The 71,729-nt window shown below is 38.0% G+C and overlaps 4 protein-coding genes across 7 annotated transcripts; 3 read left to right on the top strand and 1 right to left on the bottom strand.

Annotated features, from left to right (window-relative positions):
• The first annotated feature begins 15,664 nt into the window (after positions 1 to 15,664).
• On the top strand, positions 15,665 to 18,206 carry LOC122005874 (trihelix transcription factor ASIL1-like). 2 transcript variants are annotated; one of them, XM_042561110.1, is made up of 2 exons: positions 15,665 to 16,958; positions 17,819 to 18,206. In XM_042561110.1, the coding sequence occupies exon 1, from the start codon at positions 15,781 to 15,783 to the stop codon at positions 16,936 to 16,938; it is 1,158 nt and encodes a 385-aa protein (XP_042417044.1). In that variant the 5' UTR covers positions 15,665 to 15,780; the 3' UTR covers positions 16,939 to 16,958; positions 17,819 to 18,206. The 2 variants fall into 2 exon arrangements, with proteins under 2 accessions (XP_042417044.1, XP_042417043.1); XM_042561109.1 differs by having other exon boundaries at positions 15,685 to 16,934.
• Positions 18,207 to 19,205: 999 nt separating this feature from the next.
• LOC122005873 (protein FAR1-RELATED SEQUENCE 11-like) lies at positions 19,206 to 22,458 on the top strand. The gene is made up of 4 exons (XM_042561108.1): positions 19,206 to 19,511; positions 19,594 to 21,043; positions 21,114 to 21,560; positions 21,633 to 22,458. Exons 2-4 carry the CDS (start codon positions 20,015 to 20,017, stop codon positions 22,368 to 22,370), a joined length of 2,214 nt encoding a protein of 737 aa, XP_042417042.1. The 5' UTR covers positions 19,206 to 19,511; positions 19,594 to 20,014; the 3' UTR covers positions 22,371 to 22,458.
• A 222-nt stretch (positions 22,459 to 22,680) lies between these two features.
• LOC122005872 (photosynthetic NDH subunit of subcomplex B 3, chloroplastic-like) lies at positions 22,681 to 25,808 on the top strand. 2 transcript variants are annotated; one of them, XM_042561107.1, is made up of 6 exons: positions 22,681 to 22,876; positions 22,985 to 23,098; positions 23,187 to 23,240; positions 23,811 to 23,873; positions 24,198 to 24,260; positions 25,627 to 25,808. In XM_042561107.1, exons 1-6 carry the CDS (start codon positions 22,688 to 22,690, stop codon positions 25,660 to 25,662), a joined length of 519 nt encoding a protein of 172 aa, XP_042417041.1. In that variant the 5' UTR covers positions 22,681 to 22,687; the 3' UTR covers positions 25,663 to 25,808. The 2 variants fall into 2 exon arrangements, with proteins under 2 accessions (XP_042417041.1, XP_042417040.1); XM_042561106.1 differs by having other exon boundaries at positions 24,198 to 25,808.
• A 176-nt stretch (positions 25,809 to 25,984) lies between these two features.
• Positions 25,985 to 40,171, bottom strand: LOC122005871 (carbon catabolite repressor protein 4 homolog 6-like). Of its 2 annotated transcripts, none has more exons than XM_042561104.1 (15): positions 39,943 to 40,171; positions 39,301 to 39,829; positions 38,404 to 38,570; positions 31,960 to 32,025; positions 31,672 to 31,736; positions 30,864 to 30,945; positions 30,703 to 30,752; positions 30,074 to 30,164; positions 29,436 to 29,528; positions 29,281 to 29,313; positions 29,100 to 29,194; positions 27,984 to 29,028; positions 27,311 to 27,396; positions 26,322 to 26,406; positions 25,985 to 26,243 (listed from the first exon to the last, which is right to left on the bottom strand). In XM_042561104.1, the coding sequence occupies exons 1-15, from the start codon at positions 40,012 to 40,014 to the stop codon at positions 26,166 to 26,168; spliced, it is 2,637 nt and encodes an 878-aa protein (XP_042417038.1). In that variant the 5' UTR covers positions 40,015 to 40,171; the 3' UTR covers positions 25,985 to 26,165. The 2 variants fall into 2 exon arrangements, with proteins under 2 accessions (XP_042417038.1, XP_042417039.1); XM_042561105.1 differs by having other exon boundaries at positions 31,684 to 31,736.
• Positions 40,172 to 71,729: the final 31,558 nt, after the last annotated feature.

The raw sequence follows: 71,729 nt of genomic DNA, 5'->3' as shown, positions 1-71,729 counted from the left end.
CTTCTATCTGTACACATAGGATCTTGTTGGAGGATGATGCTAAACCTGTACGACAACCACAAAGGAGGCTTAACCCGATTATTCTTGATGTGGTTAAAAAAGAAGTTGTGAAGTTGTTGCAAGCTGAGATTATCTATCCTATTTCGGACAGCAAGTGGGTAAGTCCGGTGCAGGTGGTGCCTAAAAAATCAGGAATTACTGTGGTGGCAAATGAGGGGAATGAATTGATTCCTACAAGGGTACAAAATAGTTGGAGAGTGTGTATTGACTATAGGAGACTTAATCAATCAACAAGGAAGGATCATTTCCCATTACCCTTTATTGATCAGATGTTGGAGAGGTTAGCAGGGAAGACACATTATTGTTTTTTGGATGGATATTCAGGATATTTTCAGATTTGTATAGCACCTGAAGATCAAGAGAAGACCACTTTTACATGCCCTTTTGGGACTTTCGCTTATAGAAGGATGCCGTTTGGACTGTGTAATGCCCCAGGTACATTTCAAAGGTGCATGGTAAGTATCTTTGCGGATCTTCTTGAGCATTGCATGGAGGTTTTTATGGACGATTTTACTGTTTACGGTTCTTCATTTGATGCATGCTTGGATAGTTTGTCTTGTGTTTTGCATAGATGTGTAGAAAAGAATTTGGTTTTGAATTTTGAAAAGTGTCATTTCATGGTTCAGCATGGTATAGTTTTGGGTCATATTGTTTCTGAAAAAGGTATTGAGGTGGATCCAGCTAAGATTAGTGTGATTGTTGCTTTATCATATCCCACATGTGTGCGGGAGGTTCGTTCTTTTCTTGGGCATGCAGGTTTTTAAGATTTATCAAAGATTTTAGTATTATTGCTTTACCTTTGTCACGATTGTTGCAGAAGGATGTAGAGTTTGTGTTTGATGAAAGATGCAAGGAAGCTTTTGATAGACTCAGGGAAGCTCTTATTTCTTCTCCTATTATGTGTGACCCTAATTGGTTGTTACCTTTTGAACTTATGTGTGACGCTTCTAATTTTGCAGTTGGAGCGGTTCTAGCTCAAAGGGTTAATGGAGCGCCTCATGTTATTAGCTATGCATCAAAAACATTGGATTCTGCTCAAAGCAACTATACAACAACTGAGAAAGAGCTTTTAGCTATTGTTTTTGCTTTGGATAAATTTCGGTCTTATCTTCTTTGTTCTCATGTTATTGTTTTTTCTGATCATGCAGCTCTCAAGTTTCTTCTCAAGAAAAAAGATGCAAAGCCTCGATTGATTCGTTGGATGCTCCTACTTCAAGAATTTGACATTGAAATACGAGATAGGAGTGGGAAAGAGAACTTGGTGGTGGACCATTTGAGTAGGATTGGTAGTGATATGGATACTATACCAATTGTAGATGTATTTCCTGATGAACATCTTTTCCGGCTACAAGGTAGGTTGCCATGGTATGCTGATCTTGTCAATTATTTGGTTGCTGGTGTCTTTCTTGTGCATTTTTCAAGAATTCAATGTGATAAACTTAAGAGTGATGCAAAGTATTATGTGTGGGATGACCCTTACCTTTGGAAATTTGGTAGTGATCAAGTGATAAGGAGATGTGTATCTGATGATGAATTTCAATCTATACTTTCCTTTTGTCATTCACTTGCATGTGGGGGGCATTTTGGGCCTCAACGTACAGCTAGGAAAGTTTTAGATTCAGGATTGTATTGGCCCACTCTCTTCAGGGATGCTTTTGAGTTTCATCGGACTTGTGAGAATTGCCAAAAGATGGGGAATATAGGACGTAGACATGAAATGCCTCAACAACCTATTTTGTTTTGTGAAATTTTTTATGTATGGGGTATTGATTTTATGGGTCCTTTACCTATTTCATTCGGTTTTGTTTACATTCTATTAGCTGTTGATTATGTGTCAAAATGGGTGGAGGCTATTCCCACCAGGACTGACGATTCTTCTGTTGTTGTGGACTTTGTTAGGTCTCATTTATTTTGCAGATTTGGATTGCCTAGAGCTATTATCAGTGATCAAGGTTCTCATTTTTGTAATAAGCACATGAGGGCACTCATGAGTAAGTATGGTGTGGTTCATAGGGTATCTACTTCTTATCATCCACAAACAAATGGTCAGGCCGAAGTTTCTAATAGAGAGATTAAGCAAATTCTGGAAAAGACAATAAAACCGGATAGGAAGGATTGGAGTAGGAGACTTGATGATGCTCTTTGGGCTTACCGAACAGCTTACAAAACACCTATTGGAATGTCTCCGTATCGGATTGTTTTTGGTAAAGCTTGTCACTTGCCAGTTGAGGTAGAACATAGAGCGTATTGGGCTGTGAAATCTTGTAACATGAATCTGGGAGAGGCTGGTGGTGAGAGGAAGTTACAGTTGCAAGAGCTTGAGGAGCTTAGGTTAGAGGCTTATGAGAGTTCCCGGATTTACAAAGAAAAAACAAAAGCTTTTCATGATAAACATATATTGAGAAAGGAATTCCATAAGGGAGACAAGGTTTTGCTATTTAATTCTAGACTTAAATTGATACGGGGTAAGTTGAAGTCTAGGTGGGAGGGACCTTATTGTGTTACTAATGTGTTTCCTTATGGTGTTGTTGAGATTCAGGAAATTTCTACTGGGAGAGTTTTCAAGGTGAATGGACATCGTCTCAAAGTGTTCTTTGAAGGTGCTGAGGGAGGATTCAAGGAGAAGTTGCATTTTGAGGAAGTTGCTTATCCAACTTGAAAGAATAAGGGAAATGTTTTCGTTTAATTCTTCCTGTCATTTTATAATTGTTCTTTGGTTCTTGGTAGTTTAGTTGTTTCCAATTTATAATCTGTGGAAAGCAAATAATAATAAATCTGTTCTTTATGTAGTACTGATAATTTTTGTTTTGGTTTTGTAAAAGGTTTTATATATGATTCATCAGTGCTACATTCTTTACATTTCTTGTTGGATGACTTCATGTGTTCAATGGGTAGGATGGTGGATTTTAACTTGAGTAGTTGAGTTCATGTTAAACCTAGTGAGGATCATTCTGTTAGCCTATCTACTTAATTTTGTGGGATATGCACTTGAACATGGATCTCTAGAATTTGCCTGGTTCCTTTTCGAAGTTGCAATTGTTATACATTTTGCATGGGGATGATAAAAGATTTTCTGTTCTTCTTAAATCTTTCTACTTTATCTTCTCTTTTCTTATTCTTATACATGTTTCTTTAGTGTGCTGGAATTGTTATTGATGAGTTTCCTTGTTCGGGACGAACAACATTCTAAGTGTGGGGGAGGTGCATGTGATGCAAATGTTTTGTTATAGGGAATGCTTGGATTTTTGCTGACTTTAAGTCGTTGTAGTTGATTTCTGTAAGAAGTGGAGTTGTGGCATCAAGAGAGTTAAGTATTGAGAAGTATTGAGTTAGATGAGGTGCTATTGTAGTAAACCTGGAAAGTTTAAGTTTTGACCAAGGGATTTAATTTTTATTAATCCAGATTCAAAGAAAAAAAACAAAAAAAAAACAAAAACAAAAACAAAAACAAAAAAAAAATTAAAAAAAAAAGAGAAAAAAAAAATCTTTGAATTCTGGAATTTTTGTAATCAACTTGGTCAAATTTGTTGGATGCGATAGTTAGTTAGAATGGGTGGAAATTTGGATTGAGAATAGTGTGTGCAGTTAATTCAAGTGACATGATGCTGGAATTTTGAGCATCATAAAAGGAAAACTATAATTGGATGAGAAGAGGTTTTGAATGAATTCTGAAATGTGCATTATTTTGTAGTATAGTGAAAATTTCTGGGTTCAGAAGGCAGAGTAATTAATAGTGGAGTTTACAAAGATTGATGGAAGGTTACAGTTGTTACGGTCCTGTAGCATTTTAATTTTGAATTTGACTCTGGATTCAGTAACAAGGAAAAAAATAAAGATTGAGAATGATAAGAGTGATTTATATGGCAGTTGAATGTTTGGAAATTTGTAAAGGCTTCTTTTATACAGAGTGGAGTTGGAGAATGAAGTTAAGTAAGAGGATTGGGTTATTGTGCAGCATAAAAACTGGAAATGAGAAGAAATTGCAAGCAGAGTTAATTCATTCTGTTTTCTGTTATTCAGGCAGTTTAAATTTCATTAAGTTGTATATTTCAGATGATGTTATTCAGGAAATTGGATTTCCAGAGGTGAATTTAATGGGTTGTTGGTGAAATGGTAACGGCAAGCTCGATCATGAATTTTTGTCACTTAAAAATGATGTTTCTGGCAATTAGAGTGTAAAAGAACGAGTGGAACTTATCAAAATACAATTTCCAGCATAACTACTCTTTCTTTTCCTTATCTTCATTGTTTTCCCATTAGTGCCTAATATAATTTCAATTATCCTTTTGTCTTCTATTCCATTATCAAAATCTTTTTGATTCATGTGTTGTTATATCAGAAGCAGTGGAGAGACAAGAAAAAGGCAAGCATATGGTAGTGAAGTGCTTTGAGTAGCATAGAGAGAAACTCCATTTCAGAATTAGATTAGGAGAGTGATAGAGATTAATCTTCAACCAGGAAGGAAGAGTTGTTCTCAATTATTTGAGCATCTGAAACCATTGAACTGATTGAACTATGAAGGTTGTGTAACTTGAATGTTTTGATTAGATTGCTGGACATAGATAATTACTTTTTACAATCCTTAATAGATTGTCAGTACGGGTCAAAGAAATGATATTAAACTTCCTTAAGGATCATTTTGATTTGCCGGGACGGTCAAAAGTAAGTGTGGGGGATTTTGATAGTGTATGTTTGTGGTTAAACATTTTCAATTGTTTTCTTCAGAATTTTACTCTTTTATCGAATTTTAATTGCATTTTCGTGTATGTTTAATAACTCTAGTCATTAGCTGGAATGATGATGTAAGCAGCAATTTTGGGGTATTTTGTTGACAAAGTTTTGATTAATTGTTGCAGGTACTGAAGAGGGAGTTTTCATCTGGATTTAAGCTTTGAGGTTCCTGGACCGTTGGATTGAAGCTTCAGAGAATCTGAGCCGCACAGGAAATCTAGGATCTGGTGAGAATATAAATATGTGCGGAAGGCTACAGTAAAGGGGATCGGCGATTTACTCTAGCAAGGAGGAAGAACAGCAGATGGGGAAAAAGGCTGGTTTCCGTCTTCAACAACTTCGGCTGAGATGATGCTGATCTGAGAGGAGAACGACGCTGCTTGACTTCCGTGTACCATTCAGATCTGGAAATGACAATGGAGTTGTTTATATTCCAGATCTAGGGTGAAGTCTTTTCATGAGAGTTTGGCAACGATTCTTCCAGTTCACTGAATCTTTACTCTACTTCTTCTCAGATCTAGTCTTATTTTCTGCTCTCTTTGTTAGAGTTTCATTGTTGACTTAAATCGAACCTTTATAGTTTGATGCAGGAGTTCTTCTTTCTTGTTTCTGTTTACGGATGACAATGACTTGATTTTGGATTTAATTCTGTTAAACTTGATTCAGCTTGAGTTTGAATTAGATTTTTGCAACTACTCTATGATTTAGATTTTCTCATTTAGCCTCAAATTGCTAGATTCAATTTCTAGTTTACGGAATTATACTAGTAATGCTTGTAGTTGAGTAGATAATCTCAGAATTTGGTTTTAATATTCATTCATCTAGGAAAAAAAGTCAACAATGGCTGCTTGAATGTGAGTTAGAGGTTAGCATTTTTAATCAATTACATTCTGCATTGTTAGTAACAAAGGAAACCCATATGAACTGTGCGATAGATCAGATCAAATGAGAATTGATAACACTATGAAGTCCTCGTGAATCGACTTTGGAGTCTACTTACCAATTTAAGTTGAGGAAGATTTTAGTTAACATTTGAAACCAAGATTTTAACGACACGAATTTTGGTTATCAATGGTCGTCCGGGTCGGTTGTGCCGCTGTACTCCCCGATTGCCAGTGGGGCGTAGTGCCTCGAGAGCGAGTCCTGCAAGATTGCTTCTGAAAATTGGCGGTTAATCCGCTCGGGAGATGACCCGGTTTGAGGTGCCTTGCCCTTTTTAACATCCCGGGCGGGGGCTTCATCAGATGACCCTTGGTTGGCTTGGGCTAGCTCGGACGGAGTCTGGAACAGGGCTCGATGGAACGGAATAGGGGCGGGCGGTGCGTCTCCTGGTGTGCCGGTCTGACCTTTATTCTGTGCCCAAGTGGAGTACTGCTCCGGTCGATCTTCTTGAGCCACTCGGCCGCCCGATGCCGAGGTCGCCTGCTGCGCCATCCGCTCGGCTAATGTTTTTTGCTGTTGTTGCTCCACTATTTTTGCTGCTCTCGCCTCGATAAGAGCGTCGAGCTCCTCTTGAGAGAGCGTCACGACGTGCGTTCGTCCAGCTCCTTCCATCTTCTCCGCTCGGATTCAGGTGCGTCCCATAGACGACGCCAATTTGATCCTATCTAAGAGTCGAGTCGACGGACGCTAGGGACGTGGCGCTTTATCCCGTCTTCGGATAATCTCCAAGATGACGTGGACCTCCGGCGAACCTACAGCAAAGCCGAGCCGAGAAGGGGTTCCCGGCGACGACCCTCCGACGCTCAAGTCAGGCAACGGGGAGAAGAAGCGGAAACAGACTAACGAGACTGTAGCTACAGTGAAGAATATCGCATACCTCTATCAAAGTCTAGGGGTCTTTATATAGGACCCGGGGAGGTGAATACACGCGCACCGAGGCGTGCACGCTTCCCCAAGCATACCTCAAAATGGGTGTGTCGGAAAAGTACGTCTGACGCCATACCGCAATCGTCCGAGCATATCTCCGACATGACAGTGGAAACTTCCACCGTACGATCTTCTGTCTGGTTCGGTCGCCGATCATGCTGTCTGTCGGCTGCGTATGTCTCGAGAAAGATATTGTCAGCTATCCGTTTTGTCCTCTTCTGTCTCTTGTCCGTTACTTAGGCCGCGCGGGAAGGCCGCTTGGCCTCCTTGGCGTCCAGGGGTGAAAACCATGCTGGGCCGAACGAGCGAGTCACTCTGTTGCAGGCTCGGACGGGCATGCAGCCTTATTCGTTCGGTAGCTCGACCAAGTGGATGTGTCGCTCAGCGCATCGACTCTTTTATACGAAAACCCCTGAGCTTCGGAAACCCGACCTGCGGTCGAGCTGTCTTCGCGCCGGCCTAAGCGCTATTATGGCCGATCAGCGAGGTGGCCTCCCCGCTCGGCCAGAACATTGGCCTGCCCATCTTGACTTTGACTTCCACGTGTCATTGACCACTGTACGGACGGACCCCCTCCTTCACCACTGGATCATTCAGTATACTATTTTCATAAGTATTTCTACATACTTATTATAATTATTCATTTAAGTTTCAAGTTAGATGCAATGTTTGTTACTAACTCAATTTGATTAAAACAACTTAAAATTTATATTAATTGATTTAATGAAAGTCTTAGTTATAATTTAATTTTTTATTTACATTTTCCTTTTTTATTAGATTTAACTTAGATTAACTAAGTCAGTATTAATTCAAAGTTAAATTTGTTAAAATTATTAAATAAAGTTAAGGTTCAATTTAAGTTAATCTTTAATTGGGATAAATTATCATTTAATTAAAGTAAAGTTAAAATTTTGATTAACGTTTTAATGTATAATCAAGTTTGATTTAAAAATGACTTAGAGTTAATATTTTAATTAGGTTAAATTAAGATATTGATAAGTCAACTAAGTTCCTAAATAAAGTTAGACTAAATAGCTAAGTTTTAATTTATTTATTATTTTTAATTAAGTTTAAAGTTTAGGTTAATTGAATTTTGATTGATTTGATTGTTTATTAATTAGGATTTAAGTTTTAAGTTAAGTGTCTTCGTTTTAAAATGATTTTTAAAGAATTTAAAATGATTTTTTAAAGAATTTAAAATGATTTTTTAAAGAATTTTTAAAGTTTTTTTAAAGAATAATTTCTAAAATGATTTTAAAAGTTTTTAATAGAATTTTTAAAATGATTTTTAAAGTTTTTAAAACAATATTTAAAAGAATTTTTTTAAAAGAATTTTTAAAATGATTTTTAAAGTTTTTAAAAGAATTTATAAAAGAATTTTTTAAAATAATTTTTACAAGTTTTTAAAAGAATTTTTAAAAGAATTTTTAAAGTTTTTAAATAAATTTTTAAAAGGTTTTAAAATAATTTTTAAAAGATTTTAAAATAATTTTTAAAAGGATTTTTAATGTTTTAAAAAGAATTTTAAAAAGAATTTTTAAAGATTTTAAAATAATTTTTTTAAAAAAATAAATTTTTTTTTAAAGTTTTAAAAAGAAATTTTAAAAGAATTATTTTTTAAAAAAATAAAAGAATGTTTAAAGTTTTTAAAAGGATTTTTAAAGTTTTTAAAAGAATTTTTAAAATAATTTTTAAAAATTTTAAAATAATTTTTAAAGTTTTTTTAACATAGTTTTTAAAATAATTTTTAAAATAGTTTTTAAAATAGTTTTTTTTTTAAGTTAGTTTAATTTTAGTTTATTTTATTTTATTTTATTTTAATTTCATTTTTAATTTAATTTAAATTTAACTCTTAATTTAAATTTAACTCTTAATTTAAATTTAACTCTTAATTTAAATTTAAATTTAATTTTGTTTTAAATTTAAATTTAAATTTATTTTAAATTTAAATCTTTAGTTATCTCACCCGATCTACATTTTCATTCAGAGAATTCTATAATTTTATGAGATGAATTAAGTTCAATTTCAGGGTTTGGTTTAACTTTTTATTAGATTCAAGTTTGACTTTGGGCTTAACAAATAGACATTTTTTGGATAAACTTCTGGGCTATGGTGAGTCACCTGGACATCATTAGAGTAACTATGCCTTCGAGATTTTCTAAATAGTCCTATCCACTGAACTTAGTACAAAACATTGGTCTAACTAGTTAGGATTCATAAGAGGTAGCTTCAGTTAGTTCCACTAAGCCAAATGCACTAGGTCGAAGCTGTATCTTCCTAGACATATATAGACAGAGTTTCTCTAACCTACTATCATCCAAAACTTCACTAATACCGTAGATAAAATTAAACTTTTATCTCTTTTTAATTTAATCTTAATTACCCTGTTGGATAAGTCATTATTTTGGAGGTGCCAATTAATTTGGAGCCTCCCCTGAATTGTTGTGTTTGATTTTTAAGTTTTGCTTTAAAATGTTTAGGTTAAATATTTTAATTGAGTTTTATGAATTTTAATTTATGTTTCTTATTTAGATTCGGTTTGTTATTACATTTGTTGATTAAGTTCATAATCAAAAGATACTTGATTATATCTTAGTTTTTTTTTATTTAGATTTGGTTTAGACTTATAATTTAAGTTTAGATTTAATGATTTAATTATCTTTTCTTGTTCATGAACTTTGTTTTTCAAAAGATTGATTTGTTTTTCTAATTTCCTAAACCTTGTATATGAAATTTTAAAGATTAAAGAATTGTTTTCTAAATTATTGTTTAGATTTTTATTAGTTAATTTATTTGGTTGAGCATGCATATCTGATTGTTGAGGTAAATCCAAATTAGAGCAATGATATTTATCTAATTTACTAACATGTGTAGAAAAAATTGGATTGTCATGTACTGTAAACTTACTAACATCTGCTCCCCCTGAATCCTTGGGTCTTCTTTCTGGGCATTAAGGTTTGTAGTGATCCATCTTTTTGCAATTAAAGCATTGGATATGCTCCTTCCCTTTTTGAACTTTAGGTGTCGACTTCTCCTTTACCTCTGGTTGTGTGATTTGAGTCTTATAGGTGGGACACTTACTTTTGTAATGTCCTCTTTCACTGCATTTAAAACATATTAAATGATATTTGAATTTTGAATTTACAAATTTACCTTTGAAATCCTTGTTAGGATTTTTTCTCCTTGTCTATCGTCATCTCAGATTCAAATTCTGACTTTTGTTCTAACTCTTATTCAGATCCTTCTACCTCCTCTTGTGCCATTAAGGCCATAAAGCTGGTTTGGCCTGATTGTAGGGATTCAGACTCAAATCCGAGCCCTAGTTCGACTTGATCCTCTAGCTCCATCGACTCCTCGTGAGTCATGAAGCTTAATCAACTGGGTCCAAAGCTCATATGCATTCTCGACCTTTCCTATCCTGCATATAACTTTGTTAGGTAATAGATCTGAAATTAACTTTATTACCTTTTGATTTACTTTTGAGTTCTGGGTTGATCGTCTCAGTGACATGCCACCATCAAAGTCGTTCATAAAGATGAAACTTTCCATCTGCATCCTCCACAAATTAAATTCGTGCCTCTCGTATATCTCATATGGTGGTGGTTCATGGATGCTCCATCCTTCTTGATGAGACATTGATATACTTGCAAAAATTATAGATACAAAGCGATTTTTAAGACTTTGTCTTGGGGTAAGTACTATGGTAGATAAAGAATTGAAGGTATTTCACCAATTTTGAAAATAATAATAAAATAATAAGAAATATTATGACAAATTTTACCAGAAGGGTTATTTCGTCAATTCTAACTAATGGTGAAAAAATTATAGTGAGATTTTCAAAAAAAAATTGGAGGGAAAAAATGAAAAGCGTAAGAATTATTTTTAATCACAAACGATATATAGTTTTTCTTTTAAAAAAGACTCTCTTTGCCTGATTGGTGGTTGCACCAATTCAGAACAACATCCGCTCTGATACCACTTGTTAGATCGAAAAGAGCGCTAGAGGGGGGGGTTGAATAGTGATCGACGAAAATCGAGAATTAAATCGAGTACGCAGCGGAAGAGAAAAATAAGAACAATGCTAACAAACCAAGTTTTACTTGGTTCGGAGCCTTTGTCAACTCCTACTCTAAGGCCAACACTCGTCCAGTGCTTTCGTTGGGCAATCCACTAATAGTTCCCAAAAAGGGGTTACATGATAAGTTGAAGAACTATAGTATAAAATTACCGACAGCAAGGGAAATAAAAAATAGAATCTCAGGTTGTCGGAGAAGCTTCACAGCGTCGCAGGAGCATCTTTGGAGCAGCGCACAAGAAGGCAATTGCAGAAGAAAGTTGTGTATTGTGCTCCTGGTGGAAGGCTGCTTATATAGGCAGTTCCGGGCGCCTAGATCCCTTCTGGGCGCTTGGACTGTAACGTCGGCCAACCAATCAACGTACTCCAAGCTGGCGAGTAGATAAGCCATGGGCATTCCGTGCGCCCGAGCCTCCTTTTCCAACAAATTAAATTGTTTTCCTACAAGAAAAGATTAGTCCGAGGTAAATAACAATTATACTACCCTATAAAAGAAAATTAGCATAATATATAACAAGTATAGTAGTAATTAGATTCTGTCTCCTTGAGATCAGAATCTAGTCAAAATCTCAACTTAGATTTTCGAAATGGATCTAAGTTGGATTGACGTCTACTGTTCCCTCAAACGGGGAATGTATCCTCACCATGTCACTCTCTTTCAGTGACTTACCTTAACTTATCGCTTTGCTAGACATCCGGTCAGCCCGTTGACCTGTCTAGACTTCGTGCCAGCTATCCGATCGGCCCGTTGACCTAGATGGACTTCATGTCAGATATCCGGTCAGCCCGTCGATCTGTCTGGACTTCATGCCAGCTATCTGATTAGCTCAATGACCTAGATGGACTTCCCTGCAATACTGAGTTAGCACGATAGATAAAATAGTAAAGTAAGACAGTGTTAACAGATTTCAAGATTTGCTGGTTCGGTTGACCGCGCGAGGTCGATCAGAATCCAGTCAGTCACATATAACTTAGGGTTACCTCCCCTAGGGCTGCCCAGCTTCACTCACTAGAACTTCCATTGCCTGACTTTACTCACCAGGACTTCCACCATCTAGCTTTACTCACTAGGGCCCGACTTCACTTGCCAGGACTTCCACCACCTAGCTTCACTCACTAGGGCCCGACTTCATTTACCAGGACTTCCACCACCTAGCTTCGCTCACTAGGGTCTGACTTCACTCACCAAGACTTCCATTACCTAGTTTCACTCACTAGGGTCTGACTTCACTCACCAGGACTTTTATTACCTAGCTTCACTCACTAGAGTCCAACTTTACTCACCAAGACTTCCACTTTGCTAGTCCTGTTTGGATCAACCCTTAGTCAAATTGACCAAACTTAGGTATATTATCAAATATCGAAACCCTAGAGGTCGATTGCACTAACAATAATAAATTTTAAATTATTTTTCCAAATTATTGGATTAATCTATTAAAAAATTATTTTTTAAAACATTAATTTCAGTAAAAAAGTAGATTACTGAAAATTATGTTTCTCGACCTTAGAATTTTTTTAAAGATTTTTTCACTAATTATCTCTATTTTTTTATGTGATCAAAGGGAAGAATAGTAGTTATTCAATCTAGGGGAAGTAATTACAAGTGAATATTACCTTCATTGTTTTTGTACTTAAATGTAATATTCATGTTATAACCTTTTTTAAATTTTTTCTTTAAAATTATTTTACTTATTTAACTCTAACTTTGACTTAGGTTGATGCACATAAAAAAAAGAGGAGATTGTAAGTACCTCGGGTTGATTTTAATGTGATCAACCAAGTTAAGTTGAGTTATGTTTGTTTTTGATGTCTTGTATCTAAGTGTGTAGGAGCTTAGGAACACAAGATGCCGAGTGAAAGATATAACAAATGAGAAGGATGACATAAGAAGTGAGTCGACAGGTTCGATACATTCGAGGGATGAGACACTACGGAAGAATACACTAGTGGAGCGAGAAGGATGCACGTGACTATCCAAGGGACGAGAAGCCAGGGAGGAAACCTGCTCGAGCAGAAGATCAGAGTTGGGTTTAGGTGAGCTCAACTTCAAACGGTCGGAACCATCACCCACAGGAGCAAAAGTATGGAAAAGGTTAACTAACTCAAAGGTTGACCTTGGAATGAAGGGTTCTGCCTTAAAAACTTGAGGCACCTCGGTGGACTGAAGGCGCCTCGGGTGATTTGGTTTGCCATTGTAGTAGAAAGGTGTGGAGGCACCTGCTAGGACTAGAGGCACCTCAACTGAAAAGGTGGGGAGGCACCTCGGTGGAAAGAAGGTGCCTCTGCACGAAACTTAGCCACAGTAACGGCTACTCACTGGAGGTGCCTCATATGGAACGGATGCACCTCCATACGTCCAGAGTCATTGGGCATATCAACCTTGATCGAATAAGTTTTGGTAATTTGGAGGTGCATTGAGCTCAATTGAGACACCTCCAGCGCCACATCAGCCAATGGTAAAAAGTGTTCTGAATACTATGAAAAGAGGGGATGCCCTCTAACTCAAAAACAACACTCCTATTCAATTTCCAAGTCTGTTTTGCTACTTTCTGAGTTGTAAATCATTGTACGAGGCTTCTTTGCCTTTGACCTTGTCGAATAAGGAGATTCTTGTTAGTGTTCACTTCTACCTTAGATTAGCAATCTCTCAAGTTGTGAACCAAGTAAATCGGTAGTCTCGTATTTCTTTTATACATTTGTTTTATCATTATATTCAAGTGTGTGCTAACTAAAGTTTAAAGATCGAGAAAGGTGCAACTTTCTATTACAGGAAATTCACCCTCCTCTTGTTGGTCAACAAAAATCTAATAATTGGTATTAGAGCCAGATCGCTCTAGAAAAACTAACCGCCTGCTAAAGCAAGAAGACGATGGCCGAATCTAACATCTATCCGCCAAAATTCGAGGGGGAGTTTGCACTCTAAAAGTAAAAAATGGAGGTATTCTTCAAAATCGATTTTGATATTCTAATTTTTATTAAATATGATTTTCTAGTACCTAAGGATGAGAATTGAGAAGACAAGGAAGTGAAGGATCGAAAAGATACGATAGAGGAGGGATGAATATCATTCATTTTAATACTTTTTATGCGAGTATTTATTTTGATAAAGCTATAAGTCGAGAAAGGTCTTTTTGTTTTATTGTGTAGACTATTCACCCTCCCTCAAGCCAGTCACCAAGGGACCAACAAATACTAGGAAATAGAAAAATAAAACTTGTCATTCTTAAAGAAGGAGACGACAACTGACTTCACAAGATCAACCTCGCTTTGATACCAACTGATGTAGAGGAAATTATCTAATGCAACAGATAATTATCGAATATGTTGATTCATGCACGAATACCAAAAATGATCTTCTAAACCTGGTTTATTTTGCATAATATCAAGAGATTGACAACCAAACTCGATGTTTGGAAAGAAACGACTTGACTATAAATTTTTATTAATAAAAAATAATCCCTTATATCAACACTTCAAACTCTAAGACATAAAGAAAGAAAAAAAAATTCTGACAGAAATAAAAAATTACAAACATACTAAAAATTTAAAATACCCTAAATGAACTCAAAATATAAAAAGATAGAAATTATCAAAAATAATAATAAAAACTAAAATTATTCTTCTTTTTCTGCATCAATTACTATAGAAGGTATAATAGGTGCCTCATTGATTGATCATTTATCAGGTCGATATCGAGAAGTATCACCCCTAAAGCTATGCGCAATAGAGGTAATTTCTGAGGGTCCTTCCAATGGAATAGCTTCCTTCTTCTTTGGTATTCGAGGAGCTCCCTCCGGTCATAGAGTTTCTAGGATCGTTGTCACCAAACGAGATATCTTTTCTCAGAACATTGTGTATTCTCTATCCCCATTGATTTTTGGCAACAGGGCTTGAGATAATCCTGCAAAATACTCTAGTTGCTACTCCATTACCATTTTCCCATATCAAGTCATAGTAACTTTTTGTAGGATGTTCCCATAAATGGTGTCAATTTGATAATATCTTTTTCTACCTACTCGGGCTCTTCCTCTCCAAAAAACTGGATCAGCTTCTAATCTCCCAAAATCCAATACCTTGAGAGATAACACAAGTTAGGGCTTGGGTCGGCTTAGTGGTGCAACCCCTACGACGATCAAGTTATTCACTGATAAGAGAGGAGAAAGATGAAGAAAAAGAAGAAGAAGATAATTTAGAGGAGCAAAGTTACCTCCGCTTGCAAGAATAAGAAAATCATTGTGCCTATGACTTACCCCTCCTGGTACTTATATAGTTGCCTATAAACTATCTCCACATCAGATACTCCACGCTCATTCACTTATTCTCATATGAGTAGTGAAGGAATTGCTTCTAACAATTGTTAATCGCTTCTTCATTTATTGATCGCCACGTATTAAAGGAAAGACTTCTAAGGAACCAGAATCCACTACTGACTTCTTCATTCATTGTTTACCACATATTAGAGAGATGACATTCGAGGGCCTAGATATGATATCCACTACTAACTATCCACTCAGAAAGCATCACATATTCCTAACTAGAAGCTTCAAAGCCTAAACATTTGGTGGGAATTAATTCACAGTGGAACTTAAGCTCGGTAGAATTTAAGTGTCAGTGGAACTCAATCCTAATACTCAATGAATACTGGTGGTTAAAATATGAGGAAAGACATTTTTGGACATGCCAAATTTTGATCATAAAATTTTATATGACAATATTTTATATTTCAACTACACCTAACTAACTGTTTTAGTGGTCTAACTAATGTGAGATTTAATTTGACTTAATTCAGTTAATTTATTCAACGAACTTTAATAATACAGTCTGATTCGAGTTGGATGTGAGAGATCCGATCGGGCGGCTCAATCGGCTTAGCTTCTTGAACCGGTTCGACTCTAAGGCGTTCGGCCGACTCGCGGTGGTTGGTCGGCGATTGACGCCGGGTCGCCTCTCGATCTCATCTTTCCAGTTTAAAGAAGGCGTCGATGCGCGAGAAGCAAAGGTGTCGCTTCGCCGATTAGGGTTGTAGAAGAGCAGGGATCCCGTCGATGGACGACTCCGAAGACGATGCCGCCAATTCCTGTCCCCCTAAGCCTAATATCTACCTTTCCTCCTCGAATCGGCCCAAAGCCCCCTTCGGCGACACCTCCCCCCCTCCTCAGTTCGGCCGTCGTTACGCCGAGCCGGATGACAACGACGACGAAGAGGAGCAGCAGCAGAACTACCCAAATCGGCTTTCGGAAGACGAAGATGAAGATGCGGTCGGTGGCTACCGACGCGCCAGGGATTCCTGCAGCGAGGACGATGATTCCTCGTCCGAAAGCCGTGCGAAGCGGCGGAGGATCGATAAGCTCGCTTTGGGGTTCGAATTTGCCCCGAGACTGCCCCCGCCGTCCGCGGCGCCCCCAACCAAAGCTCCCACTCGGACCTTGCCCCCTGAATGGTCGGAAGATTCGACCTTTGTGCTCTTGGATGCCTGGGGTGACCGCTACGTTCAGAATGGACGGAAGAGTCTCCGGGCGGATCAGTGGAGCGAGGTGGGTAAGAAAGTTTTGCAGGCCTCCAAGATTCACCGGACGGACACACAGTGCCGGAACCGGATTGATACCCTGAAGAAGAAGTACAAAAAGGAGAAGGCAATTTTGACATCGCATGGGAAATTTGGAAGCAAGTGGGTTTATTTCAAAAAGATGGATGCCTTGATGTCGCCACCATCGCCAGTACCATCAACAGGGAAGCAGTCGCTTCAGCTGCCTCCACGACCAAAGCTACCTTATGGTGTTGATGCAGGAGAATATGTGTTTGCTAGCTCAAGTGCCTTTCAAGATCATTGTAATGGTAACGGTAAGATGAGGAACAGTCCAGATAACAGTGGAAGTGAGGATTACTCTGATGGGTTCCCGCTAAAGAGGGAGAATGTCTCAGAGAGCTCAGATTCTTCCTTTAGAATGCTTGCTGAGTCGATTAAGAAATTCGGGGAGATTTATGAAAAGATGGAAAATTACAAGAGGCAGCAGATGTCAGAGATTGAAAGATTGAGGAAGGAATTCCAGAGGGATTTGGAGGTGCAAAAAAGACAGATTTTAGAAAGAGCACAAGCAGAAATTGCTAAATTAAGTGAGGAACAGGGTGAAGAAGATGATGCTGAACACAGGGAGGATGACGAGGATGATGATGATGGTTCTGCTGAGAATTTGAGCGGGTAGTGTGGCGTAACTTCTGTTGAGTTAATTTTCTTTTCCTGATTGGTTTTATTGTATCGGTTCTTGTTTAATTTTCTGACAATACTTATTGCTGACCATCAACATTTTTTTTTTACTATGTTGCAACATACATACATATGTTTTAGTCCACAATAAAATGAGAACTTTATCCCGAAACTAGAACTATACTTCCAGCCAAATGGAAGTTCCAACACTTTTTAATATTACTACATTCATTGGGACTAGAATGTTCAATGTAGCATGGAATTCGAGTTTCAATGGGTGTATTAACATTAAATGTGGTTCGTAATATGCTGCTGAAGGGATTGATTCATTTGTTCAAATTTTGGTAGTTTAGTTGTATCATATTCATGTCAATTAACTAATTATCATCCATGAACCATAGAGTTCTATCTCCAACATATTAGCATATGAGAAGTAAGTTCATCCATATAAGGCATATAGCTAACCCTTCACATGAATCCTGTGGTTATATATTGTAAATTGGTGATGCACATACTTCTATAGTTATGACTATTTGTCATGGCATTTAATAATTGCATAAGCTAATTTTAAGCATAACTAGGATATGAGATCATGAAATTACATGAATCTGGATTTTAGAAATGGAAATAGCTTCTTCTTAGTTATGTCTTTTCTGAGACCAGAAGCTGATTTTCCTCCTTGAAGAAGTTCTGTTCAAGTTTCAGGCATGTTTAGTTAATCGAATTGTGTAGGACTTGGACAGTTTGTGATTTTCTTTAGAACTCATTAACTTTCAATTTTCTTTAAGCTTTGAATCTTCAATTTTCTTTAACACTATTCGATCGCAACGTTTAAGGTACACATTGTTCAAGGCTTCTGATCCGTTTTCTTCTTGTAGGGTTATCTCTGCTTCCCTCTACCTTACTGCCTTTGTATGATAGATGAAGTGATTGCTTAGCTGCGATAGGCTATTTGGGTTGGCTCTGTGTATCTACAAGTAAAGACGTACGACCAGATTTTTATTCTTAGAGTTGTTGTGGAATGTATTTTTATTTGGAAATAATTTAATCAAATGCCAAGAATGGAGAACCGCTCAGCCTTTGTATTTCTATCGTGTTGTTAGCTAACTTAAGGCAATTTTAGAGCCAATGGCAAGATGCCTGTAAACTTCTACATTTGCATTATTAACTTTATCATCTCTCCTTGCATGCTGATGAAGGTTGAGTTCATAACTCTGTATTTTGTTTATTCTCAATAACATGTTGCATGATCTCCTCATGAAATAATTTTCTGATTCTTTCTTCGAGTATAACAGTGACAATGTACATTTGGAATTTAGCTTCTCCGGTAAAAAGTATTATCTCGGAAAATCGTTCTGTCAAAAGGATTTTAAGAGCCTGATTCCTGCATGTGGCCATATCTATGATATTGTGATAACTCTTGGTAGCATAGTAAAACTTTCATTTTGTTTGACTCATTTGCAACCTCAGTCCCAGAAACAGCGATGGAGAGTGATGATTTTATCTCCAGGGCTACTGTTGGTTTGTTGCGAGCCCGATGACCGCATCAAAGGATTAAGTATCTGTGGCAAGTAGCTGAATTACTACCAGGAAGGATGTGAAGGTGAAGATGAAAGTGAACTGTGCTTTGAAATGACACAATTCTAGTAACTTGAACAAACTAGCATCGCACTTGACCCCAGTAAGTAGCCGAGAAGAAGTTATTACATTTGCCCTGTTTATTCCGCCACCGAGCATTTCTTGCACTGGTAGATGCTTGACCAGATGTAGTTCTTGCTAGAAATCATGCAAAATTTCGCCTTCAATATGATATTACGATAGATGAATGTATTCTTCAGTGTTTTCGAGTTCATGTGTGTCAATAGGCAAGAGTGAGTTCATGTGCGCCAATAGGAAAGTGGGCAACCGAAATGGTCGATCAGTCAGACTGAAATTTTAATGCAATTTCCCTCTCTTCTCTGTGTACATAACTACTAACAAGGGAATGTGTTCGTTAAAAGCAAAGCTGGGAAAAGGGCAAAGAGTCTGCCGCAGTCGACTGTTAGCCTTCACCAGCGACGGTAAGGCTGCAGCAAGATCGCCAGGGGTGGCATTTGACTTGTATAGACAAAGAGTAAAAGTCACGTTACAAATAGTGGTAAAAAATGAATACATTCGTTCAACATCCCTGTCAATTCTGTAATTATTTCTCTCTTTCTCTCCTTTCCTCTCCTCCAAATCTTCTTTCCTTCCATTTCCGCGGTGGTAAACAGAGCCTAAAAGGTCTTACAAGACTCTAAAACCGCTGCTCGCTATTCCCACTCCTCCGCTGGCTTCGCCGAAGTTCCTTCCTCGCTATTCCATTCCTCCCGCGGAGCCACGCCGATGCCCAAATTGGGCGTCGGAATATCATCGTCGACCTCTTCCTCCTTTTCCGGCGATCCCGAGCTCCTCTTCCGGTTGCTAATCTGCTGCTTCTCTCGCCGCATATTTCAAACCCTAACCCTAACTCTCCACCCCCATGCCCTCCCCAGCTGCTCGCTCGCTCAATGCGTCGCCGTGATGATGGTCCTGGCATGTCTATTCACTCAGGTGATTACTTGCCCCATTGTTAGAATGAAGTTTTTCCAGTGGTGTACTTGCTCTTACATCCTTGCTCTAACTCCGCGGACAGCGTGTTCTCTTGGTATGATTCTTCTGCATTTGTTCGGCGAAATCCGTCAGTTCTCTGGCGCTATGCTGGTTTGGCGGATATTATGCTTGCCTGAAAGCTAGGGTTTGCAAACGGCAAGAAAGGGTTTTCCTCTATGCCTAAGCATTCATTTGCAGGATCGAATTTTCGATTATAAGACTACTCCTTCAAATATGCTGAAGGGTGAGAGTGATGGCAACCACAACTTGATCGAGATGACGAGGTTGAGATCCCTAAACCCTATGAAATCTGATCTGCGTCTTGAACAGCACGCTGAAATTTGATCCCTTTGTTGATTGCACGCATTGATTCTGTTCCTACAATTCCTTGTTACTTTGTAAGGTCCCTGCACTTCCTATCTTTGTTTGATGTTCTTGTGTTCTGCAAACTTGAAGAAATAAGAATGACAAAAAGCTCATTGAAGAACAATGGCTGCCTTACACCAAGGCAGTGTTGTCCATGTGGAGATGAGCAGTGTTACATAAGAGCCGACAAGGAAGACGAAGACATCTCGGCGGAATCAGCAGCTATTGCAGAGTCGAACCTCGTTCAGATAAGGGAGTATACTACTTCTGATGCCGCTACGGTGAAGATGCCTTATGTAGGACAGTCTTTTCGAACCGATGATGAAGCTCAGGAATATTATACCAACTTTGCCAGGAAGAGTGGCTTTGCTATCCGGCGAGAGCGGTCAAAGGGAAATCAGGCACATCCACTAGGAGTTTATAAGCGCGAACTTGTCTGCCATCGTGCCGGAGTTTCTCTTCCCCGAAAGACCGCAGAGCTCAAACGTCAGAGGAACAAGAAATCGTCACGCTGCAAGTGTGAAGCACAGATGATCATCAAGAAGAATGTTTCGAAGGGTACGAGCTGTTGGATAATCATCCAATTTAGTAATGACCATAACCATGAGTTGTTGGACCGTGAGGAAGTTCGGCATCTTCCTGCCTACCGGACAATACCTCCCGCTGTTCGTGAGCGCATTTTGGTTCTAGCAAAGGCCGGTTGCACTGTGAATCTTATGATGAAGGCACTGGAGATGGAAAGAGGAGTAAAGCCAGGTCAGTTATCCTTCACGGAAAGGGACTTGAGAAACTTTCTTCAAGCCTCAAAGAACATCGATCGTGATACCGAAGGATCAGAACTTCTTCAGGCCTGCGCAAATATGAAAGACAAGAACCAAAATTTTCGTTACAAGTACACTTTGGATACGAATAACAAGCTCGAGCATATTGCCTGGTCATATCCTGATGCTATTCATGCATACAAGGTCTTTGGCGATGTGGTTATTTTCGACATAACCTACCGATTGTATGCTTACGATAGGCCTTTTGGAGTATGGTTTGGTGTCGACAATTATGGTAATCTCATATTTTTTGGTTGTGTTCTATTGCAAGACGAAAGGTCATCTTCACTGAGATGGGCCTTCCAGGTGTGTTCTGCTACTCAATTTGTTATTTCTCTTTGCTATCTGTTAACATGTTAATGCTTTTATTTTGTAGTCGTTCTTTAGCCTTATGGACGGTAAATTACCGCAAACAATATTGACGGATTTCGACTTGGCATTGAGAGAGGCTGTGATGAATGAATTGCCAAACATCAAACATGTTTTCGGTGTATGGTATATCTCACAAAGATTAGCGTGCTGGTTTTCTACCCTACTTGGATCGCAATACAACTCTTTTACAAATGCCTTTCATCGAGTTTATAACTTGGAAACTGAGACTGAATTCATGCACCAGTGGGCTCACATGGTTAATGAGTTTGGATTAGCATCCGACCGACATATAGCCATGCTATCGCTTTATCAGTCTTACTGGGCATTGCCATGCTTGCGCGGTTGGTTTCTTGGGAGTTTGTGGACTGGTTCTTCTTCAGCATCATTTATTAAGTCATTCTTCAAAGCATTTCTGAATGCACAGGCGCGTCTAAAAGATTTTGTGGATCAGGTATTGCGGTATCATCTTCATCGTCATGCCATTCATTTTTGAAAACCCTGATAACGTGCCGCTCTTTTGTAGGTGAGCATTGCGATCCGATTGCTAGATCAAGCCGGAGAAGAAGCCACAATGAGGCAGAATTATCAAAACATCAAGATTAAAACATGCATGCCCATTGAAGAACATGCTCTCGGCGTCCTCACACCTTATGCATTCAATATGTTTCAAAAGGAACTAGTATCGTCGACACAGTTTGCCGTTTATGAGTCGCAGCGGGAGATGTACCTTGTTCGCCATCGATTGAAGACGGATGGAGGCCATATGGTGCACTCTTTTCCCTCGGAGCAACAGTTACACTGCAGTTGCAAAGAGTTCGAATCCTCTGGGATTTTATGCAAGCATGCTCTTCGAGTGCTCTCTTTGAAGAACTGTTTCATGCTGCCCGATAAGTATCTGCTGATGCGGTGGCGACGCGAAAGCTCCTTGTTTCCAAAGAGCACAGGCTACCGATATTGGTCCCAAGCTTTGCGCTCCCTTTCATCTATCATAATACAAGAGTCATCTGCGACGAAAGAACGCTTCACTTACGTGCAATGGCACATGAGCAAGCTCCTTACCCATGTGAGGAACATGGCTACATTCGATGAAGCTACCTCAGATATGGAAACCGTGGAATCGATCGATACAACAGTGAGCTATCAAAGGTCTGGAGCGAGGCCAAGAGAAGCAAAGACTGCCGTCGAAATGCCAAAGGATACGCGAGAACTATCGGATTCGCAAGCATTCCCTGAAACATTCGACTTGTCGGAATTGCCTTAGCCATACTACTAGTGAATTTGTAATGGATGTTCAATTTGTTGGCGAGTGTATATTATTAGTTACATATTTATTAATAAATTTAAAGAGAAAAAAATAAAAGAGTTTTAATATATATAATATAATAATTATAAATAGTATTTTAAAAATAAATTCTTTAATATTTGAATTCGAATGGTTGGCGTCGAATTTGAAGAGCGATGACGTGTGCTCGATTCCTCGTCCACACGATCCCCATCGAGAAGCTTCGAGAGAATTCCACCGCCATCGACCGGCTTATTTAATTCGATCGATCGCGTTCGGCTTCACTTTGACGAGTGATGGCCGCTGCGAGCTCCTTTCTCTCTCTGTTCCCCAGATCGAGCCCTCCTTCCGAATTGCCAGCCCGTTTCTCGTCTCATCTGCAGAGGAAGCTTTCCGTGATCCCTCGCGCGGCGATTCCCTCCTCGAACCCCTCGCCGCCGGTGACGGTGGAGCCTCTTCCCCAGATCGAGCTCGAGTTTTTCGGAGTAAGTCCAACTTCACCTCCCTCTACTCCTCCCCGAGTTTCCTTCTTTGATTTTTAACCTAAATCCGTAATGATGGGTTTGCTTGCATCTGTTTGATGTTGTTCGCAGCCAAAACCCAGGCCCGATGGAGCATACCCAGTCGAGAGGGCGACCGCGATCAGTGGAGAGAAGCTTCTCCGCAACATTATGCTCGACAATAAGATCGAGCTCTACGCCGCCTATGTAGGTGTCCGGATCTTGCTTCCGACCATCGATAGATCAATAAATTCTACCATTGACAAAAGATTATCTAAACTGGTGACTTCTCTAGGGGAAGGTGATGAACTGCGGGGGCGGTGGGAGCTGCGGTACTTGCATTGTGGAGGTAACGACCTACACAATGTCATCGTTCTCCTCATATTCTTATGCAGAGATGTTCGAATGTTGGTGTGAATTAATCAAATAAACTGGATTAGGATACAACTCTAACCGTTACATTTCAACTTCAAAGGGATGATTGACTAGCCAAAAATAACTTTTCTTTCCATTTCAACTCAGGATAAACTGGATTAGCCTACCATATGTGATCCAATCATGCATTGTTCACACTTGTGCTTAAATTTAGAATTCTAATAATGTTGTTCATAGAATCCTTTGGTTGCCTTGTAGTATTCTGCATTTTAGTAGCATCATTAGATTCACAAGTGGAGGCGCTTACATGATTCCAACATGAATGAATCTCATCCTAACTCTCCATTCATACGAAAAGCCAGCAAAACTACCTTCGTCGAAGTTTTACTAGATCATACAAATTTTCTCTAAGAATCTAGTCAAATTTCTGACGCACAAGAAAACATCAGTCTCAATCCAATAATAATACATATGAAGTATTTTGTGCTGCTATACACACTTAGCTTGCGTTTGATCACCATTCTGGTTTTGAACAATCCTGCAGATTCTTGATGGCGAGGAGCTTCTTAATGAGAGAACAAACACTGAAAAGCGATATCTGAAGAAAGTGAGTCGTCATTTTACCATTCTCATTGATTCTCAATCCTCTATTTTGTAATGTTATATTGCTTTTTTTTTGGTTTTGTACATTATGTTTTCTTGAGCAGTTTGTAGTAACTCCACGAATCGATCTTAACATTTCTTATTATATCGTCAAGCGATAATAAAAAAAATTATCGCAATAATATTTGCGAATCTTTAAAGGGAACAATCTGAAGCCTGCGAAATACTGTGTAAAATGCTCGTGGGTGGATTTCTTTCTCTTTTATTTAAGTATTTGAAATAATAATTCAAGGATTAACATATTATTATGTTCTTATGATAACCACAGAAACCTGAATCTTGGAGGCTCGCCTGTCAAACTATTGTTGGGAACAAGGAGAACTCGGGCAAGGTATGCTGCATGATAAATACCAATGCTTCAACTCTACTGTGTGTATATATATATATATGGGGTTTCATTTCGTTCCAAGTTAAACAATCAAATCAAGATAAAAGAGTTTAATTGGGTTCCACGAAGGAGGGAGCTCCTTCATTTCTGACAAGAAGTGGCTCCCTCTTTTTCTTTTTTTAAGTTTTTAGTTTTTTTTTTTTTAAATAAAAATAAAAATAATTTTTGAGAGAATGTGATGTTGAGAGGTGAGAGATTTATGATTTTTTTTTTTAATGTGACATTTAAGGATTTGGGATGTCCTAAGAGTATTCACCATCGTAAGGTAGATCCGCTATCTTAGCAGTTCTCCTAGTATTCATCTCATGAATATAGAAGAAGATAAATATAAATATACAGGTTATAGGTACATAGTGGGGTAAATTTTAAGTCGTTACCTTTTGAGAATCGATCTTTCATCATTACGTCAAAAAAATCATGCGTCTATTGTTTGAGTTATATCCTGAGGATATCATTGAAGGTCATAGAGCATCCTTCCATTATTAATGTAGTTTAAGTGATGAGCTTATAGAGCATTCTCCCATTATCTATCTAGTTCAAGTGATGCGTCTTTCATTTATGATAAAAAGTTGCTCTCCTTCTTAGTTTTTTTTTTTAAAATAAATTTTTAATATTTTTTAAGTTTAGATTTTTTTAAAGAATAAAAGTATTAAAATATTAAAAAATAATCATTTATGAGAAAATATGAAACGTATCAAGAAGTTATTGTGATTTTTTTTATTATATTAGAGAGATGGATAAGGTTTTTATTTTTTAATACGGTATTGAAAAGAGTTCTTGGAGAGTTTTCACGCATCTATTTATTATGGAAAAAATCTCTCAATATTTTCTTCATGTCCATCATGGGAGGGAGCTCACTCCATGTTGCCACGTTGAGTTCCCGGTGCCTTAATATTCATTTCGTTTCAAGCTAAACAATCACATAAGATTAAAAAAAAAAAGTTCAATTGGGTTTTACAAATTATAATAATATTTGAGTTGAATCCAGATTCTGATTGGCAAGTCGTAAACCAAACCACACTGAAAAATCGAAATTATCTACTTTAAATAATAAGGTGTATATTTGCAATTTGAAATGTGTTGTGACTAAATTAATATTCATGAACTTATGTGTTAAAAATAAAAAAACAATTCAGTTTAGTGATGATTTTTGAAATCGCGGTTTGAAAGATTAAAAAAAAACTTTATTAGGGGAAAACCATACGTAAGTGAATTTCTGGCCATTTTTATTCTTTGGAGAGCTTATGCTCGATGATTCTGACTTAATTCGTCAACGCATCATCTAACGTTCGTTAGTTTTTGCGTGCAGGTTGCTGTTCAAAGAATTCCCCAGAGGAAAAAGTAATTTTGAATACAGAGCACCTGATTTTTAGTTTTTTTTTTGTTTTTTCAGATAACTTTGTTTCTTTTTCTGGTAAAATCGCACAGAATGTGCATATATTGTTTATTGAAAATAAAATTTTAAATAAATAATTCAACCAAATTAATTAATTGATATATTTTGCCTGAAGTTACTTTTAAGTTTTGATACCGTTTTTAGTAATAGAAATTATGCAATCAAATTACAAAATGTAACCTATAATATTCGTACAAAGTATTTTTTTTTTTTTTGCAAAAATAATAGTAAACAAAATGCTACCTCGAAACCTCTAACTAGAGCAATTTCGTAACCATAATAAACTGCCCATTCAAAAGAACACAATTACATTCGTTGCTACCTGAAAAAACATAGATCAATGCTGGCATTAAATGCAAGCCAGGAAAAAAATTTGTCAAGGAATAAACGCCAAGAATTATCAAAAGAAAACTCATACAGAGACTCGTCATAAATTTAAGATAATGAATATTTCAAAATGCAACCTTATTTGGTTGAGGAAGCTTAAATGCTAATTCGCACGCCAAGGCAACATGATCGCTTCCCCATTTCTAAAAACGATTAACAAATAATTAGTGCTCTGTGTCCAATAGATTCACTGGAAAATGGTCAAATAGGATCCAACTTACCTTGGTCGGGAAACCATGTGTCTGTCGTAGTACATGTTTAGGGAGTGTATCAAGCACTTTGGCTGTCTGAAGTGCTTCAGAAGACCTGTGGATCGTTATCCATTTGCAAAATGAAAACATTCCATATAGTTTGCTTATCGGATATAGAGAAAGAGAGATATCATGGTCCTAAAAGAAAGCTACAATGCATAACTAGTATTATATGCACATTACAATTATATAAATCAATAAATGAAAACATTCCATATGTTATGGGTACTGGATATAGAGAATGAGAGATCATAGTTCTAAGAATGTCACAATGCATAACTAGTACCATATGTACATAACAATTATGTAAATAGATAAGTACTAATATATGAAATTGCTATGAGCTAATTAGATATTGACATAAAACAAGAAAGTTGTCATTTGGAGACATAAAATGGTCTTATCACTTCATCGCACATAAATATAATAGGTGCTAATAAATTCCATAGTGATTTAGAAGTTGTTGTATGACAATGATTTTTGTTATGCTTTCCTTCCTATTCCTCATTTTATTTCAATTTTTAATGGATTGGCTTAGAAATGAACCTATTACATTAATCACATCCAACTCACTCGAATTGTATTGTGATGATGACAAATGGAATATTATGTTATTTTGCAGATTTTCAGATATCTAAACTATTTTTTAAACAATTTATCATTTTTTTCATAATTTGAAAATTCACCAAATCAATTAATATTATAAACACAACTATGTACTAGTGTTATGGACTAAGAACATGTTTGCCAAATCCAACGATGTATCAAAAGCTTCGGCATCCAGGTGACTAAATTCTCTACCAAGATTTTTACCACATTATTATGCTTATATTAATAAAGTGAAAAAAAAACAGAGAGAGAGAGAGAGAGAGGACACTTGGGTAGAAATGTAAATATCCTTTGTTATGTAAAAATGGCAAACGTGGTAAGAGAAACACACAAAAAAAAAAGATGATTACCATATATAGTCTACTGTGCCCATAAATTGCCTGTTGTAACTGGTTACTTGGGGTTCTCTGGAGGGCCCCTTTGTACCTGCATAATCCTATCAAAAAGAAAAGAAAAGAAGAATTTTATTCACTTTAACTTGAACAAAAGTATATCGATGGACCGAAACTTGCATTTGCATGTATCCGAAGTAGATCCATATTTTCAAAACTATATTAGAAACATTGTTTGTAGTGGAGTCAGTGTTTCGTGGCCCTTATATGCTGGAAAGAGATTAAAGAAAAAATATTGAGTGAGTGATTGAAATGGAAAGGAGCTTCTGGATTACTTGATCGTTATAGGTCTGTTAAACCTGCCTAATTTCGGACCCAAGAACATCAAAACTTTAGTTAATGTGATAAACTGTAATTCAAGTGTTCCTTCATAAAATTCATTAAGCTGAAGCACAAATAGTAGAAATTATTGAATCTTTTGAGTCTCTAGAAGATTAGAAATGGAAAAAAAATCCATTAGCAAGAGACAAGTGTGTCAAAGGGTTCTAGAAAAAGAAACAGCAAAAGGTTACAATCAGCATGGCCTGAAAACATATGGTGAGAAGCAAACAACCAAACTACACTAATATTTCGGCAATAACCCAATTTAAGTAGAAGAGTCAAAATGCCAAAGAAAGAGTAAACCATTTACCTCTACCTCAGTGTACACACTCCTCAGTTTCAAATTGTGCTCAAGATAAGTGCAATCTGTACTTCCTGATGCAATCTCAATTTCCACAGGGGTCCATGAATATGGATCATAAGAATACTTAGCAGAATCATCAACCGATGAACATGAATTATCAGCAGATTCTTTCCAAACTTCAATCCTTGATGGATCCGACACTGGATCATCACCAAAATGGCTTACCTCATCAGTCCCCAAAAGTTCTCTGAAAAAGTTTGGGTCAGAATTATCCTCTAAATCAAAGGTATCTCTCAATGTATCAGCCACATCACCCACAGTGTTGTGATTTTCTAAATCATTGCCACCAAGATTCACTTTAGAATCAAAATCTCCTGATAGATTGACCGTTTCTGACAGTGATTGTTTAGGTTGACAACATGCACTGATCACATCTGGCGAGGATACCTTCACTGAAACATCATCATTGGGTACATTTTCAGAACCATGAGGTCTCTGGATGTTAATGTCACTACATGCAGCTACACTGTGGTTACAGTCCTCTCGTATTTTGTTATGATCAAAGGCATCATGAAAGGAAGTACCAGCTGCAGCAGCTATTTGCTTTCGAGAATTGAATGGCTCTTCATTTTGAAATGATGACGATTCACAGCCACCATCCGAATGATGGGTCAGAATTTGTTCCGAACAAGGGAACTCTGAAGACCTTCCACCTGACTGAACACCAGCAGCTGATTGATTAATGTTGGAAACTTCTGATGCAGATCCTTGACTATATTGCTCAATGCATTGGTGAATATCAGTATCAAGTTGTACATTACTAGAATCAATAGAACAAGAGTCAGTACAAAAGGTTTCTCCTTCGCCTATTTGGTTTGCAGCTACTTCAGGTGTTCTGTTTGTCCTATAAAACATTTGATTGTCAGAGCAAAGCTGAGATACATTTGGCGGGTTAGTGTCATTTTGAGGCAGGTTTTCAGTAAGTCCATTTTCTGCTTTAGTTTGAGGTTGGCAATTACCCTCAGTACCTACGCTCATAAAGGGCGGAGCCCTGTAACAGATTATCAACATTTTGATTCACTTGCAAAGTTAAAAAGTACGGCTTAATAGAATGTCAGTTACCTAGAGGGTGGTGGACCAGTATATAACCTTGAAGAAGAAATATGTGCAGAATATTGTCCAGATACCTGATCCTTGGCTAGTCCAGAAAGATTTAGCTGCAAATTGGATAATCAAAATGGAAAAAATTAATAACAGAGTATTGACACTTTAGCTCCTGGTAGATATCTGCTATAAAAGGTACCTTTTGCTCTGCTATAAAGTTATAAAGTGGACTCTGAAAAAGAACAAAAAGGACAAGAATGGAATCAAAATCAGCAAAAAAGAAACACATCTACACTAATCAAGGAAAAGCACTCTCATTAAGGATGAGAGTAGAAGGATAATTAAGCAACAAACCTCAGGTGTAGAATTGAAATCTCCACAAACAACAACAGGTGCATCATTCCAGTTCTTAGAAATGGCATGAGCTCGACGGAGAAGCGTCCTGACCTGTATAAAGAGGAATCAACCAACACCAGAAGGTTTATTCTGAGCTCTTTATGATATGAAGAAGAGTTAAATATTCCATAAAATGCCTGAATAAATCAAAATAGCTTTTGAATTAAAACTACAGTTAGGTTAGTTCCATCAACTACAATCAAATAAAGTTTGCCTTAATTTGCACAAGCAAAAATCCTGTGTGTAAATGAGCATAACTGGAAATGGAAAAAATTAACTAAACTACACAATGTTAATTTCTGTCCTTTAATAGAAGTAATATTGTGATAAAAATGGATAGATATGTGTGCAGATGAACATAACTGGATGATGGATGAAAAAATTTCACTAAATAAATAATGTTATTATCTGTTCCTCGCTACAAGTATTGTGATGAAAATGGATAGATATGAAATGCATTAATTAATAATAACTGAAAATAAATTTGACAGGAGAAAAAAAGATGAAAATATCTTTACGAGAAATTTTACAGTCTCACAGTACCAGATATGTTCTTAATTAAACGATTTAAGATGGATAGAGGATATACAATATACCTGACCGAGTTTGATCTCTCCTCTCTTGGGATTGTAAAGAACATGGATATTACATACCACAACTAGATTAGCTCCACTTGATTGCTCTGAGCTGCAGAAACAAATAAATATTATATGCACCGATCAATACATAGTAAAAGCAACTAGAAATAGGTAAATAAATGTTCAACCATGAAAAGAAGAAAGTATATATAAAGTGGAACATCATTCAATGGACTACCAAGAACCCACAGCATGTTCCAAAAGATATTTATCAGAAAGTAGACAAAGGAAAATCATTTCATGAATTTGAGCAGGGAATAAAAAACACATGGACAGAAACTGGTTGTAAATAATAGTTAGAGTACAGCTGCATGAGGCTCTAGTGCTCAAAATATCAGTCAAGTGTGAAGGGCTTGAATTTGTTCGGGTTCACATTCTGATATGAGCAGCCTTACCATTTCACCAAAATCATACATTTCATGGTAAAGAATGATGAATCAGAATACAAAACCGAAAGAAAAATAAAACACATGTGCAACACTGCCAAATGCCAATGAGTATAACAATCCTAACAATTATGAAAATAATACATTTAAGCAAACTATGCCAGAAGAAATATACAGTAAGGCTAGCTAAGTAAATGATACCTTTCAGAAAAAGATGCAGTTTCATTATCAGCATGGTTTATGATCCTTGACTGGCCAATAAAAAAAGATAATTAAACATAATTGAATATTAATATCAACTGAAAATCAAAATCAGTAAACAGACTATAAACATGAATCTTAATTAAACCATTAGGACCTACTTCCAGTACACAAATTTGAGCAACGTTATCTCTAAGCCCAAGTTTATTGAACTCAATTGTCTCTTGATACTTCAACAAAAATCTGATTCAGTAAAAACAATAAGGTAAGTGAATACTAATACGATGTTCCAAATACCAAATAAGTATTAACAGCATAATGAAGTATTTAGAAGATGGATACTGTGTATGAGGAGCAAATTAAAACTAAGTATATCTATCTGATACAAAGGGAAAAAAAACTCATTAACCATATGTAGACAGTTGGGGAAAAAAATAAAGATTCCAATTGAACAATAGATCCTAGATCAGGCATTAAAGATTAGCGTAGATGAAGAAACACATGATTAATTGGTTGTTGGTTAATATTGGCTTAGAAGCTACTCCATAGAAGTTCACATTATTAAGTTCTAACTTGATGAAGAATCCATTTCGATCACAAAAGCCCATCCTACTACTATATGTCCTGTTGCAAAGCTAGAATTAGCATTAATCATATACAGTAATACAGCAATGAAAAAGGGAAGGAGATATCAACTAGGATATTGAATATTTTTTTTTCATGCTTTCATTCCAAGGCCAAGCGTGCCCATTGATCACACCATAAAAAAAAAGAGGTGACAAGAAGACAAGTAAAGAAGTATTGTAAAAGATCATCAGATGCTCTATGCAAGAAAAACATCTCCCTTGTCTTTCATAAACTAGAGTGGTTGGTATTCCAATCCCCACATCTCCCTTGCAGGACAAAAAAATATAATAATTGCATAAAATAGTTTAAATGTGTGACAAAAACAATGAAACGAAGAATTACAAGTGATCATGCCTGTTAGTTCTCCAAAATATGGCACATCCATCTACTGCATTTCCAGTTCGCATCTGATAATCAATCAAAACATCATTAAAATTGCTAGAAACCATAATCAGAATCTCTCTTCATTTTTTTACATGCACTCTTTGTATTTCTAGGATGACCAGCCAAGTAGTACAATCACTCCAAAAAATCAATAAACTAAAATAATATACTATGCATCAATGCACAATGAGTTGTGATACCAAAGCAAAATTTTATGCAAAACCACGGTAAGACAAGCATAACAACCTTCCAAATACCAGCATATCCTTGAGTTGAAAGTTGTTCTTCCAGATCATGAAATCTGTCAACTTCCTGAAAAGGATATTGAAATAAGTTACACGTACATTAGAGCATACTTATGTGTGTCATAAGAAAAGAAGGTGAAAGTGATTCAAACAAACATTAATCAAGCCCAATCCAAGAATAACTCAAGCAGTTTAAAGAAAAAGAATTACATTCTTAAATGTAGTATTTATCAAACCAGGTATTTTTAATACTTCATGACGTCTGATTCACATATCCACATGAAAACAACAAAACCAATCAAAGAAAGTAAGCGGTAATACCAAAAAAAAAAGATAGAAGAAGATGCTGAAAAGTTCTGCCAACACATTGTATAACCATCTATCAGGTATATGTCACATACAGAAACAGGAAATAAAGAACATCTAAAGAACTTCAAAGCTAGAGATTGCAAAACCATTTCAAGAGACATCTGATAGTGAGGATAAGAAATAAGTTAATAACCAATAAGAATTAATGATAATGCAGTTGAAGACAAAGATGCATCCTTATTTGAAAGTTAACTATAATAGATGGTTATATGACATCCTTTCAGAGATGAAAAGGTAATGCTGTTTATATTAGCCATATGATGTTATGCAACCCCGTCAAGACCCACCCCCCAACCCAGCCAGATTGAGGCTGTTTAGCCAAGACATATAGCATGAACGGACATTGATTGAACCAAAAAGTCACAACGCAGATGTGGGAAAGGATTTGTATGCCTTGTCCCATCCCACCTCGCTTATGCAGCCTATATTTAATTTATGATATATATTTTCCAAATAATAATATTTTTTTATCATGTATTTTACTATTTATGTACTCAATCTGACTAGCATGTGAAGTGAGGTGAGGGATGATAGAAACCCAGTTCCAGATGTGGACCTAGGTTATGGGGGAAATATGCTGGATCATCTGGATCATTGGGGAAACATGCCCAAAACATGGATTGTATATTCTAGGAGAGCTAAAACATAAAAGGGGCAAACCAACATTAATATATAGTAGACCGTCTATATTGTATGTTTTCATGTTTTAGAGTATGTGTGTGGTTATAAGTTGGTGGGAAGTTAGTGGGGAAGGGATCTAGAATTATTATCAAAAGAGAGTAGTTTTTCTATCAAATTTGAGTGTTCTTGTTGTACTATTTGTGTTAAACCTAATAATTATGTGCGCTTCTTTATACTGGTTTTGGGACTCTAACATTGGTCTGACCTGTTAGATGTAAGAGGAGTTGTATGCTTAAAAGGAATGCCAAAGATGTCAAATAGGGTTAATGTTTTGGAAGAGAGAATCCCAACGCAAGAAGTAGGGATGAAATTAGAGTTATTATGCAATGATTGATGTTCGAAGTAGAACAACAAGGTTCTCTTTAACAAGAGATCAACAAGCAATTAGGAAAAAGGGTTAAAGCAACACCATTGAAGGGGGCATCCATTTCTGCCTAATTCAAAATCTGATAGAAATCCTTTTTTATCCCTAGCCTCTACGTCACGAAAAGGAGAAGGAGATAAGCGAGTTCATGGGAAAATTCAAAAGGAATTCATTCCATTTCTTACCAAAAATTAATGGAACGAAGGGCAACGGGATTTGCTTCAAATGTGGTGAAAAATTCCAACCACTTCACCAATGTGCAACAATTGAAGTTATTAGTGTCAGAAGAAAATGAAAGATTAAATTCAGATGGAGAGATAGTGGGTCTTGAGGCAAAGGGCATTCTCTTCTATTGATGGGTTTTTATGGGCAGCAGCAAGGTTTAAAATTTCGACCCGTGCCGAGGTTTCGGTCTCAGACCGGAACGATACGGTTTCAATATCGTATCGTGCCGTACCGATACAGTTTCGGTATTTTTTATTTATCTATAGTAATTATAAGATAAATATGTTTATTGTGTATATAAAAATAAGTTGTATATTGATTTATTATAAGTTCTGAATTATTGAATAATTTAATATAGTTAGAAAAAATAATTAAAAATAATTTTATTTAAATAGAATTGATATATTAATAATTCAAATTAAAATGGAAGTATCTATAATAATAATAAGTATATAAATTAATACAAGATATTACTTTATATTAATAATAATTATATAAATTAACTATTTATTCATTTAATTAATTATTAATTAAATAATATATATTTTAAATAATAAAAACTATCAAGTAAAAAAATTTTAAAAACTAAAAAAAATATCAGAATATAAATATAATTTATTAGATTTTTTTAAAAAAAAATTAGAATTTTTTAAATTTTTTTTTAAAATTTAAATGAAATTTAAAATAATAAAAAATATGTTAGAATATAAATAAGAATTATTATATATTTTTTAAAATTTTTAAATGAAATTTAAAATATTATTTTTTCAGAATATTAATTAATAAAATTTATTTAAGTTATTTTTATTTTAAATATATTTTTTATTTATTTTATTAGTATAATTTAATTAGGGTTTATAAAAGTCTCTTCGAAATATCACACATCCGCCACACATCCTCCTTGGGAATTCTTTAAATTAATTAAATAAAATAAATAATTATTAAAAACAAAAAAAAAAAAAACGCACAATACGCGAGATCGCGCCGCGATGGTCGCGGGCGATCCCGTGAGGGGCTTCCGGAGCCGCAGACGCCGTCGTGCGCGACGCCTTCGGCGCTGCAGAAGGCGTCACGGGATGCCGCCGGAGGCGTCCCGCGTCTCCTCCGGCGCCGCCGAGACGGGGACGCCTCCCGTGCCTGTTTCGGCCGGCCGGCGTAATGGTAAAAACCGCCCATGCCAGGCAACACGAAACGACATTTGTAACCATGGGCAGCAGAGGGAGTTCCTTCTCAAACAACAGTACCAAAATCAGAATTGAATGCATCATAACAACTGGAATTATCACAATTATTGGAAAGATTTTCTGCAGTCTTCAAAGAAGGGAGCAAGTTACCACCTAAGCGAAGTCAACAACATGCTATAGTGTATCAGGAAGGGTAGAGTCCTATTTGTGTGCGTCCATACCAATAGGTTCAAGAAATGTTACAATCAGGGGGCATTCAGCCTAGTGTAAGTTCTGTCTCTAGTCCTGTTTTATTAGTAAAAAAAAAGGATTCATCATGGGGAATGCGTGTTGATTATAGAGCATTAAATAAGGTCACAATTCTAGATAAGTATCCTATCCTTGTGGTAGATGAATTGCTTGATGACTCATTTGGAGCTATGATTTTTTCAAAAATTTATTTGAAATTGAGGTATCATCAAATTAGAGTACAAGAGGAAGTCATTCATAAGACTGGATTTCACACTCACAATGGACATTATGAGTTCTTAGTTGTACCTTTTGGGCTCACTAATGTTAACCTTTCAAGCATCAATGAATGATTTATTCAGAATGTTCCTTCGTAAGTTTGTATTGGTTTTCTTTGATGATATTTTAGTGTTCCGTGCTGATTGGCCTACACATTCGTCTTACCTTTTTATGGTGTTGGAAGTTCTTCTTAAGAATCAGTTTATGGCTAACTCTAAGAAGTGTAGTTTTGACACCACATCAGTGGAATATTTGGGTCATATCATTTCCGGACAAGGTGTTTTAGTCGATCCTTCTAAAATTCAATGTATTTTGGATTGGCTAATTCCAAAGAATGTCAAAGGAGTAAGAGGTTTTTAGGTTTGACAGATTACTATTGGAAATTTATAGAAAATTATTGTAAAGTAGCTAAGACTTTGATAAAATTGACTAAGAAGGATAATTTTCACGAGGGATCAACTTCTTTAGAGTCTCTCTTGAAACTCAAAAAACTCTTGACCAGTCCGTCAGTTCTTGCATTTCCAGATTTTTTCCAAGCCTTTTGAGATTGAGTGTGACGCCTCTAGAAGAGGAATTGGCATCGTATTAATGCAAAAAAGAAGACCAATAGCTTATAAAAGCTTTATCAGAAGGGAATTTGTCAAAATCCGCATATGAAAAAGAATTGACGGCTTTGGTTTTGTCTGTGCAACATTGGTGTCCCTGTCTTCTTGGGAGACATTTATAGTGTATACTGATCAAACGAGCGCTAAACATTTACTACAATCACAACCATAGATCAACAATGTTGGATGGCCAAGTTATTGGGTTACCAATGAAGTTATTTACAAATCAGGTTTGGAAAATAAAGTTGTTGATTCATTATCCAAAATATATGAAGGTGAATATCATGCTTTAGTGTCTTACCCTACATGGGAGGAAGGTGAAAATCTTATTGAAGAATCTAAACAACATCAATTGCAGAAAATTATGACTCATTTAACCAACAACTCAGATTCTCATCTAGATTTTGAGATGCAACAAGGAGTTCTATACTAACAATAAACTTGATATATTTGCTTCATTGCCTTCGATACAATTACTCCTAAAGGAATTTCATTCTTCCCCATTAGGAGGACATTCCGATTTCTTGAAAACTTATAGAAGGTTGGCAGGTAATCTTTATTGAATAGGTATGAAGTGTTGTGTACAAGAGTTTGTGCAATCTTATGATGTGTGTCAAAGACACAAATATGTTGGAACCATTCCTGGAGGACTAGTCCAGCCTTTGTGGATTCCGAATCTAACATCTCTATGGATTTTATCACCGGGCTTCCTCGATCAAGAGGGCATGAATCTATTTTTGTTGTGGTGGATCGGTTATCTAAATATGCACATTTTATTTTGTTGAAACATCCTTATACAACCAAGACAGTACCTGAATTGTTTGCTAGAGAAATTATACGACTCCATGGAGTTCTTAAATCCATTATTAGTGACCGAGATCCATTATTCGTTAGTTACTTTTGGAAAGAAATCTTTCGGCTGTTGGGCACTATGCTTAAGATGAGCTCTTCCTATCATCCTGAAACAAATGGACAAACTAAAGTCTTGAATAGATGTTCGGGGGTATATTTACGTTATTTTGCTTCTGAACATCCCTAGAAATTGGGCTTATTGGATACCATGGGCAAAATTCTGATATAATACTTCTTTTCATATATCTATTGGTAAAACTCCTTTTAAGTAGTTTAGGGTCAAAAGCCTCCTACTTTAACTCGTTTCTTAACAAATGAAACTAAAGTTGAGGTAGTGGCAAGGGAGTTATTTGACAGGGATGAAGCTCTCCTTCAACTTAAATATAATCCTTCCAGGGCGCAAGAATATATAAAGATATATGTTAATAAAAAAAAGGAAGTCACTACAATTTGCAGTAGGAGAATGGGTGTTCCTGAAATTAAGACCCCACAAGCACACGGTTTCTAGGAGGATTAATCAAAAATTGGCAGCAAGATATTATGGAGCTTTCCAGGTTATTGAAAAATATGAAGAGGTGTATATAAGCTCAAACTTCCCCCTCATTCTAGAGTGCATCCCGTCTTTCATGTATGATTACTTAAGAAAGCTATTGGAGAGTATAATGTATAAGTAGATCTACCCAGTGGACTGGACGTAACACTTGAAGATGATGTGGAACCCGAATATGTGATTGCTAGTAGATACATTGTTCATAATGGCAAAGTGATTCGTCAATGGCTAGTGAAATGGAAGGGCATGGACATGATTGACACAATGTGGGAGGATGATTTCACTTTTAGAATTCAATTTTCTCATTTTAACCTTGAGGACAAGGCTAAAGTTGTAGCAGGCGGCAATGATAAAAACCCAGTTTCAGATGTGAACCGCGGGAAACATGCTGGATCATCTGGATCATGGGGGAAACAAGTCCAAAACATGGATTGTATATTCCAAGAGGGCTAAAACACAAAAGCTGGATCATCTAGATCATGGGGGAAACAAGCCCAAAACATGGATTATATATTCCAACTCCAAGAGAGCTAAAACACAAAAGGGACAGACCAACATTAACATATAGTAGGCAGTTTATATTGTAGAGTCAGTTATATCTGTGTGGCAATTATGTTTTCATGTTTTAGAGTATGTGTGTGTGGTTGTAAATTGGTGGGAAGTTAGTGGGGAAGGGATCTGAGCATTATTGTCAAAAGAAAGTATTGTCTTTGGATGGTGGAGAGAGTTTCTCTATCAGATTTGAGTGTTATTATACTATTTGTGTTAACCCTAATTATTCTGTCTGTTTCTTTATTCTGATTTTGGGACTCTAACAGAGGATGGGCCCCCTCTTATTATATGAGAAGGAAATTGAAAAACTCAATCCACCCCACGCTGTCACTTATCTCTAATCGTTGGCCTCACAAAAGTGAAATGGCCTGTAGTGGTTTCTCTCAAGCAAAGCAAGCAAGTAGTTCATAGCAAATTAGTTTCTGTTGTCTGAGTATAATAAGGAGAACAATCACCAAAAACTAAACCTTTATGAGCAATTGAGCATAGAAAGGTCAAAAAAAATTGCAACATAAAACCCTCTTAATCTAAACATGATTTAGAGTTAACAATGTACCTGAAGACACATTATGTCAGGGGTCCATAGTCGAAATTCTATAAGTAATCTTCTCTTTCGCCATTCCCAATCCAAAATGTATTGTGGTATATGAAAATAAAGCTTGGACCAATGATCTCTAGCAAGGTAATCCGCAAGGATATTATAAGAGAGCACTACAAACCGCTCTGGTAGAATAACAAATTTAGTAAGAGAATACAGCAAACCAAAGGTTAACTTGAACCCCCAGAAAAAGAAATGCAGAATTGTAGATACAACAAATCTTAAAACCAACATACTTTCTTAGTACAAGCATATATAGAGGATTTTAGAATGATTTCATGGATGGAAAATATTTCAAAATGATGAATTGAAGCAAAGGTTTTGAGTAGGTAATGATTAGTATCTTTAAGAACAGATCGAAGTATCAACCAACAGATTTTGCGGCCATTCAAGTTTGAGGTATGGGAATTTGATGCAAAAGTTCATCATCTTCGATATCTCATTGAAGATTAAACTCTCAGCACAAATTAAAACTATTTTGCATATATCTAGCACTGAATTTTGGATATGCACATGTTATTCCACAAGTATCAGCTTAAAACATGAAAAAAAAATAGCTGGAAAATTAATTGCCGAAGAATATGTCTTTTTTATATAATATGCGTTATTATTCATGTTTATACTTAGAAAATAAGTCTATTTAATGAATTGATTTTGGTGCAAACTCTGCAAAGGCATACATATAAAAATTTTCTAGAGTCAATGAATAACTAGAAATTGCAATTGACTCCTTTGGTTGAGACTCACATCAACCTACGCATAGGATCAAGCAAAATAAACATGAAACATAAAAAATAAAATCAAGCAAAAGTTAAATGCATAGGATCTGCACAACAAAGAAAGGAATTGAACTACCACATTCAGGAGGTGGTTGTGAGGAGCAGAAACTCCATGTCCTATAATCTACCGGCCTATAAGACGGAGCTGCTTGGTATGCCTGTGCAGGATAGGCAACAGGAGAAGTGTTGAAAGACGATTGAGGACCAAACGGGGTGGAAAGAGGATTGTGAGACGGCGGAGGATGACCATAAAATGGAGCAGGAGTCCTTGTTATCTGCGAAGGATTGCAAGAAGGATGGGGAGGACCATAGTAAGGCACAGAAGGGAACGCCGGATGGCGATGCAATGGATGATGATGTCCATAGGACGGCGGCTGCCACTGCCCATAGGATTGCGACCGAGCACCACGAGGGCGCCAAGAGCCACTAGCGCCGCTCCGCCAACTCCGCAGATTCTCATTAGCTTCCCTCACGGTCCCGACGGGAGAATCCCCAGTGGCGAACGAGGACCCAGCGGCACCTTCCTCGGCCACAGCAGCAGCTGCATCAAGAGTCGGAGGCGGTGGGTTACAATAACCGCGTTGCCACTGGTTGCGCCCCGGAACCTGCGCCAAGCAAAGAGCTGGATCGGGATTCTATTCGAACACGAAGTAACTCTTCCACAACCTAGATCGGCGGGCAGATCCTCGGGTTGGATGGGAAGGAAGGGTTTGCTTACCTTCTTAAAGCGGGAGGAGGAAGACATGGCGCTGCAGGTGTTGGTGGCTTGAAGAGGAATTGGAAATCGCATCGCTACCGTCTCCGGCACTTGCTCGCGGGGCTGCAGCTACGTATGGTGATGCTGGTGGAGAAGACGAGACGCATGGTCCGCACCGCTAGTGAACCGTCGCCCATCGATCGGCCTCTTGTTGCTGGTTTCCCAAACGGCCCCGATGAACCTGGCTTTTCAGCTGAGCCGGGTTCGAATCCCTATTTATGGTATCTTTGGTTAGTCGCGAGTAACGACTTGAACATGCTCGCTCCTAGTTGGATTCAACGATCATATTTCGAGAAGGCGGGGATTCAAATTTGGAGACATCTTGAATGTTTTAGGGGCCTTAGCTGGTGATCCGGATTATTTCATCATGAAGCTTATTCCCTATTATTTCACTGGTTGATCTTGATCCTTCCTTTTTTGGGCTCATATATTGTTGTAAGAAATAAAAATTTATAGTGCTCTTTGGAGAAGAAATCGAAGATGAGATGGAAAACTTGTTCAATCATCACTGAGAAGATTACAATGAAGTTCACAAACCAAATCCCTTCTAGTATTCTTGTACAAACCAACCTTTTTATTTGTTCTTACTTTTCCTCTCTTTATCCAATTGCCTTGGATGCTTATAGAGGGATAGAAGATAGTCTCTTCCCCTACCTTCTTAATGGAGGAAGATGAGTGGGCAAGTAACACTTATTTACTGTGCACTCGTCAACATCTCTTATTTGTCCAAGCCAATCTATAAAAGTTATCTACTCACAAAGACCACGTAAGAACATTCAATTATATTTCAAAGGAAATGGTTCATACGATAACAAACACACTGAGCAATGACTGCCAAAAAAATTATTACACTTAACTTAGTTACTCTATCAAATGAATCAAAGACATAAATAATTTACATTTATCCCAAATTAAATTATTTACATCAACATGAACATCTATAATCACTTACAATAACTAATATATCGAGAGCATATTCATTACCTCCAATCAATATAATTATTCACAATTACATTTTAAGTGCCTAATGAAAAATGTAATTGGTCGACCAGTGAATAAATGCTAAAGATATAAATTAATTTTAATCTTCTTTTTTAGTTAGAATCTATTTATTCTAATCATACATTTTCCTAATTATGTTCCATAACTATGATGTGGGGTGTATAGAAATGTCACATAAGAGCAACGGTATTTTTAGATTTTCCTTTAAGGGAAAACCCTAAAGAGGAGAAAAGGGAGGAGACGGAGGGAGAAAAAGAAGTTTTTTCTACTCACGCCACCAACTCTCCCTCTCCCTCACGTTCTCTATGACTCTCTCTCTCCTCCACATTTTCCACAAGATTCTCCCTCTCCCTTATGTGAAGTAGCCCTCTCCTTCTCCCTCTCCCTCTCCCTCTCCCTCTCCCGAACATTCTTGGGGATTTCCTCTCAAGGATCGCCTCTGCCCCCTTCTCCTCTCATGCCGCCCCACCATCCGGCACCACCTCGTCGGAGGCTTCACTGTTGCCTCTCCTCACGTGAGTATCCGCCCTTGCCAACCACCTCTAACGTCGGTTGCCCCTTTTCCTTGCATGAACCACGTTGCTGTTACAAGAGCACGCCTCTTCCACCGGTTGCGCCTCCTCTGGCTGCCTCCGTTAACCACCCCTTGCTTTCATGCATGATGCCCGACGGACACCATCAGCCCCTCTTTTCTACATCTTCTTCACATGAGAAGCACAGCACCTCCACCAGTCACGAGCAAGCGCCTTCGTCGGCCCCACATTCGCCGGTCACATCTCCCACACGTGTTATCTCCCTCCCTCCCTCTCTCACTCACACACACACACACACACACTCTCTCTCTAAGTCGTTGCACCGGAGGCCTCCAATGGTCGACCTTGCTGCCCTCGATGCCAGTTAGGCCACCGCTGGCCTATTTCTTCTTTCTCCACCAGATCCATCTCCCTCTGCACATCGGCCACCTCCAACAGCCTACAGCAACAATCACCAGCATCTCTCCATAGCTCCAACGAGCAGCCCCCAGCTACCGGTGTCGTGGTTGGCATCCCTACCACTAGATCTATCCGGTCGACACCCTCGCCATCGGATCCGACTTATCGGCGCCCCTGCCTTCAAATTCGACATCGATCCAACGTTGATCCACGATGCCATATGCTTAGATCAAATACCTATCCGACCTTCGAGTCGTCCGCCTTTGAGCCTTTGTTGTGTTTCGGCTTGTGTACCGTTGTATTTCAATCTATGATCCACTGTCTTATTCCATCCCACATGTCGTCGTATTTCGACCTTCATACTACTGTTATATTCCAGCTTGTGTGCTGCTATTTTCGGCCTTCGTGCCACTGTTATGTTTTCAGCCTATGAGTCGTTATTATGTTCCGGTTGCTAGATCCCTCCAGCCCTTTGTCTCCATGTCGTCCTCTGGTTCCATGTCGTCCTCCGGCTTTGTGTCATCCTCTAGCTTTGTACCATCCTCCGACTCCATGTCGTCCTCCTACTCCATGTCTCCTCCGACTTCGTGCCATTGCCTCAAGCTTCGTGCCATCTCGGCATGCTCTTATGGTCCTTGGATACTTTTAGATTCGTGCGTTATATATTTCATTACATTACTATTTACCTGCTTCATATACTTCGTAAAAGCCTAACTTGAGCGTTGAAGTCGAAGACTAGGGCAACCTGATATCCGTTCTAACCCCTCCTTTGCTTCATTACTCCTCGCAGGCATCTTCGTACACCTCATTTTCTTTCTTTATTCTGCGACCTGGTCAATATCAAAGACAGCTCACCACCTTCTTCCTTTGGGTCATAGCGACTTTGTCAACGCTCTTGACCATTCACCGGTGGCTCGTCCTTTGAGGGGTCTCAGCGTAGGATTAAATTGGTGTCATCTGTGGGAACGTACACTTGAATTATGACACTTGAATGGATGACACTAGAAGACTCACCACCCTCACCATGACACCAGATGATTTCGATAAACATGTCGTAGCTATATAATTTGGGAGTCAAGGGATCGAACTATTATCTCCATCTCTGAGACAGTAACGGGGTCACCTAAAATTGTGTATCAGCTAAGAGCTAGTGAAGGTTTTCTTTGTTGGTGCAATCTTGCTACAAGCATTGTTACTTTTGATGTTTAGTTAAATGAGTTTAAGTTAGGCAATATTAGTGAGCTAACATAAATGTTTAGTAAGCAGGTATAAAGAAAATTCCAAGTATGAAGACTTAGCAAGGAAAGTCCAAGAAGATAGTCTTGGCGGATGAGATTCTGGAGCGTGGCTCTTGGCGATGAAGTCCCGGAGGTGTGGCCTCTTGGTAAAAGAAGACTTAGCATGACAAAGGCGAAGGAAGCACTTGAAGACAAGCGCAAGGATGAGGAGTAGTGGATACGGAAGCATCCTAAAGGCGCAAGGCTGATGGAAGATTCTTGAAGGTATAAGTGTAGGCTAAGGGAATGATTCAAATGTGGGAACTAACTACTGTATTCTTAGTTTATGAGGTATCATTCGACTGGTAGTTGTACCAATCGACTGATACCAGATCAAAAATTAAATAGAGAGTTGAGGCCAACTACCAGTTGACTGGTACCGGTACTAGTCAACTGGTACCGGTACTAATCGATTATTAAGTGACCGTTATAAGGAGACGAGAAAAAATCTCATAAAATCTTAAATGTCGTTGACGCCCATCAGTCGATTGATGAATACACCAGTCGACTGATGTAAACAAACATATAAAAGCTATTCTTGAAGCTTGGAAACAAACTTCTATTGTTCTAATCAAAAGACTCTCCAAGTGATCTCCAAGCTGACAGATTCTCAATCTCTTCCTCCAAAGCTCATCTTTTATCTTGTAAGAGCGAGAGATCATCTTGTAAAGGTTTCTCCACCTTCGTTCTTGTTTTGAAAAGGAGAAGATCATAGTGAAGCTTGATCATGTGTGTGTGTGCACCTTGGATTAGTCACCTCAAGGAGGTGGAGACCAAGTAAATCAAGGAGTTAGCATTACTTTCTTATTACTTCATTATTTCATTTCTATTTTTCTTGCTTCCACTAACAATTTATAGGTAGAAATTGAAGAGAAATAATTCACCCCTTCTAGCAGGATGCAAAGATCCTAACACTCTTAAGGGGTTCAACCTCACCGAGCGGGAGCTAACAAAGCACCGTCGTCCTCTTAAGGGCTCAATCTCCCCGAATAGAAGCTAATAAAGCGTCGACACCCTCTTAAGGGTTCAAGTTTCACGAGTGGGAGCTAGCAGCTCACAAAGTGTTGTTATCCTCTTAAGAGCTCAACCTCCCCAAGTGGGAGCTAAAAAAGCATCAACATCCTCTTAAGGACTCAACCTCCCTGAGTGGGAGCAAACAAAGCGTCGCCATCCTCTTAAGGGTTTAACCTCCCCAAGCGGGAGTTAACAAAGCGTCGTCATCCTCTTAAGGGCTCAATCTTCTTGAACGAGAGCTAATAAGGCGCTAACATCCTCTTAAGGGCTCAACCTCTCCCGACTCATAGCCAGGACCGAGTTATTATATTATTCTGGTCTTCTATTACATTATCCCCTGGTCTCAAACCAGTGGTGTCCAACAGCTGATATCCTCTTCCAGACTTCATCTCTCCAGACTTGGACATAGTTGGGATCGATCTATTATATTATTTTTCATCTTCTATTACATTATCCTCCATGGGGTTCAAACCAACATATTGTCCTTTTCACTTTTTAGGGTTCAGCCTCCCCTATTCGGGGTTGAGCATGCTCTATTGGTCTCGAACTAGCATATTCTTCACTGGTTTTGAACTAAGATATTATCTTTTTCAAGACTCAACCTCTCCCGTTCGGGGTCGAGCATATTCTCCGTTGGTCTCGGACCAGTGATTATCCGCTGGTCTCAAACTAGCAATCCTCTTATGTCGGTGAGCCTCCCCTGGAGCATGATATCGGTAATTTTCTCTCTTACTCCATGGATACTAGAGAGTCAAAGAATCAACACTATTTTTTCCCCAACTCTGCAGATACTAGAGAGTTGAGGGATCGCCACTATTTTCTCCCTAACTTTGCTGATACTAGGGAGTCGAGGGACGACACTCTTTGCGGATACTAGAGAGTTGAGGGATTGATACTATTTTCTCATCGACTTTGTAGATATTTGGGAGTCGAACAATCGATACTATTTTCTCTCTTGATTCTGCGGACCTTTGGGAGTCATAGATCGAGCACAATGTCAACAATGCAGTCGCTTGCTCAGCTCGACTATCGCAGTCACCCGCTTGGCTCGATCGCTACAGTTTCTCTCTCGGCATCCACTCGACAACCCACTCTATATCCACTCTGCCTATTGCTCAGCGTCGACATAATCGCTTGCTTGGCATTGCTACAGTTGCTTGCTCGACATCATGCGATGGGGCTGGCGATCTATTCCTTGACTCCTCAGTTAGGAGCTATTTAGCCTTACATATAGATTTTGTCCCCTGTGACTCTTAATGCTCTGCTCCCTATAACTTTTAGAGTTTCACTTGCTTCATTGACTACAGACACTCCCATGCTAGCGATTCACCCAAAATACAAGAGTTTAGTCAGTCAAGCTCGCGCCTCTTTCGACTAGACTTGAAAAAGAGATTTGTAATATGGGGTGTATAGAAATGCCATGTAGGAATAGGGGTATTTTGGGGTCCTATAGAGGAGGCTAGGGGAGGAGATGGAGGGAGAAAAGGTTTTTTTTTATTCTCACGTTGCCAACTCTCCCTCTCCCTCACATGTTCTACAAGAACCTCCCTCTCCCTCGAGTGAAGTGACACTCTCCTTCTCCCTCTCCCTCTCCCTCTCCCTCTCCCGGATGCTCTCGGGGATTCCCTCTCAAGGATTGCCTCTGCCCCTTCTCCTCTCACACCACCCCACCATCCGGTGCCACCTTACCGGAGTCCTCGTCGCCGCCTCCCCTCAAGCGAGCAATCACTCTCGTCGGTCGCCTCTAACACTAGCCACCCCTTTTCCTCCTCACACAAACAATGTTGCTGCCACAGACACATGTTGTTGGGATATGCCCGATGTTGTGTGCGCCATTTCACAAAAAATGCAGTGGAAGTAAAAATATGATAATAAAACTATTTTATTACAACACACATGCACCACACGCATACATGATACAACTTACGTAGACATAATCATAAAATAAAATTTTAAGAATAATAATTATTCTAGGTGTACCTTACGGATGATGCATAGGGAAAAGGGCATCAACTTTAGTGGCGTCCATGAACCTCGCCTCTATTCGTATCCATACTGAGATCTTTAAGACAACTCAGATGAGTAACAAGGTTCACCTCTGATTGGTACTAACCAAGCGTCGAGGTGATGTGATCCAAGAAAAGGAAGAAGAAACGAAAGTTTGAGGAAGAAGAATTTCTTTCTCTTGGCCGGAGGTGAGCAACAGAGAGAGGAGAGGAAAGAGAGAGAGGGAGGCTAGGTTTTCAAAACATCTAAACCAATGAATAATGAATTGGTTAATTATTCTCTTCGCCCTATATATATATATCCTAGATGAGTTAGATTAGAAAGTCTAAACCCAGTCCAAATTTTCTTAACAAAAATTTGGTTTATTAACCTCTTGGTTTGGTTCACAACCAAACCGACTTAGTTTTAAACCAAATCAATTTGGTTTGTTACTAAACCAAATAGGGTCTAACTTTTGTGGCCCATCCATGATTCTGTTCCGACAATATATGTTCCATATTTGCCTTTCATTGATCAAACCAAACATCTTATCTCTTGATCTGAAAATCAAATTCTCAAACTTGTTTTATGCCTTTTAGATACTCATAGTGCATGTGATCTAATAGGTTCTCAGTTTATTTTAGTCATCCATAATTAACTATTTAATTATAGATTGATCATGAATAACACCTAGTAGTATATCATGATCTCCAATTAATAAAAAAATCACAGTTGATTTCAGAACTAGTTCTGAACCCTTCAATAGCTACAGTAAGTCGTGACTTGTTCCTTTCACTCTTCTTATACCCACTTGATTTATGACATGATCTATGTGCCTGTCCCAACTAGACTGACTACGTTACACCTAGCCGAAGTAATATTTCTTCGTCCTATGAATTCAAATTACTTCTACATGTATCTAAAAGTCTCATACTCTTAACATGTTATATTTTGGAAAGACTTTGAGTAATAATCTTGACAAGTGGTCATAAGACATACATCTGCTCGCAAGGATCGGTGAATTCTCTATGGGTTATCCAAACACTTTCAGGCACTTTGACTTATACCTAATCAACTCAGGTTTACATCTCCAAGGAGATGCTTTACTTAAGATATCAAAGTATAAGTCTCCATGACTTAGGTGACTTGAATACCTCAAGTCGAAGGAAACTTGCACTCAAGCTACAGTAAGTATTTCGTAGACAGATCTATATATGTAGAGAACCATATGAAGTCTTACAGTAGGTCGGTTCAATGAACTAGTTATCATAACCAGTATCCACGTTTAACTTTCAACATGTCTCGAGTTAGTGAATAACAATTACTTGGTTAGACCAAGAAATATAACCCATGCTAGTCTCATAGAATCGATGAAGTCTGAATACATTAATTTATTGATTAGGAAATATTTCAATACTTTAATAATTATACATGTAGAGACTCTCACTCGTTGTGATCTAATCACAAGTTCTTTCATGCTATGAGTCGTATTGTAGATATCCAGTAAATAAGTTTAAATCCATTTAAATACATAAATAAAGTGCACTCAAATAGTGAATCTATATTTATCGAAATAAATATTACAAATCATTAGACAATTACCTTAGGACACCTCTCAAACATAACACATGTCACTTCCACGACTGCGCCTCCGCTGGCTGCCTCCACCGGCTATTTGTTGCTCTCACGCACAGATCATGCCCGACTGACACCGTCAGCCCCTCTTTTTCACATCTCCTTCAAGTAGGAAGCACCTTCGCTGGTCGTGAGCAACCTCCTTAGCCGACCCCGCCTTCGTCAACCCAACCTTGTCAACCCCGCCTTCACCGATCATGTCTCCCACACGTGTCATCTCTCTCTCTCTCTCTCTCTCTCTCTAAGCTATTACATTGGAGCTCTCCGATGGTCAATCCTGCTATCCTCGATGTCGGCCAAGCCATCACTGGCCTGTCTATTCTTTCTCCACCAGATCCGTCTCTTTCCATCTACACACCGGCAACCTCTAGCGGCCTGCATCAGCAGTCACCAGCGCTGCTCCATAGCTCTAGCAAGCAGCCCCTAGCCACCAATGTCACAACTGGCACCCCCGCCACCAGATTCGACCGCTCGACACCCCCCGTTACCGGATCTAGCTTGTAGGTGACCCTGCCTTTAGATTCAACACCGATCCATGATGTCATATGCTCCATATCATATGTCTATCTAGCCTTCGAGTTATTTACCTTCGAGCCATTGTAATGTTCTAATCTACGTACCATTGTATTTCGGCCTATGAGCCGCTATCCTGTTACGACCTGGATGTTGTTGTATTTCGGCCTTCGCGCCATTGTCGTGTTTCATCCTGTGTGTCATTGTTTTTTACTTTCGCATTGCTGCTATGTTCTGACGTGCGAGGCATTATTATGTTCCCGTCGCTGGATTCCTCCAGCCCTTAGGCTCCATGACGTCCTCCGGTTCCATTCTGTCCTCCAGCTCTATATCCTCCTCTATAGTTGTGCCATCCTCCGGCTCCATGTCGTCCTTTGACTCCATGCCGCCTCTGGGTTCATGTCATTGCCTCCAGCTTCATGCCATCACCTTCGGCTTTGTGCCATCACCTCCGGCTTTGTGCCATCACCTCCGGCTTCGTGTCATAGCCTCCGACTTTATACCACCTCTGACTCCGTACCGCCTCCGGTCCGCTCTTGTGGGCTTGATATACTTTTGCATTCAGGCTTTATATACTTCATTACAGTACTATTTACCTGCTTCATATACTTCACTAGAGTCTGACTTAAGCGTCAAAGTGGAAGACCAGGGTAACCCGGTTGCCATTCTAACCCCTCCTTCGCTTTGTTACTCCTAGCAGGCATCTTTATGACACCTCATTTTCCTTCTGATTCCGCAACCTAGTCAATATCGAAGACAACTCACCCACTTCTTCCTTCGGGTCATGACGACTTCATCAATGTTCTTAACCATTCATTGATGGCTCGTCCTTCGAGGGGTCTCAACACAGGATCAGACTGAATCATTCATAGCCAATAGGATTCATGCTAAACTAGTAGACACTAATTAGAACTTCAAGGAAACAACTAAATAGTCACTTAGGGTAAAATTGAAATTAATTTATAATCTCAAAGGTCTCATATAGTAGAGAAGTAAAGATTCATTCACTTATTACCCTTATTGTCATCATAATACATGTGTTATGAATCACATACTACGATATTTTTCTATTTACTAATAAAAGTGCATATTTTTCTCAAAATTTAACATTATACAGATGTTGATCTAGACATATTTAATGTCTAATCCTGAATTTAACTTAAGAATTCTAATCTGGCCTTTAGCATATTCAGTAAATGGTGGGTTCATTTATTCTGATTATTATTAATACATAAACAATCTCATCTTGACATAATTATCAAGGTGATCCCAATTTATGGGTATGTCTCTATTCATAAGTACATAAGTTGTCCCATAAGTAATAGTCTTACCTCTATTTATACTTAATAAACATAGATGATTATCCATGTGAGTGGACCAATCTCAACTTGCCAACATGCTCACGAGACTTTTATCCAAAATGCAACAATAACATATACACTGAATAAATCATAATATTTTACAATGCGTTACGTTTTACGAAGTATCAAAGACTTTACATGTCCTTGAAATGACTCTTCAATCAATGACTTAGTACAAAGATCTGTAAGCATAGCACGTGTAGGGATATACTCAAGTATAGGATAAAATGACTTTATTAAATCTTATGTTCTATTGTCTTAACATTTACTTTAGCACATATATAGGCTTTTTAAGTCTACGTACTATATTCTCTTGGCCTTCAGCAATGTAACATTCTGACTGTGCCATATAGATTTCTTCATCAAGATTACCATTAAGGAAAAATATTTTTACATCCATCTGATATAATTCCAAATCAAAATGTGATACTATAGTTAAGATGACACGTATTGACACAAACTTTATAACTGGGGAGAATATTGTAGGATTGATGCACTTGAGGGGGTGAATCACGTGATTAAAAGAAATGGTCTCTTTTTAAAATTGAGTGCACAACATAAATAAACCAAAGTAAGAAATAGAAAGCAACATGTAATTATTTTTTACTTGGTTTAAAGCTTTCGACGACTCTTACTCCAAGACTCAGGCCCTTTAGACCTTTCTGATGGTTAATTCACTAATCAATCATAAATTAGTACAATGTGAAGGAAAAAGAAAGTGTAACAGTCATACATATCCTTTTGCAAAAATAATTAGCTATAAAGTAAAAGTTACCCAATACATAGATGAAGATCTAAATGTGCTCGTGCATTGGTGTTGGTCCGTTTGCAGTAGTCAGGTGTAGCAGTGTCGCAACACAATAGTAGTTTGAAGTTGGAGTAATCGAATGGTCAAGGAATCACATAGAAAGATGATGTATCAGCCACTGGTCGAACCCCTCTTTTAAACAGTATTGGAGGTGCCTCCAACGACACTTATCCGATCAAAAGACTTCAGTCTTTATCCATGCAAGGGCGTCTCCATCAGCTCTGAGGCACCTTTAATGCACTCCGAGGCACCTCCAATCACCTCCGAGGTGCCTCCCCGCAGCTCTTAGGGGCCTCGAGCACTGTTCATCCAAGGCTTACCATTTGCACTTCATTCCTGCAAGACACGTTAGTCCAAATAATAAAAAAACCTACAAAACAGAGTTAGTACATTAAAAATAAAATGTATGAATTAGATCTTGTCTTTCCAAGACTAAGATCTAGTCATGGTCTTAACGTAGACTTCAAAAATGGATCTAAGTTGGACCAACACCTACAACCCCACTAGGGCTCGTCCTCATTGATCACTCTCCTCCCGTGCTTACCTCAGTTACCATTGCAGACTTACTCAACTCTTGACCTATCATGTCTTCCTACCAGATGCCCCATCTGGACTTTAGCTAGTTGTTAAGTCCAGTAGACCCAACTGGACTTCTTGCCAAATATCAACCTATCTAATCTTCATGTTAGTTATCAAGTACTCCAGACGTAACTAGACTTTAGCCTGGTGTCAAGTCCATCAAGTCTTTTAGTCTTACACACTTGGTAAACGACTTAAAATACAATAACTAACTTTAGCTATTTGTCATACATCAAAACACCTAGTTTGCACCAATAAGTGTCTCTTCAAAATTAATACCCTCCATTTAGGTATATCCTTTTGCAACTAGTCAAGATTTGTATCGATTAATTAACTCATTTGCTTTCCTATTAATTTTGAGAATTCACTTATTCTCAATAACCCTTCGCCCCAGAGGAAGATCGACTAAATCTCAAACTTGATTCTTTCTCATAGACTCCATATCCGCATCCATTGCAACTTTCCATTTGTCTTTAACTAAGCACCTCAATTCTTCCTAAATCATCCGAGGTTCCTCATCGTCATTTGGGAGAATCATTAATGCCTTATTCTCAATGTTAAATATTCTCCAAAAAATAATCTGATAACTACTGTTAGTACTCCTAGGTAGTTTTGATGTGATCAACCAAGTCAAGTTAGGTCTTATTGATTTTTAATCTTGTGTCCAAGTGTGCAGGAACTTAAGAGCACAAGAAGTCGAGCAAAAGATGCAGCTAGCGAGAAGGATGACATGGGATAGAGTCGACGAGCTCGGTGCGTCCGAGGGACGAGGTGCTACAGAAGAGTATGTCAGGAGACGAGAAGGAAGCACGCGGCGATTCTGAGGGACGAGAAGGCAGAGCGGAAGTTTGCTCGAGAAGGTCGGAAGTTGGGTTCGGGTGAGCCTTATTCTGGATAGCCAAAATCACCCAAGCAAGCAAAACCGTAGCCGGAGTGGAAGATTCGGACCCAAGTGAGCGGAGCTAAAGCAAGAACGTGGACCAAACAAGTTAACACAAGGTTAACTTGGTCTGGGCGCTCAGACCATGAAGTTTATCCAGATTGTGATAATTGTGATCTGTTGCAATGGGGATAAAGTTTTATCCCCCTAGAGGTGCCTGGAACCCTTCTAAGTATCCCGACCAGGGCTATAAATACATCCTTGGTCTAAAAGGTTGAATAGAACACTTGTAATTGATTCTACTTGATTTTAGCCTTATTATTGTGAGCCATTAACGTTGTAAAAGGCTTCTTCGCCTGAAGAAGAATTTGTCAGTGAGCTTAAACTTCCTTGGATTAACAATCTCTCCTATTATAACTAAGTAATTTCTTTGTGCCTCTTCTTTTTAATTTTTGTCTTTAATTATTTTTATGCAAGTGTTAATTTTGATAAAGCTATAACGATCGAGGAAAGTTGTTTTTCTTTGTAGGGATATTCATCTCCTTCTAGCCGACCGCCAAGGATCCTACAATTGGTATCATAGAGAGGTCGCCTCAGAAGAACTAACCGTCGACTAAAGCAAACAAGAAATGACTAGAGCTAGCATCTACCCACCAACATTCGAGGGGAGTTCGTGTTTTAGAAGCGATGAATGGAGGTATTTCTTAAAATATATTTTAATATTTTATTAATAATAAAATATGATTATGAAGCACCAAAGAATACAAACAGGGAAAAACTCTAAGAACACATTTGGACCAAAAAGTAGCGCGACGATTTTACATCAAACGGTAAGGCTGAATTTCATCTTATAAGCGTACTACAGGTTGAGGATCTCGACAGAATCGACAAATACAAAGTGCAAAAGAACTTTGGGAAATGTTCTTGAAGCTCCACGAAGAATCGAAAGAAGTCGAATCCAACTCCTTGATGGACACCGAGTCATCATCAGAAGAATCTGAGACCAAGAAAATTATCGGAACAACTCTTATAGTTGAGTACCTACCTGAAAACAATGAAAGTCGTCCAAGATGAGCATCGATGAAAGGGGAGAGTGTTCGGAGGAAAACTACGATGAAGGGGGAGCATCAGAATATGAGGTAAGTCAGGTACGTGTCTTATCTTCTGAAAAATCATTTAAATTTATTAAGATTCTTTCTAAGGATTTAGTAAAATTAGAAAAAGAAAATATAGACTTGAAAAGACAATTAGCTAATACACGATCCTTAGATTTGTTTGATAATTTAAAATTAGAAAATGATAAATTAAAAATATAAATCGAAAGTTTGAAAAATGAACATGCATGTTTAAAACTGAATAACTTTCAAAAATCAAAATTTAGAAAGTATGAAAGGCTAAACTGATACATTAGAAAACACCATGGATAAATTATAGAAGTCCCCAAAAGTTATGTACCTTCCAAATTTTTAATGAATCTAATAGGTAGGAACTTGTACTGGGTTCTAAAATCATATTTAGGTTAACTACTTTTCTGGACTTAGGGATTTTTAGAAAAAACATTAAATGTTTAAATTCTTTAAGATGCTTTGTCTAGAAGTGGTTGATGATCCAATAACCAAGAAGGCCTAGTGCCTCGCCATAGCCTGGAAGTCAATTACCGAATTGAATGTTTAATTGACTTACTGTGAAGTATTTAACTAATACTTCAAATTTTATTAGAAAAAATTATTTAAAAAGGTCTAATCATTAAAATTTATTTAAGTTTTTTAAAAAAAGTTAATCTAAACAATCTTTTGAATTTTTTGTGAACTAGTGATCAAAATGTAAATTTTTAAAATTTGTCAAAATTTTCTTATTTTCCCCTTAAACTTTTTAGACCTTCCAAGTTATATGTTTAACGTACCCCACCTTTAATGTAATCCGAAGCACTCGAGTCATCTTGCCTTTATGGCAAGAAATGAAGATTCTGAGACCGAGGAAGAGTATGAGTCCGAGACTGATACTGAGTCCGAGAGAAGCCACGAATCTTTATCTGTTTCTGAAGGTCCCAATATGGTAACTTTTTATTCAAAGTCAAATATACTTAAAGTAGTTAAATGTTTATTTAAAAAATTAACAAAGTTTGAGGAACAAAATAACTTACTATTTAAGAAAATTGACCACTTAAGGAGTAAGTTAACTTGAGTAACTCGACTAACCAACTTCAGGTTAGAACTTTAACTTAACTTACAAAACTTGAGGAAAAAAAAATACTAACTTGAAAGATCAAGTGGGGTGACTCAAGAAAATGTTGGAAAAGTTTAAATTGGGATCCAGGTGTCTAAATATGATACTTGGATCGCAAAGAGCCGCGTATAACAAATCTGGATTCGACTATAACCCAAACAAAACCAACAAATTATATTTGTCATTAATTAGTTAAAATATTAGAAATCAAGTCCAAGAATGGGTTCCTAAAAAATACTTAATCAAGACAATCAAACCAAATCAATATTTGATCACTAAGAGTCAAATTCATTTCTTAGATAGACTATATCTAAGCTATAACTCAAGGGGAGTAAATAGAAAAATTGTTCAATCCACCTAATTAATCAATTATGCATGCTTAGGATTAGGTTTATTTTTCTTCAATGATTAGTTAAAAATGTTTACTAAGCCCTAATAACATAGCATCTTAATGGATTGAGATAATGATACGCAAAAGAAACTTTGTCGAAAGCATATCTAGGCTAAATCATGTATATGTTACTTGGTGCACTAGACCTAATGGATATGGCTGAAGCGACCCCAATCAAATATGAGCTAGTTAGACCAAAATCTAGTATTAAGTTCTTTGGATAAAACTATTTTGGGAAGTATTCAGAAAGTGGTCCATCGTTGATACACAAGAAGGTTATATGTTTTGTCACTGACTGAAAACTTACCCTTAGGAAGCTTGCTTGATTAACTTAAAGCTAAGTTTGAATCTAATATGGGTAAAACAATCTTTTTGATAAATTTTTAATAACTCAAATCAATTAAAATAATATAAACTTTAATTAAACAGTCACATTGTTTAATTAAATCTAAAACAAATTAATTAACTAAAAGTCTAAATCTTAAATTCAAAATCCAATTAAAAAGTTAATTCATAATTAATGTATCAATAAATAATATATTAAAATTAAATTATAATTTAATAAATAAAATTTAATTTGAAATTAATAAATATTTTTTAATACCTTAAACAAAATAAACGTAATTTAAATTAAAAAAACTAAAATTAATTAAAACTTAAATCAAAATTAAACTTAATCCATAATTAATTAAAACTTTAATCAAAATTAACTAAAACTTAATTCAAAACTAATTTAAAACTAAAATCAAAACAAATTAAAACTTAATTAAAAAAATAATCAAAGACTTAAAACTTAAAATTTATACTTAAGTAAAAACTAATTAAAATTTGAAAATTATTAATTAAAAATTAAACAAACACTTAATTATCTTAAAATTAAATTTAAAATTTAAAACACTTAAATTCTAAAACTTTGGTCTAACTCCTACGTTATGTATAGGAACCCAAAGATTTAAACAAATGGATTCTAAACAGTGACTGTTCCAGATATATGACTGGGGATCAGCACAAATTCATAAATATAAAGTTCAAAAACCTAGAATTAGTTGTCTTTAGAAACAATGACAAATTAAAGGTAATTAGTACAAGAAAAATTCAATTACAGTAGAATATATCAATTAGAAAAGTTTTGCTTGTTGAACATTTTTATTATAACTTGTTTAGTATAAGTCAATTATGCGATTCTGGATTTAATGTAAAATTTCTATCTTCTGAATGCTTAATAAGTTACACTAAATTATCAAACATATTATTGAAAGGATTTAGATATAACAATATTTACTTAATAAATCTACCAAAAATCTCACACAAGTGTCTTACACAACAAGAAAAAACATGGTTGCGACATAGGAGATTAGCTTACACCCATGTTAGAAATTTACTAAAATTAAACAAAAATAGTTTAGTTAGAGGTCTACCTAAATTAAAAATTCTTGATAATAAAATCTGGAATCCTTGTCAACAAGAAAAATAAATTAAATCAATACATAAACTAACTAACCAAAATCTCTTACCTCAGGCGAGGGGTCGCCTGAGGTAAGAGACGCACCGCCCAACATTCCAACGAGTGTTGAGCGAAAATGGCACGCCCACCGCGAGAAAAAGGGGGAGGGATTTTGACTGCTACTTTGGATTTGATTTGCAAATAAAACTGATAAGATTTAAGAGACAGAAATCAAATCCGAATTAACTTTCATTTGCTGGGCTGGGCATATTTTCGTGTTTAGCCCAATCCACAATTTATTAATTTTTAATTATGTTTCATATTATGTTTTGACCCCTTTAACTTTATGAAATTGTGTCAAAAAAGCTTCTTGTAATTTCTCACGTTTTCAAAAGTGGGGGTGAGCATTTGGTTAATTCGGTTCATAAATTAACCAAATTAATCAAAAACCGATTTAGTGTTGGCTAACCGAATCAAATCAAAGTTTTACTAAAACTGAATTAACTGAATTAGTTATTTCAGTTAACACCAAATTAAATAAATTTGTTTAAAATAACAATAAAAAGAATTTATACAAAATTAATATTAAATTAACCAAATTAACCGAATGCTCACCCCTATTCAAAAGGCACCACGTAATTTTAAATTTAATAAAAAAAATTCTAACCATTTTAAACTATTAACATCTTATCTCATAATACGCTTGTGGTTTACGCCACATTGCCTCGGAAACCCGAACCGATCAAAACGATGTTCAACGCTGTCTGCCTCCCCTCCTCCCTCTTCTTGCCCATTTTCGCCGGCGATGGAGGACATGGGGGTGTATCCACCTTTTCCGGCATCAAGGCCGAGGAGGACAGTCCCCACCTCTACTGCGACTCCTACGGCAGCATCGACTTCGCAAGGGCCAGGCGGTCATAAATAAATAGTACTACTTTGCAAATGATCTATCAAGTTTTTGTATTATTATCAGGTCAGATCATGTTTATAGTACAAGAGACTCAATAGAAGCGAGGACTGTGAATAAGTTAGGGTTTGGGGCCACCGACACGTATCTTGAGCTTTTTTGCTCTGTTAGAGGAGGTATCCGGTCGCTATTTTCATTCTGTATCTGATAACTCCCTTCTATTTCTTTCGTTATTTGGACGTCTGATCTTTGCACAATGGTAAGAAATAAGATAGTAGAGTCCTTGATCTTTCTTAGTGTATGTTGAAGTTTTTAGTAGATTTTATGGTCTTTTATGTGTCAATCATACTTCTCCAGCTTCTCTTATCGATTCTGAAGACTGGTCAAGATCATCCCGTGGTAAGCAATCCAAGGCTTCAAGTGATTCCCTTGCCTTTCTCAATTGTGACTTTTCAATGCGTTACAAATTTGCAGCATCAACAGACTAATATATCACATTATCACTTGGTGATTACTTAATTTAGATGTGAGTCATGTGATCCACATCACAATGTAAAATTTTATTGTTGGATTAGTGAATTAATTCAACAATATATTTATAAAATTTAACAAGTTATGCTATATGAAAATGTATCTTTTTTGTTAACTACCTAATCTGTGTTATAATTTTATAAAGTACATGAGTAATTTTATTATTTTATTGGTGATTCAAACTTGAGTAATCATTTTTTTATTGATGAAAAAATCATAAACAATTGATTCATTCTTCAAAAGAAAGAATGATGAAATTCGAATATCTCAATCAAATCTAGCTACAGATGTTAATCATTTGAATTCTGAAGGTCGCCCTTGATATTCAAACATTAGAACGTGATCCAGGATTGCGATCAAGAATTTAGGAGTACCCCATTGAAAAGCGTGATGAATTTAGAAGAGCTTAAATTAAAGCTGGTCCATATCAATGTATACTTTCAAATTATCCAAAGTATGGAGAAAAACATTCTCATAGTTTTCAAGTATCGTGGTTTAAGTTATTCCCATCTTGGTCAGAATATTCTCCTAGTGCAGATGCTGTATTTTGTTTACCATGCTATGTATTTCCTACTCAAGATGGACCTTCTGGATTAGGTGTGTTTACTATTAACGGGTGTCGTTCATGGAAGAAGGTAAGAGATGGGAAAAATTGTGCATTTTTGGCACATATTGGAAAATATCTAACTTCTCCTCATCGAAAAGCTGAGAACGCATGTGAAGATCTCATGAACCAACAGTCACATATTTTGCAATGTTTTGAGAAGTTCATTTCTCAAGAAGTTGCTGATAATAGACTTCGCTTGAAATCTTCAATTGAGGCGACTAGATGGCTTGCATTTCAAATATGTTCTTTCAGAGGTCATGATGAGTCCATAACATCAACTAATCATGGAAATTTTTTAGAACGGTTGAATTTTATAGCCTCTTGCAATAACAAAGTAGCAGAAGTTTTGGAAAAAGCTCCACGAAATGCATCATATACATCACCAACAACACAAAAACAAATTTTGCAAGTCTTGACAGCTAAAGTCAAGAATGTCATTCGAGAAGAAATTGGTGATGTAAAATTTTGTATCATCGTTGATGAAACTCGAGATGAATCTAAAAAGGAGCAAATGACAATTGTCTTGAGATTTGTTGACAAAGATGGTTATGTGCAGGAGCATTTTTTTAGGCTTATTCATGTTAAAGACACTGTTACATTAACATTGAAAGAAGGTATCTTTTTTGTCCTATCTTGTCATACACTTGACATTCAAAATATTCGAGGGCAAGGTTATGATGGTGCAAGTAACATGCGTGGTGAATGAAATGGATTGCAAGCTTTAATTTTAAGTGAATGCCCTTATGCTTTCTACGTTCATTGTTTTGCACATCATTTACAATTGACACTAGTTGTTGCGTCGAAAGAAGTTATCCATGTCCATCATTTTTTTACCAAGTTAAGCTCTATTATCAATGTTGTTGGTGCCTCGTGTAAGCGTATTGACCAATTTAAAGCAGTTCATGCATCAAATATTGCTCATTTACTTAATATTAATGAACATCAAATATACCTATGCCAGATTTCAATGCTCAATATATTGCAAGAAGAGGAAGGGCACACTATCAACAAGATGAAATTACAATAGAACATCATTACAAAGTTGATCTTTTTAATGATGTGATAGACTCTCAATTGCAAGAATTGAACAACAAATTCAATGACAACACAATAGAGTTGATTATTCTTAGCTCAGCATTAGATCCAAGAGAGATGCACACTTCATTTGGAATTGATGATATTTACATGCTGGTACAAAAGTTTTACCTAAAAGACTTTGCAGAGCACGAGATGCAACAATTAAGAATCCAATTTGAGCATTTTGATCATTTTCAATAACTTCCTAATTTTAGAACATTGGCAACTATTTCTGATTTATGCCAATGGTTGATGAAAACTAGAAAGTCAGAAATTTATCTACTTGTGTTTAGAGTCATAACACTTATTCTCACGCTTCCAATTTCTACAGCTACCACAGAGCAATCTTTTTCTGCAATGAATATAGTAAAGACTACACTTCGTAATAAGATGGATGATGAATTTCTTAATGACTATTTGCTAGTGTATATTGAGAAGCAAACTACTAAACAATTCAATATACATTCAATTATAGATGCTTTTCGTGATATGCAAGAGAAACGTTATAAATTCTAATAGATTTGGGAATTGAGAGTAATGATGTATTTTGGAAACTTTGATAGTGGATATTGCATATTGATGTATTATTTGATGTAAATATGATATATTTAAAATTTATTGTTATATATAATAAATAATTGATCATTCTGAAGTTTGTTATTGACCCCCCTCGATATCTAGTTTTGGCTTTACCCCTGAGTAGAGCCTATGGGGTTTATAACAAATCCACTCTAAAAATTGAAGAAACAACAAATATTATTTTTGATGAAAATATTAATAAAAATTTAAATAACAAAATAATTAATCTTAAGAAAACTAATAATCAATCTAATTCAACAAATCAAGAAGAAGAAGAACAACTAATATAAAACGAACAATAGTAAAAACCAATCCAAGAACAATACGTCTAAACCCTGATCATCCAATTGAATAAATAATAGGAAATCCTGAGTCATGAGTTCAAATCCAATCAACCTTTAGGAACTTAAGATAAATAGCTCCAATATCTAAAATTGAATCCAAAACCTTAAACGATGCATTGTTTAAACCTGACTGGGTAATTGCAATGCAAGAAGAGTTGGGTTAATTCAAAAGAAATTAGGTTTGGGACCTAGTATCTTCACCAAAATGTAAGTTGGTTATTGACATTAAGTGGGTCTTTAGAAATAAATTAGGCAACAAAGAAGAAATCATTAGGAACAAAGCCTGACTAGTTGCCAAAGGGTTCAGTCAAGTCGAAGGACTCGACTACGATGAGACCTATGCCCTGGTAGCTAGGCTTGAATCCATTAGGATGTTGCTAGCCTATGCAACACACAAATGATTCAAGTTATATCAAATGGATGTTAAATCTGCATTCCTAAATGGGTAAATTAAAGAGGAGGTCTATGTAAGTCAACTACCAGACTTTGAATATATAGAATACCCAAATCATATTTTTAAACTAAAAAAGGCACTATATAGATTAAAACAAGCACCTAGGGCTTGGTATGAAAAACTATCTAGCTTCTTATATTCAAAAGGATAAAGAAGGTCAAATTGACCCTACACTTTTTATAAAAACCCTTGACTCATACATTTGCATAACCCATGTATATGTAAACAATATAGTATTTGGGTTAACCAACTCAAATTTTTTTAAAAAAATTATAACTTTAATGGAAAACTAATTTGAAATAAGTTTAGTTGGAGAGTTAAACTATTTTATAGGACTTCAAATTAAACAAATTAAAGAAGGAAACTATGTACACCAAACTAAATACACAAAAGAACTAATTAGGAAATTTGGTATAGAAAACTCTAAAGAAATAAAAACACCTATGGCAAGTAATATAAATCTAGATAGTGACCCAAATGATAACTCAGTTGACTTGAAATATTATAGAAGCATGATAGGTAGTTTACTATACTTAACTGTAAGAAGACCTGACATTTTATTTGTAGTAAGTATGCGTACTATATATCAAACATACTCTAAAGGATCTTTTCTATCAAATGTTAAAAGAATAATTAGATATCTAAAAGGAACCATAAATGTAGGAATGTGGTATCCGAGAACATCAACCTTTGAATTAGTTGGCTATTTTGATTCAGATTATGTCGGCTATAAATTAGATAGAAAGAGTATAAGTGGAGGAGGTCAAATACTAGGATCTTCTTTAGTTAGCTAGTTTAGTAAAAAGTAGTATTGTGTTGACTTATCTACTACTGAAGCTGAATACATAGCAATGGACGAATGCATAGTTCAATTATTATGGATATCCCATACCTTAAAAGATTTTAATTTAGAATATAAAAATGTGAAAACCTTCATTGATAATATAAGTTCTATAAACCTAACTAAAAATCCAGTATATCACTCTAGAACAAAACACATAAAAGTTAAACGCTACTTCATTAGAGATCATGCCACTAAAGGGAATATAGAACTTAACTATCTGATGCTAAGCAGTAAAAGTCCAAAGGGGTTTGGAGGACCAATGTTTAGTAGTTAGGTTGAGGTAAGCAACTGGAGAGGAGCACCGATGAGATCGTGTTCTAGAAAGGAACAACCTTAGGTCACTGATCCAACTGAAAAAATGGGAAAGGTTTCCAAGTTGAGATCAAGACAGTTTTACTATCAATTACTGCTTATGTATATTACTGCTCATGCATCATATATTATCACTGTGCTAACTTTATTTTGTAGAAGTATTTATTTTAACTCTGTTTTGCAAGAACCAAAGTTATCGATCGACAGAATAGCATGATCGGTCGATCGAACTAGGTTGTAGAAACCAGAGATCAATTCAAAGCAAAGTCTGGTAAAGTGATTGATCAGTTGATCGAATTAGCAGATCAGTCGATCGAACAAAGGTGACATGACAAAGATCAGATCGAGCTGAAGCAAACATGGAAGCAAGGCCGATCGGTCGACTGAATCTAGGGATCGATCGACCAAACAATTAATGCATTAATGGAGAATTAATGGTGAATCTCGATGAACAGGGAAACTACTCTATTTAGTCGATTGAATAAGGTGATCGGTCGACCGATCAATTAATGCTCATAAATGTGCGAAGATAAGATCGCAATGAAGAAGGAAAGCAAGGGGTTCAGTTGACCGATAGGAGGATTATTCGACTGAAAGGATCAATCGACCGAATATTTTTTCGGTCGACCAAACAAGGCTTATATAAGGGGAGCTCGAGGTTCAAGGGAATTAATTAACTTTCAGTTCATCTCTGTCCAAAATGTTGGGACCTTGACGTTCACTAGAGGGGGGGTGAATAGCGTTTCACCCAAATCGTCGCTTCCTATGCTTGTTAGTGCACAGCGGAAACAAAAATACTAACAAACAAAAGCAAAGCTAACCCTAGAAAATAATAAACAAGAAGCAAACCCAATGACACGTTGTTTAACGTGGTTCGGAGATGAAGCTCCTACTCCACGGCTGTCCGTAAGGTGAACGATCCCGATCCGTCGATGGATGACTCCCCGGAAAACCTCTGGCTGACTCGTGTAGCTCCTTGTGGGTGGAGAAACCTCGCCACAAACTCTCACCAAGGACTCTTGAGAAGTTAGGGCACTGGTAGACTACTAATAGGGGTTAACCACCTCTATTTCATCAACTTCAACCAAGCTTCCAATGCTTGGTTATATAAGCCACGGGATGGAAAACCCCGCCTACAAGTCGACTGCCAAAACATGCAGTCGACTGCCCTTCGTGGAAATTCGACCGTTGCAGCCCAACGACTCGATACCAACTCTCTGTTCGCTCCCAGTCGACTGCCCCAGTCGACTGCTACAGTACTGCTAGAGTGACGCTACAGTACTGCTACAGTAAACCCTAATTCTAGGATTTTGCCCCGAGTACATTCACTTAGCACTTGTTCTCGCACGACCAACCTAGACCTAGCCTTCTAGCCTCCTTCATCAGTCTTGCGTCCCTCGGATGCCTCCCCATGTCACACCCCGGAGGAGTCCCTGTCCGAAGAAATTTCGGCAGCATCTCCCCTGTACGACGGACAATCTAAAACTTTCTACATATCCACATACCTCAGCCACATGCGGCTGGAATAATAGCAGAAATAAAATACAATACACAGACATTCCACGCAGTTTATATAACAAGTAAACAGAAGAATAATACTCTGACTCAAAATCAACCCTACTCCACTACACTCGTAAAGCTCAAATCCGATTTACTCACATCTTCTGCCGTCCAGGCAGGCATGTAGTAAAACATATCGAAATAAAATCCATCATATCAAAAATAGAATAAGTCTGAACATAGATTAATAAAGAAGAAAACCAAAAGATTTCTAAGCCCTCGTGGTCAGCAGGGGACTAGCAACTGGAACTCTCTCCTGACAGCATCAACCTGAAAAAAAAAAATAACAATGGAGGCGGGGTGAGTCCAACACTCAGCAGGTACGACTGATATGCAAAGTAGGGAAATAACACCTAGCACTAATCATGCGTACAGTCTCCTGATATAAGAAAGATAAAAATGCATCTGAAGTAAACAGGAGAGAAACTGTACTAACCAGGACCTGGGTATAAGGACAAACAATCCGAGTGATATGGAAATCCTGTATGCATGTCAAACATAGGTATCCAAACAATATGCAGCATATAAATGCAGCAAACACAAACACAAGTAATAAATGCATCATGCATATGATGCCAATGATGCGTCCTGGTCACCCCTGACGCCAGTCGATCATCTCACACAATAGTAAGGCCGAGTGAGTAGGGCTGTGACAACCGTGCACTCTGTCGTCACTGCTCCTGATGAGTGGCCGAGTGGACGGGATGCTGTCGGAGTACACCTATCCTCCTACCCCAAATCATAAATGGGGGAGCGCAATGCTCTCAACTCCCGGTACACGATGACGTGGAGGAATCCCTGCCGGATAACACGTTATGTCACACTACCCATGAGCGGACCAACGGTGCCTAACAGAGTCCCTGCTGCAACACACTCTGCCTGAATCGACCACTAACCCATGAGTGGTGGTGTGTGCAGATCCATGTAACTGGCGATGTGCTCAACAATAATGGAGCGAACTATCGCACAGCATGTAATCATGCAAATGGTGCATGGCACTAACCACAAAATATCCTGACCTAATCCATATATATATAAAAGTGCATCATAGGTCAACGAATTAAATCAAATCAAAGGTACACAGAAGGTATAAAACGTAGGTTCTGAACATGGTGAAGTATGGTATATCACTACCCCTATAAGCATGTATCAACAGGTAAGGAATACATGAGATGCAAAACAAGCAATCAATCAATCATGTAACAAGTATCGGGTAGTGATTAACCGGAACAAATAAGAAACATAATTAATGCAACTTGTTATATTCACTACTATGTATATCAAATGACATAAGTCAAAAGTACCCGCCTTCGATAAAATGGTCCAAATCTGACTCCGAGATACTCGTCTCGCGTCAAAGTCCCGTATCCAATAGATATACTATTATTTAGCTAAATTCTTATAAATAGCTAAATAAACTCTTTAACCCTAAATTAGGGCAAAAACCCTAATTCAATTGAACTCAAAAAAATCAATTAGGATTAGCTCCATTAACCTTAACCATTCACTATTCGATTTTTCAATTAAACCTACACATGAATCCAAGTTAACCTTTAATCCTTACCTCAAACTCACAGTCGTTACAAGAACCAATAGCCACTGAATGGAGTGACTGTCCAACCCCAGCACAACCCCACAGCAAGTTCTAATGCACCTCACGATCACAATTACAGCCTTGACCGCTAATCCACAGCATAAAGCTTCACCTCACAGCGGGGATCACTGTTGGAATCAAAATGCTGCAAGATGGGTTTGCTACCGGAAAACAGAAACACCCCACAAAACACAAAACAAAACTCACCAATCTGTGACCTCCAAGATCACACAGGGAACCGACTGAAGACTAGGGCAGAAGCAAGGAATCAGCTGTGTCGTGAGCCCACAAGAGGAGGAGTCGCGGTGACCGACGTTGGAGCACAAGGATGGCGGCGGTGGCGTCGGAGCCGGCTAGGGCACAGAGTGGCCGACGATGCTGAGTGAGTCTAGGGCAGAGGATGGGTCGCCGGCACTACTCGGCGTCGGCGGAGATGCTAGGGCTTGGCGGCGGGCCGACGCTAGGGCAGAGAGGGCTTGACTCGGCTGTGCTCGCGCGTCGCCGACGCTTGGACAGGGAGGAAGAAGAAGAAGAAGGCGTGCGCGCTAGCGTCGGGTGTGTGGCTCGGGAGGAAAACAAAAATGGAGAAGAAGAAGAGAGGGCTTAGCGGAGGGGTTGTATGCTCGAGGAGGAGTAACCGTCGCCTATTGTTAGGGCTAGGAGTCAGCGACGGGGAAGAAGGGGCGCGCGGAGAGGCTCGGGCACGGGGGGTTTTGGCGAGGCAGAGAAGAAAAACAAATAAAGAAAATAAAAGAAAAGGAAATGTAAATATAAACATTTCCTCACTTAAATGGGATAGCCTAAACAGGCTTTTCTGGGCCCCATTTTTATCCCCGTTAACTTGTCCGTACGAGCTCCGAAAAATTCTCGAAATTTTTTCAAAAATTCCAGAAAATTCCCTTATTAATATTCGCCTATTTCCGGTATTTTACATTCTCCCCCACTTTATAAAAATTTGGTCCCCAAATTTCGTTATCTACCATCAGCAAACACTAACAACAGGTAAAGCGTATAAATGCTGAACGGTAAATTAAATCACATATCTCAAGGGAAAAGATGTTAGTTAGAGCCCTAGAGCCAATCATTTGATAATTGTATGGACTCATGTATATCATATTTTTTTATATTAATAAAGGCATTGGTTTTTGGTTATTATGCTTATTTGTATTAGTGTCAGATAAAATAAGTATAGTAACGTCCTTGAGTAGAACGTTCATACCTATATCAATCGATTAGTTGAATCGATAGTGAGATGATATAGGGAACACTACTCTAAATCATTCCTAGTCGAGTATTAACATTCAGGGACAATGTTAATACAATAAGACTAGCATGTAGGTCAGCTCGATGACTTGATCTCACAAGTCATGGATATAGAGATATCAAGCTGACACATGGGTATGCATTAGAGAATGTATACTGAATGACCCGCCATGAGAAAGTATCATGGATCGTTATATGAGTGTCATATACTTTCTCATGTGGCTATTAGTATGACTATTAGTCCTTAGACATGAAGTCACCATGGATCCCTACATAAGGAGTTATGTACTTTAGTTTCGTCAAACGTCACCCGTAACTGGGTGGACTATAAAGGCGATTACTGGGTATATAACAAATTATGCAGAGGGATGTGAGTGATGTAGATGGGATCTATCCCTCCTATATGACGGGAGAGACATCGATATTCTTGATAGAGTAAGACCACGAAGTGTATGGCCATACCCAAATGAGTCAATATGAGATATTGAGCTCATTTGATTGAGTGAGTCTACTTGGAGTTCAAGATTTAGATTGGTTAGAGGATGACACGGTCTATGCCTCACATTGATCAATCTAGATGTCTAGGATAGAAGGACACTTGTCACATATTGTGAGGAGTCACAATTAGTAGTCACAAGGTGATGTTGGATCTCAACATTTCTTGTAACTTGGGTAGCAATGATGTATTGCTAGATGCCGCTCATTGCTTATGTTTTTAAAGGAGTTTATAACATTGCCAACGTTACAAGAACCTATTGGGTCACACACAAAGAACATGTGCATGGAGATTAGGTTCATATGATGAACCAATAGGATTAGATTCATATGATGAATCAAAGATTGGATTCAAATTAGACTTATTGAGTTAGACTCAATTAGATTCAATTGTTGAATGAGTCTAATTTAAATTTGATTCATGAGTCAATTTATATTAATGAATTGAGATTCATTAAATTAAAATTGATTTGAATTAAAGCTTGGATTTAACTCAACTAGGAAGAGCATTGGTCAAGTTTGACTTGACCAAATAGAGGTTGACACATCAAGTTTTGACTTGATGAATTGACACATCATGAGGATGACTCATCCTACATGGCATGCCACATCATCCCCTTATATAATGGTGTGCCACCTCATGGGGGTTACACACCATTAATCCTCTTAATGTGGCCGGCCACATTAATGTGGGGGTTACACATGTGGTGGCCGGCCACACTAAGTGAGGAGAGGGTTTCATTTGATGGCAATTGAATGGTGTTCAATGCTTCTTCTTCCTTGGGTGCTTCTCCTTCTCTCTAGCTTGCTGATGGTCGTGGCTTCATGGTGGAGAAGAAGTGAGAGTTGATTCCAATCAACTAGGTGGTGTGAAGGTCACAAAAGGAGAGTACCTAGAGGAGTGTGTGAGTTCCTTTTTCCCTTCTCTCCTTTCTCACCTTTTAGATCCAATCCGAGAGCCCTAGAAAGTGCTAGCACACTTGTGGGTTCTCCTCTCCATCTTTGAGTGGTAGAAGACCACTCCTTGTTCGTGTGGATACCGCTAGAGGACCGTTCGCTTGACGGTCTCGAGATCCGGCTACCTTTGGACGTTGCGGGATTACGAAGGGCACGCATCAAGGGTAAATGTTTTTCCCTCGTAGATCTAAGAGTCGATCGTGTTTTAAACTCGTACTCATATTTTTTGAAAGTTTTACCTTGCACGAGATCCGTGGCTTGGGCGATTCGGGGTTTCCGCGACGCGAAAAGCGATTTTCGCGACCCGAAAAACCCAACAAAAGATGGGGATATCGAGCTCGGATAGTATCCTCGAGCTCCCAAGTTGCCTCCTCATTCGAATTATGCTGCCATCCGACTTTAACCAGCTGAATAGTCTTGTTCCGCAACTGACGCTCTTTCCGGTCGAGAATCCGTACCGGAACCTCCTCATAAGTAATGTCAGGCTGAACTGGAACTGGAATATCTTCCAGCACATGCGTCGGGTCGGGCACGTATCTCCGCAGCATAGATACGTGGAATACATCGTGAACACCTGACAGGGACGGTGGTAGTGCCAGTCGGTAAGCTACCGCTCCGATCCTCTCCAAGATCTCGAAAGGGCCAATGTACCGTGGAGCTAGCTTACCTCTGAGACCAAATCTCTGTTGGTGCAACATCCCTCAGGTCAAGGTTGACCTGGTTAACCAAGCTGAGTCTTGGTTTGGGTTTAGATGTTTGACAATAAGATATTGATCGAAGAAGAGTCAAGTAGGTCAAGGTTGACCGGATACTTGACTGGGAAGTCCTAACTGGCATGTTAGGCAGATGGAAAACCCTAGTGAGTGAAGCTAGGTGAAAATCCTGGTGAGTGAAGCCAGGTGAAAGTCCTAGTGAGTGAAGCTAGGCAGATGGAAAATCCTGGTGAGTGAAGCCAGGTGAAAGTCCTAGTGGGTGAAGCTAGGCAGATGGAAAACCCTAGTGAGTGAAGCTAGGTGAAAGTCCTGGTGAGTGAAGCCAGGTGAAAGTCCTAGTGAGTGAAGCTAGGCAGATGGAAAACCCTAGTGAGTGAAGCTAGGCAAGGAAGGAAATCCAGATGGATCAAGAATGATCGGACATCTGGTGTTGGGAAGTCCAAGTAGGTCAAAGGATTGACTGGATACTTGGCAAGGAAGGAAGTCCAGATGGGTCAAGGTTGACCAGACATCTGGTGGAAGTCCAAGTAGGTCAAAGGATTGACTGGATACTTGGCAAGGAAGGAAGTCCAGATGGGTCAAGGTTGACCAGACATCTGGTGGAAGTCCAAGTAGGTCAATGGAGTGACCGGATACTTGGCACGACGAGTAAAAGTCCAAGTGGGTCAAAGGGAGTGACCGGACACTTGGTGGGGAGTCCTAGCAGGTCAAGGGAGTGACCAGATGCGAGGCATGATGTACCAACAGGTCAAGGTTGACCGGATGTTGGTTAGGGAGGTTTGGGACTTGGTTTTGGGCAAAAACCAAGTGCTGGATCGATCCGTGGATCGATCCAGGCTGTGGATCGATCAGTGGATCGATCCGGTCAATCAGAAGCTCGGATCGATCCGTGGATCGATCGAAGTCCCGATCGATCGGCCGATCGATCGGGACGATCTTTCGCGCGATAAGCGATGGATTGATCCGTGGATCGATCCAGCGCTTCTCGCGCGAGGAGCTCGGATCGATCCGTGGATCGATCCAGCCTCCGATCGATTCGGAACATTCGAATCGATCGGGATCCGACCGTTGCGTCGGGTTTAAAGCCGCAGGCGAGCGTGGTCTTCGGCATCTCTTCACGAGCTCTTCTCAGATTCATTCCAGCTCCTCCACAGCTCTCTACAAGCACGTGATCGCCAGTTCTTGAAGGTTCTTGGAGGCTTTCCAAGTCAAGAGGCGGATCTATTGCAAGAGGAAGAAGTTAGGGTTAGGGTTTTTACTGCACATCTTGTAAGCTTCTGCTTAACTTGTATTTCCCTTTCTTCTTCTTGTATTGAGAGTGTTGTAGGGCTTATCCGCCTTTGGTAGTTACCATAAAGGAGTGTTATTCATAGTGGAGGGTGTGTGCGTTGGTGTGGATCCTTGGATTAGTCACCTCTTGTGAGGTGGATACCAAGTAAAATCCTAGTGTTAGCGTGCTTGTATTTGTTTCTGTATTTTCCGCTGCATATCCTTGAAGAAACAAGCAACGCCAAGCGACGAGCACGCGACGAGCTATTCACCCCCCCTCTAGCTACTTTTGGTCCTAACAAGTGGTATCAGAGCAAGGCCGCTCTTCACCGGAATCATCGCCGGAAGGGTCAAGCATATCAAGAAAAGCTAGAGGGTGAAGAAGTTGGAGCAAATTCTTCAAGTTCAAGATTTTATCAAGCTCAACTTCAAGATGCAATTCCAAGATGGACTTGGATTTGACACAAGGGTGGCTCCACCATACACTTCTACAAGTTTTGATTCTTGGAGATCAAGAATCGAAAACTTTCTTATGATGGAGATAGAGCAATGGTTTGCTCTAATGGAAGGCTTCAAAGCTCCAACGAACTCCAAGGGCAAGCTTCTAAAGAAAAGCAGATGGAGCTCGGAGAAAATTCAAAGGGGCGAGGCAAATGACAAAGTGACCAAGCTTTTGGTCAACTTATTGCCTAGCCACATCTTGGCTCAAGTTGGAGAATTCGAAGATGCCAAGGAGCTTTGGAGCAAATTGGCCAAGCTTCATGAAGAGATCCCCTCCACTGTACGAGATCAAGAAGAATCCAGAGAGGGAGACTCTGTGGAGCAAGACCAAGAGGAGGATTCCGAGGTTGAGAGATGCTCAACCTCCGAAGAAGAGGAAATCCAAGAAGCTTCATCCTCAAGGGAATGCAACGAAGGGAACAAGGAGGGAGCATACTCCTTGTTTCATATTCAAGATGATGAAGCCTCCACCTCTAGGATTGAGGGGGAGCAATCCTTGGTGACACCGGATCAAGAAGAAGGAGAAGCTTCTACATCCGGGTCAAGAGAAGAAGAGGAGGAAGAAGCTTATACCTCCACAAGTCAAGAAAAATCAAATGGAGGAGAATCAAGGTCCGATCAAGAGGAAGCTTCTACCTCCGGATCCAAAGGAAAAGATGCCACCCCTACAAGCAAAGGTATAAATATTTCAATTAATAATAAAAATCATATTATATGCTTTGAATGTAGGGAACATGGGCACTACAAGAGCAAGTGCCCTAAATTGGCCAAGAAGAAGGGCCAAGTGGCACAAAAGGGCAAGGTGAAGCCCAAGGAGATCATCCCCAACACAAAGAAGAGCAAGGAGCATATTATATGCTTCTCTTGCAATCAAAAGGGGCATTACCGAAGTCAATGCCTCAAGGGGAAGAAGATGGTCAAGGCTCAAGGAGGCATTAGTCAAGGGGGAGCCTCCAAGGTAAAGAAGAAGGTAACATTTATTGAGCCTACTCCTTTAAATTATGGTAAAAAGCATGATAGTTCTAATTTTTATCATTTTAATGCGATTTACCATAAGAATAGGAAGCATGAGGGCTTTAAGGAAAAGCATGTGACCCTACATGCCAAAACTACTACACCTAAGGCTAGGAATGTAGGTAAAAGTCTAGGCAAGAACTCTAAGGATTGTAGATACAAGCCTAGAAACAAAAATGCTCATGGACTTAATGAAAACCAAATTCTAAGGATTTAATGATAGAAAATCAAGTCTTGAGATCAAGACTTGATAAAATGGAAAAAGACCCTAAAAAGGATGGAAAATATCCTAAAAGGGCAAAATGAGCAAAACCTAGGGCTAGGAAAGTCAAAGCCATCAAATAGCCATAGAGGTTTGGGATACAAACCAAAGGCTAAGAAGGATGTGCCTAGTTATCATAGGGTTCCATATAGTTATGGAACAAACCCTAGGTTTAGTGGTCAAGTCAAGAATACTAGGGAAGTCATCCCTAAGAGTATTTTTGCAACCAAAGTGACTAAGACTTCTAAGAAGTCTAAGAAAGTCACTAACAAGGTCACAAGGGAGGCTATCCCTAGGGTTGACCTAGAAAATGTGACCAAGGCTTCTAAGAAGCCCAACAAGGTCACTAGGAAGGTATCTAGGGAAGTTATCCCTAGTGAGTACCTAGAGCATCCAAGGAGCACCAATAGGTGTTGG

This window comes from Zingiber officinale, chromosome 7B (genome assembly GCF_018446385.1).
Source record: "Zingiber officinale cultivar Zhangliang chromosome 7B, Zo_v1.1, whole genome shotgun sequence".
NCBI lineage: Eukaryota > Viridiplantae > Streptophyta > Magnoliopsida > Zingiberales > Zingiberaceae > Zingiber > Zingiber officinale.
The sequence above is the reverse complement of the archived record's forward strand: the minus strand, read 5'-3'. Positions and strand labels throughout refer to the sequence as shown.

Bases quoted from the DNA above. Each gene is read 5' to 3' on its own strand.
- LOC122005873 (XM_042561108.1), top strand. From the start codon at position 20,015: ATGACAAAAAGCTCATTGAAGAACAATGGCTGCCTTACACCAAGGCAG. The intron at 21,044-21,113 runs GTGTGTTCTGCT...TTTATTTTGTAG, and splicing joins CACTGAGATGGGCCTTCCAG to TCGTTCTTTAGCCTTATGGA. The intron at 21,561-21,632 runs GTATTGCGGTAT...GCTCTTTTGTAG, and splicing joins TAAAAGATTTTGTGGATCAG to GTGAGCATTGCGATCCGATT.
- LOC122005874 (XM_042561109.1), top strand. From the start codon at position 15,781: ATGGACGACTCCGAAGACGATGCCGCCAATTCCTGTCCCCCTAAGCCT. The intron at 16,935-17,818 runs GTAGTGTGGCGT...TTCTTCTTGTAG, and splicing joins TCTGCTGAGAATTTGAGCGG to GGTTATCTCTGCTTCCCTCT.
- LOC122005871 (XM_042561104.1), bottom strand. From the start codon at position 40,014: ATGCGATTTCCAATTCCTCTTCAAGCCACCAACACCTGCAGCGCCATG. The intron at 38,571-39,300 runs GTAGTTCAATTC...TTATTCTACCAG, and splicing joins ACAACCACCTCCTGAATGTG to AGCGGTTTGTAGTGCTCTCT. The intron at 29,195-29,280 runs GTACCTTTTATA...TCCAATTTGCAG, and splicing joins ACTTTATAGCAGAGCAAAAG to CTAAATCTTTCTGGACTAGC.
- LOC122005872 (XM_042561106.1), top strand. From the start codon at position 22,688: ATGGCCGCTGCGAGCTCCTTTCTCTCTCTGTTCCCCAGATCGAGCCCT. The intron at 22,877-22,984 runs GTAAGTCCAACT...TGTTGTTCGCAG, and splicing joins TCGAGCTCGAGTTTTTCGGA to CCAAAACCCAGGCCCGATGG. The intron at 23,241-23,810 runs GTAACGACCTAC...ACAATCCTGCAG, and splicing joins GCGGTACTTGCATTGTGGAG to ATTCTTGATGGCGAGGAGCT.